Source organism: Panicum virgatum, chromosome 9K, assembly GCF_016808335.1.
Source record: "Panicum virgatum strain AP13 chromosome 9K, P.virgatum_v5, whole genome shotgun sequence".
In the NCBI taxonomy this organism is placed as follows: domain Eukaryota; kingdom Viridiplantae; phylum Streptophyta; class Magnoliopsida; order Poales; family Poaceae; genus Panicum; species Panicum virgatum.
The window spans coordinates 23946180-24017661 of record NC_053144.1 but is presented as its reverse complement, the minus strand read 5'-3'; the positions used below and the strand labels follow the sequence as shown (position 1 = coordinate 24017661).

General features: G+C 46.5%; 4 protein-coding genes, 1 long non-coding RNA gene, 1 other non-coding gene and 1 pseudogene across 6 annotated transcripts; 3 read left to right on the top strand and 4 right to left on the bottom strand.

The window, feature by feature from the left end:
• Positions 1 to 14021: 14021 nt before the first annotated feature.
• LOC120653072 lies at positions 14022 to 14160 on the bottom strand. Its single transcript, XR_005666761.1, has one exon. It is a non-coding gene; the product is annotated as a small nucleolar RNA Z247 (small nucleolar RNA).
• Positions 14161 to 14761: 601 nt separating this feature from the next.
• Positions 14762 to 19196, top strand: LOC120647853 (serine/arginine repetitive matrix protein 1-like). The gene is made up of 3 exons (XM_039924677.1): positions 14762 to 14773; positions 15380 to 16101; positions 17678 to 19196. The coding sequence occupies exons 1-3, from the start codon at positions 14762 to 14764 to the stop codon at positions 17784 to 17786; spliced, it is 843 nt and encodes a 280-aa protein (XP_039780611.1). The 3' UTR covers positions 17787 to 19196.
• A 3759-nt stretch (positions 19197 to 22955) lies between these two features.
• LOC120647852 (protein ALP1-like) lies at positions 22956 to 24319 on the bottom strand. Its single transcript, XM_039924676.1, has 2 exons — positions 24084 to 24319; positions 22956 to 23982 (listed from the first exon to the last, which is right to left on the bottom strand). Exons 1-2 carry the CDS (start codon positions 24317 to 24319, stop codon positions 22956 to 22958), a joined length of 1263 nt encoding a protein of 420 aa, XP_039780610.1.
• Positions 24320 to 26695: 2376 nt separating this feature from the next.
• Positions 26696 to 30295, bottom strand: LOC120650889 (MDIS1-interacting receptor like kinase 2-like). The gene is made up of 2 exons (XM_039928187.1): positions 27396 to 30295; positions 26696 to 27260 (listed from the first exon to the last, which is right to left on the bottom strand). Exons 1-2 carry the CDS (start codon positions 30238 to 30240, stop codon positions 26908 to 26910), a joined length of 3198 nt encoding a protein of 1065 aa, XP_039784121.1. The 5' UTR covers positions 30241 to 30295; the 3' UTR covers positions 26696 to 26907.
• Positions 30296 to 36235: 5940 nt separating this feature from the next.
• On the bottom strand, positions 36236 to 36982 carry LOC120648603. Its single transcript, XR_005665013.1, has 3 exons — positions 36844 to 36982; positions 36496 to 36672; positions 36236 to 36381 (listed from the first exon to the last, which is right to left on the bottom strand). It is a non-coding gene; the product is annotated as an uncharacterized LOC120648603 (long non-coding RNA).
• Positions 36983 to 45747: 8765 nt separating this feature from the next.
• On the top strand, positions 45748 to 51415 carry LOC120647851 (annotated as a pseudogene).
• A 16232-nt stretch (positions 51416 to 67647) lies between these two features.
• Positions 67648 to 68692, top strand: LOC120650888 (NADPH-dependent aldehyde reductase-like protein, chloroplastic). The gene has a single exon (XM_039928185.1). The coding sequence runs from the start codon at positions 67757 to 67759 to the stop codon at positions 68537 to 68539; it is 783 nt and encodes a 260-aa protein (XP_039784119.1). The 5' UTR covers positions 67648 to 67756; the 3' UTR covers positions 68540 to 68692.
• Positions 68693 to 71482: the final 2790 nt, after the last annotated feature.

Genomic DNA, 71482 nt, shown 5'->3' with positions numbered 1-71482 from the left:
ACGTTGAACAGCAGACTTCATTCCTCTCCAAGCAATAAGTTGTTTCATACGTTGATAAGTAACTGGAATACCTGAATGCCCTCCCAAAGCACTAGAATGACATGCCACTAACAGTTTCAATTGAAGAGAAGTGTTATTACCAATCCAGATTCTGTTGTTATATCTGAGCACCCCACCATTGAGAGTAAAGTGAGGAACAGCATTTGGATCAATGGACAGTTTAGCAATCAAATCCATGGCCATTGTATCAGAATTGTACCCAGTCACTACCTCCTGGATCCATTGTGGAGAAACAGCAGAAATGGCATGACAAGAAGCACTATGAGAGGATTTGCGAGACAAAGCATCAGCCACTCTATTCTCACAGCCTTTCTTATAAATAATTTTGTATTGAAGCCCCAAGAGTCGAGTGAACACCTTCTGTTGCCACTCAGTGTGTAACCTCTGTTCAGACAACAAGGATAAGCTGCGCTGATCAGTGTAGATGTGAAATTCACCATGTTGAAGGTATGGTCTCCATTGTTGCACAGCCATCAATATGGCCATATACTCTTTCTCATAAGTTGAAAGACCTCGAGACTTGGGACCAAGTGCTTTGCTGATAAATGCCAAAGGATGGTGGTTCTGCATGAGGACCGCTCCTATGCCAGTGCCACTAGCATCAGTCTCAATAGAGAAGGGCTTAGAGAAATCAGGTAATGCAAGGACTGGAGAATGGGACAATGCAAACTTGAGGGCATGAAAGGACTTCTCATGATCCTGAGTCCAGACAAAAACAACATGTTTCTTCAGCAAATCAGTCAAAGGTTTGCTGATCACTCCGAAATTTTTGACAAACTTTCTATAATAACCGGCAAGTCCCAAAAAACTATGGAGTTCCTTTGGATTTGCAGGTGTAAGCCAGTCAGAGATAGCTAACACCTTCTGAGGGTCTGTACCAACACCCTTCTCATGCCCCAAATAGTGAATCTCTCTCTGAGCAAAGGCACACTTGGACAACTTGATCTTCCACTGATCTTTGGCCAACAATTCAAACACCAATCGAGCATGCTCAACATGATCCTCATAAGTTCTGCTGCATATAAGAATATCATCAAAGAAAACCAGTACAAACTTTCTGAGATATGGAGCAAGAGTGGCATTCATGGCAGACTGAAATGTGGCTGGTGCTCCAGTCAAACCGAATGCCACAACCTTGAATTCATAATGTCCACAGTGTGTCTGGAATGCAGTTTTGAACTCCTCTCCCAGCTTCAGTCTGATCTGATGGAACCCAAAGCGTAAATCAAGACATGAAAACCAGCTAGCATGTGCTAATTCATCAAGAAATTCGTCGATAATGGGCACAGGACATTTGCCTTTGACAGTGATAGCATTGAGATATCGATAGTCAACACAAAACCTCCATGTGTTATCCTTCTTTTTAACCAGCAACACAGAAGAAGAGAAGGGGCTGTTACTTGGTTGGATCAGTCCATTCTGCAACATCTCTTGTACTTGCCTTTCTATCTCATCTTTCAAAGCAGGGGCAAATCTGTACGGTCGTACATTAACAGGGGCAGCACCCTCAACCAAGGGAATTACATGGTCACAAGCTCTAGGAGGGGGGAGATCAGCAGGTATCTCAAACAACACAGTAAACTGCTCAATCAAGTGCTGAATATCAAGAGGAATAGGAATGACTTCATCACCAGAAGTATCTGAGAGGACAGAACAAACCTGAAGAACAGAGCCAGCCGGCAAATCAGCAATATCACCACATAACAATGTTGTAGAGCCCTGGTAAGGAATGAGCATCCATCTATCCTTCCAGTGGACTTTCATAGGACTGAAGGACCCCAACCAATCAAGACCCAAGATCATGTCATAAGAATGTAAGGGAAGAACCTTAAGGTCAGACTGGAACTCATAGGCATCAACAGACCATGCAGTAGTAGGGATGAAATTGAACAGTGCAGTACAGTGCCATTAGCAACTTGGACTGAAAGAGCAGTATCAATGGACTGAACACCAGATAATTGACCAGCCAACTGTTCACTGATAAATGTATGAGAGTTGCCAGAGTCAACTAAAATTTGGACCTGATGTCCCTGAATAGCACCCCTTAAACACATTGTCCTGGGTGAATGCAGACCAGAAACAGCAGCAACTGAAAGAGTTAAAAATAGCTGAGTATCTGGCGGAGAAGACTCACTACCAAGAGCAGGCTGCTCATCAGAGTCCTGAAACACTTCCAAAAGCTCATGCAACACATTCAGCTGGACCTTGTCAGCACAACGATGATCGCGGGACCATTTTTTAGCGCAATATTGACACAGGCCCTGAGCTCGACGGTATGCTTTAAGAGATGACCATCGCTCACCAGCAGATCGGGAACGATCAGCATCAGAACCACGACCAGCTTCAGGAGCACGCTTGTCATCAGGTGGCCTGGTGAGTCGTGGAGGAGCAGGAAGAGGTAATGGAGCCGATCTTGCTTGTGGGGGTAGATAAAATCATGGCGGCGAGAATCCCTCTTCCGTGATGGAGTAGTCACTTCCTCCTGCAAACTAGCAAGAACATAGGCAGTATCCAAATCCGATGGTCGCTGAATAAGAACAGCAGCTTTCAGTTCATCACGCAAGCCATCAATAAAGCACATAGTGTAATGTAATGGATCAGGAGCGCCTTCATAAGCAGCAAGCTGATCGACCAACCCGGAAAATTGCTCCACATACTCCAAAACAGTGGCAGTTTGTCTAATGCTAAGCAACTGGCGAACAAGCAAGGCATGCTGATCATGGCCAAATCGACCTAAGACCAACTGACAGAACTGGGACCATGAACAGGTTTTCAATTGGTTCTGAACTGAGGGCAACCAGCGACCAGCAGAGTGTGTGAAATGCATAGTAGCGACTTTAATCCATGCTGAAGATTCAACATGGCAGAGTTCAAAGTAATCCTGAGCACGACTAATCCATAATTTAGGGTTGTCGCCATCGAAGGCTGGGAAGTTCAGTTTAGGAATTTTGCCAGTCGAGGAAAAACTACCACCACTAGAGCGAAATCCCGAAGTCGAATCATGGGGAAAACACACGGTACAGGATGTAGGAGAAGGAACAGAGGGAAGGGGAACTGGTGAGGCACCCTTGACCGGGGGATGAAGTATGGTCGTAACCAAACCATATCCATCCTCCCGGTGGTTCGAAGCCTCGTGGTGCCCGTTGGGCCTGTTGGCGTTGCTCGGAGCAAATGGGCGCTCGGCCGCCGGGGTGGAAGTCGGAAGGAGAGGGGGGAGAACGCGCGCGCACCGCACGTTCCCAATGCTTGTTCAGCTTCCCGACATCCAGCCTGATGTCGTCGACCGTGGCGTCGATCTCGGGACGCCACTCCTCAAGGGATGCGGCCACACGCTCGACGGCGGCGATGCGCGCCTCCTGAGAGATGGAGAGGTCGCCGAATCGGCGCTCCCACTTGTCGTCCTGCTCGGCGACACGAGACTCGATCCGAGATTCGAGATCGTCGAAACGCTTGGTCAACTCGTCGAGGATAAGCTTGGTGTCGGGATTCATGGCTCCTTGGCGGCGCTGGAGTCGTGTGAAGTGGTCGTGGGGAGGACGATGCTCTAGATCGACGAATCACCACGAATCGACCAAGCTTGGACGGGAATTACGGGATCCAGAACTCGTACGAAGCGCGCAAATCAGGAGAGCCCAACCGGGTCCGGTAGCAGGTCAATCAATGGGCTACAGATTCAATCGAGGAGCACCCAAGGAACGAACGGAATCTGATACCAATTTGTTAGCATCGGAGAGAGAGAGGGGTAGCAGAGTTTGGGAAGAATTGGAGAATTGGGGTTGGGGGTCGATGGGAAGAACAGAGGACAGGTTAAAGGAGTTCTTGTCTTACGAGTTTTTTTTTTTTGAGCGGTTTCTTGTCTTACAAGTTGATCGATATCCTCTCCTCTCTTCTCTCCCAGTCTCATTTTTTTTTTTTTTGAGAAACCGGGTCTATATTTCACATAAAACACAGCCCAAATTTTACAAAAACACCCTTCAAAGAAAAAGAAATCACAACCCGGTTCTTGTAAATTCCTCCCGGACTTCCTCACCGCCGGCGGCCGGAGCACACTGCTTGAACCCGACCACCTCTCCGGCGAAGAACAAATTTTCGTTGCCGTCTTGTGCTGCACGCTGACTCCGACGTGCTCTGTATACGCTGAACGACCCGGCAGAAAGCGATGGCAGTCCGCCATCTCATCGTCGGACCTCAAGGAATCAGACGCCTCGAGGATCAGAATCCCCAAATCACCGGACGGTGACGAACCCCGAAAGGGAGCAGAACCACCAAAAGAGGTGGGATCGATAACCCAACCCAGCAGCTCAACGAGTTGGTACACATACCTTCCAGATCTCGCTGCAGCAGAGACAAGGAAGGGAGAAACTAACCTCCAAAGGTGGACAAAAGGAGGCACCAAAATACCCACCAAAATCTGGAGCTCCAGATCCAGGAGGCACATACCACACCGGCCCATCGCTGGTCTCGTACGACTCACCAGTGAGACGAAGAAGATGCCGATGAATCTTATTCGAACACTGCAGCCCCGCCTCCGTCTTGCGAGCACTGTCAGAACTCCAACTACTTATACTAAGTAGGAATATATACAACGGCAACCTCAGACCCCGTTCCCCATCCTCTCCGGCGCTGATCCGGCCACCAGAGTGGAAGGGGAACGGAAGAAATCGGCGCCGGCTGCGAATCGCCTCCAGACGCCTGTTCTAAACAGTAGCTAGAGAAGAGACGAGAAGAGACTCGAGTCTTCTCTCCCAGTCTCAGGCGAAGCGAACACGCCAACTTACATGGGCTCAGCCCGATACGTGCATGCAAGCACCTAGGCCCAGTCTGGCCCGTAGACGCGAGGGTTGGGCCTCCGGTTCCTTGCGCCGACCCGCAGCTCAGGAGAGTCCGCTTCAACATCCGAGGCAGGAGAGTTGACACATTCATCCCCACATTAATCAAACATGGAAAGAAAAAGAGTCGTTAACAAAAAAAAAGATTATAAGATTAATTTGATCCAAGGTAAAAAAAATAAAACCCTTTATTTTGACATTAACAATACATGAAATCCATGCATTAGTAAATAGTACATTTCGCTCCCGCATACCTTGCAGATACAAAACGGTACAAATTCTTCCACTGAATTGATATGAGATAAAGAAAGTGCACCTAACATAAAAAGTTACAACAAAGTAAAAGAGGACATTACAAGCATCAGAGAAAAATATTTAACAATAAATCAAGTTTATAAAATTGAATTCCTAACTTTTTTTTTGAGGAAATGGAATTCCTAACTGACACGTGGAGTAGAAGCTAAAAGTAAACAGCCCAGTTGAAGTGGCACTTAATGGGGTTTTTATCCAAAGGCCCAGTTGTTTGTGTGCGAGAATGAGAAGAAATGGTCGTGACAGGTTGAAACATTTGGATTTGCCTCCCCCATCATCTGCATGCGGGGGGGGGGGGGGGGGGGGGGGTACAGCCGTACAGGTGATAAAAGTTGGGCCGGAGAGGAGAGAGGATCGGATGGGGCGCAAAGGAGATCGAGCAGACAAAAAAAAATCGATTGACGCAAGTAGCCGATTTTTGCTCCCGCTATTAACTCCTGAAGTAATTTGCTTGCGTAATCAAATATTATTTTTTCTAATCTCAGTTAAATCTTGCATGCTTGCTTAGGAGTTTTTTATTAGCTTGTCGCATATGTTGTGTTAGAGCTAGTTTTTTTGTGTGGCTCTTGGTCGTATTTTGGATGGCTTTGTTTCCACTTGATTCTGAGCTTTGCTAACCATTGTTGAATTATTGTATGCTTAGTGAAGTAATCTCTTTTGCAAATATTTTTTCAGCATTTTGGTAAATCGTTGCTTTAGCTTTGTGTTGTGCCTTGCTCAGGTGAATTACTTTACATTTGCTTCCGCTTTGAGTCGAGCTTTTCTAACCGTTTCTAGGATAAGCTTGTCGCTAGTTGGCTTGTGTCACCTTGACGGTTAGAAGAAAGGCACATTGGGTGGTAATCGGGATATAGGCTTTGTTCTCGTTGAGGAGAATTTTTTTAAAACTCTCATTCACTCCTCTCTGGTCGCCCGTTCCGATTCTTCACATATGAAATGACATCATGCAGACCAAGCTATTGGAAAAATGGAAAGTTGAGACCAGCTAAGTCTCAGGTTTCCCCATCACCGTACTCCTAAAACCCCATATTTGACTATCAGCACTGAACTAGCTGAGGGAAGTGTATTTCCAGGCGTGGGTGACTCCATCACCCGCCCCTGGAAAGCCACTTCCAGGGGCGGGTGATGGCATCACCTGTGCCTGAAAATGTCGTTCCCGTCAAAATTTTCAGCGATTCAAATTGAAATTTATTGTTTCCCGTCTGTTTTTTAAAACTTTTAGTTCCTGCTAATTTCACTTTAACGGACTAGTTTGCGTCATATAAAATATATAGTACACGAATTTAGTTTAAGCATATAATATAATAATAAGGAAATAAAAACATATATTTACATCATTAGAGTGCCAAATTGTTACATCATGTTTTTCTGCCACACACGAATATCAAATTATCACATGTTTTTGGCTACACACAAAGGTAGCTAGGCTAGGCTCCATACTTTTGATTCTCCCATTCACGGAGGCTAATGTATTTATCATATTGTGCTAAATAGTGTTCTGGATGATAATATACACCCCTCGGATTTACCACTTCATGCAAAATAAAACGGCATAAATCGGCACAAACATTTAGAAGTTCTTGCTCATGAAGTCTGCGACTGTGATGCGCAACAACCTGCAAGTATATTCCGCGAAAAAATTAAGCAAGTGTTAGAGCACACAAAAGAATGCAATGCAATATGCGTATATATGTATATACATCCATATATATGAAAGGTAGGCCCTTACGCGTTCGGGATCACAGCCGTATCTCCTGAGCATCCTCATATATTCGCACACGTAATACCCGCAGTATATAGAACCACTTAGTTGCTTGTAGCATGGAAAGTTTGTGTGTATGGTCATTTCTTTTGGTTTCTTTGGATTATGAGCCCCTCCTTTTGTCAATGTAGTGTTTGTAAGCTCTCTGTTTTGAAAAAAAAATGAGATGAAGTTAGTATCTATGTAATCTTTGGTGTAAGTGTGCACAACAACAACAATATATATATATATATATATATATATATATATATATATATATATATATATATATATACATACATACATACATACTAACTTTTGTAGGACGAATATGAATTCTTTGTATTGATCTTGGGCATAATCCAATGAGTCAAATATGATCACATGTCCCATCTTTGGGTCTATTAATAAAGCAATCCAGTGACGCTTGCAAAAATATTATATAAGGTTTTTTCTATCTTTTCGGCCATGAAGGAGAAATTATATTTATTCTAACAAATGGATGAAATTTATTCTAGAAAATGGATGAAAGCGGATTGGATACGAACAGTAAATGGATATAAGGAATCAACGTTTGCAGCAAGAAGTAGTCACTTCCAGGAACCACAGCAGAAGGAGAGACCGAATGAAAATTGCTACTCTCGAAGCAAGGATCAGCCAGATGGAGGAAAAGCTTAGGACGAAAGACAAGATGATTCAGGAGAAGGAGGCGATGATAAAGGACAAAGAGGAGTTGACTGATACTTTGGATGCCGCTTTGATAGCCAAAGACAAGATCATTGATCGGCTACACCAAGATCAGAACCATAACTATCACTATATGGTGAACCTTGGAGCTCGTCACTACCTTGCCAAGGATTTGGCGGAGAGAACACGACTTGCCTGGGAGAACTCAGACCGCGAGAGGCTGAGAGAAATGGAGGAGTGGAACACGCAGTTCCCACCAGCTTCGAAGAAAAGAGCCCGACCTGAGAGTTTTCTACTACCGCAGTCCCGTCTTCGCACCCAGGACTTAGGTTGTTCGCACCGGCGCCCTCCAAAGGATCCTAGAGGACGCCGATACCGGAAACAGGCCTGCAGCGGTGTCCGGTACAGCCTCCCGTACCGTCCAGGACGAGCGTGGATCCCCTATTCCTGGGGGGCTTCCGGGATGTCCCCCATCGGCCAGCATGGCGCGGAGAGGGAAGGGGGGAGGAGCAGGGGGCCGAGGCCGCCCGCACCGGCGGGAGGCGAGCAGGGGGCCGAGGCCGCGCCGGCGGCGACGAGGCCCGGCAGGGAGAGGAGAGGGGGAGGGGGGAGGCCGCGGCCGCCGCCATGGCCCAAGAGCAAGATGTCGCCGCCATGGCCCAAGAGCAGGACGTCGCCGCGTCCTCGGCCGGCGCCGCCTCATCCTCGGCCGAGCTCCAGGGGATGGGGAGCCTCGCCGCCGCGTCCTCGGCCGGTGCCCGCCGCGCCCCGCCACGGCCGCGCGCGCCGCCGCTGGTTCCGCGCGCACGCAGCCCCGCAAGGCCGCCGCCCAAATCTCGCCTGCTCGCCGCCACCGCGGCCGCTCGGCCACCCCGCCGCTCCGAATCGAGGGAGGAGAAGGGCGCTGGCCCGCGCACAAGCAGGGCCAGGGAGCAGGGGCGCGTAAAAATATAGGATAGTTGATATAGGGGAGAGATTTGGAGGATGAATAAGTACAGCGAAATTAAGTATAGAGAAGAAAATCTCGATGATTAAGTTAGAAATATTTTTTATGGGAAGAAAATAGAGGAGAATGAGCGTGCATAGCCTTACCGTCGCTGCCACCCCTGACAACGACCAGAGAGATGACAGAGGCAGTGTCTACACTTGCTCACTGGTACGGAGGTACACCGCTTGAGCTTCCCAACATTGAGGATGATGGATCCCGACCATTCTACGCACCAGCTTCTGAGAGCCGCCCCAGTAGCAGAAGCGACAAGGACAACTGAGTTTACCCCAAGACTGAGTAATGATGTGTTGAGTTGAATTCTCCATAATGTAATAACACTAGGGGTATGATCAATTTTTAGATTTTTGGTGTACAAACTAAAGTGTGTTTGGATGGAGGGACGAAGTGGGACGGAACGGGACGATCCCACTTCGTCCCGTGTTTGGTTCGAGGACAGGTGGGGGATGTCCCCGTCACACCAAAACTGCCGGACGGGGTCGTCCCCCACGCACGGCGTGACGCGCCGTCTCCGCGCGGGAGCTCGAGCACCCGCCGGCGCATAGGAGCAGCCGCCGGCGCTTAGGAGCAGCCACCGGCGTGGAGGAGGACGGGCGCCGCCGGCACAGAGGAGGAGGACGGACGCCGCCGGCACAGAGGAGGCGGGCGCCCGCCGGCGCGGATGGGCGGCCCCGCAAGCTGCTCAGGCGGGCCGCGGTCGAGGGAGCTCCTCCGGCGGGTGGCCGCGCGGCTCCGGCTGGTGGCCCGTCTCCCTCCGTCTTCTCTGTGGCCGCGCGAGGGCGAGCTTCCCATCGCCGGGCCGGCGACGCGGGGCGGGCGACGCGGGGCCGGAGCTCCGCCGCGGGCTGCGCCGGCGGCAGCGTGAGCTGGAGCTCCGCCGCGGGCCACGCCGCCGGCCGGAGCTCGAGGGAAGGGTGGGGGCGCCGTCGGCCGCCTGGTGGGGAGGGCGCCGGCACAGTGGTGGGTGGGAAGAGATAGGGAAGAAGATAAAGGAAAAAGGGAAAAAAGAAGAAAAGAAATAGATAGAGGATGGCGTGTGGGACCCTTAAATGACATGTGGAGCCCACAAATTACTGTAACTAACGGTGTTAAAACATCATCCATACCACTCATCTCAATTTCTTCAACCAAACGCTGGACGGGATCGTTCCATCCTATTTCAACCAAACGTTAAACGGGATCGTCCCATCCCACATTGTCTCCCATCCAAACACATGCTAATGCTCTCCATGTAACTCCTGAGTTCATGGAGCACACCTTGGAATCTGCTATTTTGTTTGGTACCTTTATGTAAGTGATCAGAATTCATAGTTTCCTTGGTTCCTAATATCTTCTACTAGATGTGATGTTGAATGCTTAAGATAAATGCCTTTTATAGCAGTTTGGATACTAGCCTATACTTGGAATTTCTTGAAGGCTCGAAGGAAGTATAACTCAAGAGATATGGGTTAGAATTTGGAAAGAGTGCTTATGGATGTTGAACCGAGGAGTCAGACATTAGCACTAGACTTAATGGGACTACTCACGGAAGGAGAGTTTCTAAACTTAAACCAAAGTAGCAGCACTTAGAAGAGAAACTTCGCCAACGAAGATTTAGATCGCCCTGATGGTAACTTCGCTGAAGTCAATGACATCGAGAAGACTGAAGACAACTTGAAGAAGTTGGTACCCCAATGTACCTGGTGCAGCTTTAATCTCGGGGACGAGATTTTTGTGAGGGGGAGACTGTAACATCTCGGATTTTTTCGGAATGTTAATGTTTGCAAAAATGTGAAATTTCAAAAACTTTTTCATGCTTGATGTGTTTCCTCAAATTATAAGGCTGTCTTCTGTGCTCTTTCCAAAATTCCTAGTAATAAATTTATTAAATTGAATTGTGTGCTAAGGATAACTTTCTGTTAGTGTGATTTGGCTCTTAATTTGGTTTATTGCATCTTTGAGTGTGATTTGTATTTGAATTCTAAATTCAAATATAAATCAAAAGCTAATTAACTAACTATTCCTCTCTAATCTCTCGGACCTGCCTAAACCACCTCTCAGTTCTCTAACCCGCTAACTCAATTGACCGACTAACTTTACCGATCTTCTCTTCCTAAAATTACTCGGGAATTTCTTAAATGAATTATGGAATTATTTTCTCTCAGTTCTCTAACCCACTAACTCAATTGACCGACTAACTTTACCGATCTTCTCTTCCTAAAATTACTCGGGAATTTCTTAAATGAATTATGGAATTATTTTCTAACTTTTCGAATTGATCCTTGGCTATTGATTCGATTTCGGAGAATAAACTATAATTCATTTGGGATTAAATCTTCGAGAGCTCAATTTGAATTATGACGATGTTTTCCGGAGCATTTCTTTGCCTGCTGCCTGCCTTGCCCTGCCGCCGCGTGCACCTGCAGCTGCTGCCTCCCACACGCCAGCTGCTGCCTGTGAAAGAAATCAGAGACGCGAGCGTGGGAGAAGCGCTGCCCCTAAACTCAGGGTGCTAGCGTATGCGTGTTAACTTAACATGCAATGCACATGAGAGTTACAATATATAGAGCTCTAGAGATTAGATCGGCCAAACTAATTTACAAGAGATCTGTTACAACAAGACTACAACAACTGCAACTAAGTAAAGGCCGATCATATCTCTGAGAGTCCTAACATATTACATTATCTAACACTCCCCCTCAATCTGACCTTTCTAGGTTGAGATTGTTCTTGAAAATTTCCATCTGCCAAACTGTGAGAGGTTTTGTAAACCCATCAGCCACTTGGTCCTTTGTAGAAATATATTCAATCTCAAGTAATCTTCGTGCTACTCTTTCACGCACAAAGTGATAATCAACTTCTATATGTTTTGTCCGCGCATGAAAAATAGGATTAGCAGAAAGATACTTAGCTCCAATATTGTCACACCATAGTTTTGCTGCTTGCGGTGTCTGAATGCCCAATTCATATAACAGTGTTTGTATCCACATCACTTCTGCTGTAGTATTTGCTACTGCTTTGTACTCAGCTTCAGTACTTGATCGCGACACTGTCGTTTGTTTGCGTGCACTCCAAGACACCAAATTCGCTCCCAAGAAAATAGCAAAACCGCATGTTGAGCGCCGATCATCCAAGCAACCGGCCCAATCAGCAGGGGCGGAGAGAGGGGGGCGGACAGGGGCCTGGCCCCCCCTGATCCCCCCAAATTTACATTACAAATTTAAACTTTGATTAAATTTTTATAGAAATTTGTATGGTTGGCCCCCCCTAACGATGAAAAAAACGACATCCTGGCTCCGCCCCTGCCAATCAGCATCTGAGAAGGCAGTAATGAGTAGTGACGACGACCTGCAAATCTTAAGCCCAAGCTTAGTTGTGTGCCTTAGATACCTCAGAATCTGTTTTACTGCTGCCCAATGAAGAGTAGTTGGCGCATGCAAATATTGACAAACTTTGTTCACTGAGTAAGAAATATCGAGTCTAGTTAGTGTCAAATAATGCAATGCTCCAACGACACTTCTATAATTTGTAGCATCCTGGATCCCGGGGTGAAGGAATACCGTGATCAGTGCTGGAGTCACCTCCTGCTAACGGAGTCGGATCATCTTGGTGCTCCGTGTCGACGCTGTGGTGATCATCTGCGCCAGTTTCTGATGCTCCAGGACTGCTGTTTTCATCAGGATTTTCACACAAATCATCAGCATAATTAGGAGGGTTAGTCACATGGTCAGCTATATGTTCCATCCCAACAGTAGGAGAGAAAAGATGGGAGGGGAGGAGGGTTATCTCGGACTGAAGGCGAGCTCCTGCATTTGGATGAAGTGTAGAGAAAGGAAAAATTGTTTCGTCAAAAATAACATCCCTAGAAACATACACACATTCCGTAGCTACGTCAAGGCACTTGAAGCCTTTATGGAGATTAATGTACCCAAGGAAGGCACATCGTTTTGATCTGAACTCGAGTTTGTGTTTATTGTAAGGTCGCAGATTCGGCCAACAAGCACACCCAAAAACTCAAAGGGACGTGTAATCTGGTTTTTGTTTGAAGAGACGTTCCAAGGGACTTTCAAAATTAATAACTTTGCTAGGAACTCGATTGATGAGATATGTGGCAGCTAGAAAGGCTTCATCCCAGAATTTTAGTGGCATGGAAGCATGAGCAAGAAGGGCTAGGCCCACCTCTACAATATGGCGATGCTTACGCTCAGCTGAGCCATTTTGCTGATGAGTATGAGGACATGAAACTCGATGCGAGATCCCAACTCGATCAAAGAAAGAATGAAGCTTATGATACTCTCCACCCCAGTCTGTCTGCATTGCAATAATTTTTCGATCAAATAATCTCTCAACCATATTTTGAAATTCATGGAATTTTTGAAAAACTTCAGATTTGAACTTAAGGAGGTAAATCCATGTGAATTTACTGAAATCATCTATAAAACTGACATAATATTTTCTCCCCCCAACCGAGGTGAGAGCGGGACCCACACATCAGAATAAATAAGCTCCAAAGGATGACTGGAACGATTGAGAGATTTGGAGTAAGGTAACTGATGACTTTTAGCCTTTTGACATGCATCACAGACTGACTCTTTATTTGACTCATTAGAGCAAGGTAAACCATTGCTATTAACAATCCGACTAACAATAGGAAAAGATGGATGGCCTAGGCGACTATGCCATCGATCGAAGGAGGGCTTGACAGCTCCAAAAGCTTGCTTTGTTGGGGGTGCTGAAGGGATAGGATAAAGTCCTTTGTGGCATCTTCCTCTAAGAATCGTGTTCTTCGTGGCCAGATCCTTGATCAAAAAATAATCAGGATGAAATTCAAGAAAAGCTGAATTATCTTTAGCTAGGCGATGAACAGAGACAAGATTTTTAGCAGCTGTTGGAACATGAAGGATATTGTTTAGATGTAAATTGCGAGTATGAGTTGGAACAATAGCATGACCAATATGACTAATCTCCATACCTGAACCACTTGCCGTGTTTATCTGATCATTTCCTTTGTACTTCTCGCGAATTGAGAGCTTCTCAAGATCACTAGTTACATGATCAGTAGCTCCCGAATCTGTATACCAGTTGGTGTCAACTGTGTATGTGTTGGTGGCCGCAGCAACCAGGCGCTCATCCGGTACATAATTCTCATCAAAACAATGCCAACAGTCAGTAGCAAGATGTCCCTTTTTGAAGCATACCTGACAGAGAGGCCGACTGTTGTTGCAGTTGCCTCCCTGTGAACATTGATTGGAACGCTGCTGATTGTTGGAGTTTCCACGTCCTCGTCCATAGCCACGACCGCGATTACCTGAGTTACCACGGCCACGACTTGAACCTTGAGCGCCACGGCCTCCTCTGTTCACGTTGTTTGCAGAGGAGCCCGATCCATCTTGAATTTCCAATCGAGTCTCAAAGCTGAGAAGTTGTGCATATGCTTCAGCTACTGAGATCGGCTCCAATCTAGTGACTAGAGCAGACACCACGGGATTGTATTCAGAGTCCAATCCGTTGAGAATGTTAGCGACAATTTCTGCTTCATCAAGCGGCTTGCCTGCAGCCGCCATCTCATGGCTGAGGGACTTCATCTTCCCGAAATATTCAGCAATGGTCATGGAGCCCTTCTTGGTGGTCGTCAGCGCAAGGCGCACATTCATTGAACGAGCGCGTGTTTGTGCGGTGAACATGTTTTCCACCGCGCTCCATGCTTGTGCCGCCGTCTTCGCAGCAGCGATCTGGGAGAGGACGTCCTTCGTGACGGACGTGAAGAGGAACCCGAGAACCTGTTGGTCTCGAGCAAACCACTCCTCATAGGCAGGATTTGGTACCTTGACGGTCTTGTCGTCGGGACCTTTTTCATCAACCTCAGCCTCGGGAGCGCCGGTCTTGCCGGCGATATAGCCTTCCAAGCGTGCACCACAGATCGTGGTGAGCACCTGCGCCTGCCATAGCGCGTGGTTGGCCTTGTTCAGCTTCTCTGTGATCTGGACACCGAACAGAGGATTGGCAACATTGGAGCTGCACGCCATGGAAGAAAGCTAGATGCAATCTAGGCTCTGATTACCATGAAAGAAATCAGAGGCGCGAGCGTGGGAGAAGCGCTGCCCCTAAACTCAGGGTGCTAGCGTCTGCGTGTTAACTTAACGTGCAATGCACAGGAGAGTTACAATATATACAGAGCTCTAGAGATTAGATCGGCCAAACTAATTTACAAGAGATCTGTTACAACAAGACTACAACAACGGCAACTAAGTAAAGGCCGATCATATCTCTGAGAGTCCTAACAGATTACGGCCCTGTTTAGTTCCCACCTCGTAAACGCAAAAACACAAAAATGCAAAATTTTGCGAAAGAATCTTACTAATTTGAAATACTAAATGAAGTCTATTTACAAAACTTTTTGCATGGATGTGCTGTAAATCGCGAGACGAATCTAATGATTTGCAACAGTGATGCTACAGTAACCATCCGGTAATTATTAATTAATCATGGATTAATTAGCATCATTAGATTCGTCTCGCGATTTACAACCCATCTGTACAAAAAGTTTTGTAAATAAACTTTATTTAGTACTTCAAATTGGTAAGATTCTTTTGTAAAAATTTTTTGCAAGAAGAACTAAACACGGCCTACATTATCTAACAGCCTGCACAGCGCCGCTCTGCCAGGCCGCCGCCGCTTGCTTCCCCGCGCGCTGCAGCGCCTGCAGTGCCACGCACCGCACCGCACGCCCCTGCCCTGCTGCTGTTGCCTTGCTGCCCCCTGCAGCCCAGCACCGCACGCTTCCCCGCGCGCCTCTGCCCAGCAGCCGCCGCTGCTGCCTTCTGCCCCGGCCCGCACCTGCCGGCCTGCCTTGCAGCTGCTGCCCAGCCGCACGCGCGCTGCCCCGCGCCAGCGCTCGCCCCCAGCACGCCGCCACCTGCGCGCACACCCCGCGCCGCCTTGCCTCGCGCGGCCCTCGCGCACGCGCCTGGCCGCGGTGCCCTGTTGCCCCGCGCCCACACGCCACCGCCGCTTGCTGCCGTGCGCCGCCTCTGCACGCGTCAGCTGCCGCACTGGCCCGCGCGTCCCGCGCGCTGTGCTGCTGCGCGCTGCCACGCGCTCCGCCTGCCAGTGCCCGGCCGCCGTGCCCCGCCTGCACGCCTGTGCGCCAGCAGCCGACCGTGCCCTGCACCGCCTGCTCTGCACCGCGCTGCACGCCGTCGCCACCCTCGCCGCACGCGCCGGTCGAAGCCTCGACGCCACCAGGAAGACGCCGACGCCGCCGTCCACGCCTGGAGGAAGCCGTCGCCGTCCGTGCGCCACCCGTCGCCGCCGCCGCCACCGGACGCGAGAACGAGGAGGAGCCCAGCCAGTACCGCGACTCCGCCGGGAACGTCCACGCCGCCGCGCCGGAGCCGAAGATCGAAGCTGAACCGCGAGCCGCCGCCTTCGTCCACGCCGCCCTCGACGTGTTCGACGAAATGCCCGAGTGACCCGTCAGGCCCTAGGTGAGCCGTCGGCCTCACCTTTCCCCCTCTTTGTGTTCTGGCCTTCGTGCCGAGGAGAACATCATCGACGCAGCCCCGCCGTCGTCGCTTGTGAGCCGGTCTTCGAGCCGTGCCTCTTTTTCTGCAGGTGCCGCTTGCCTTCAGCGCCGCTAAGCCTTTGCCGCTACGTACTGCCGCGGACTCGCTTAGCCGAGTGGCCCGCGCGTGTGCGTAGCCGTGTTGCGGCCATGGGACACCATGTCACCACACACGCGAACCTAGCCTCTTTCCGCCCTCAACCTGTTCGGTCAAATGCCAAAACCGTAGTTGCAACCTTCCGGCCTCTGAAACTTCACTAGTTGGTCCAAAGCCGATTCTTTTCAACCTTAGCTATCTGTTCGGCCTTCGTGCCGCTGTTCTTGGCCGAAGTTGTGGCCATTCAACTCGCTGTTGTTCATGCCGTTCGTTGAATGCTCGGTGGACGAGTCTAGAACATCCTAGCTTCCTTGCTGCCTATCACTTTAATCGTGTCACGCTCATGGTGAACCGCGAGGCCGCGCACATGTTGTCTCGTTCTCACTCCGTTGCCTTTCATTCGTAGTCTTATTTTCTAGCTAACCCTTAGCCTTTAGCCTTCCGGTAGTGCTAGTTTTTTCTTCGTGCCATGAGCCATGCAAGCCGTAGCTAGCACTCGCCTTCATCCTTTCCCTCTAAGTCCTTAACCTTTTCCCAACCAGGTCGCCATGGTCTCTTTTAGATTTTTCCTTGATCTATCTAACCTTAGCCTTGCTGTTGGCCGGCAAGCCAGGTAAACCCTTAAACCGTAAAGGTGTTGTTGGTTCTAGTTTACCTAAAGCCCAGAACCTTTACCCATCCGAGCCGCCTTGGCTCCTTCCGGCTCTTTGCCTTGATCCTGTCTGCTCAGCTTTCATGTTGTGTCGCGGTTGTGTCACACTTTCATCGTGAACGACACGCGTGCTAGCTAAGTCGTCTACCATGCTGCAGACTTGACCTTCTTGCCACATCTAAGCCTTGGTCTATCTACAGTTAAGTTTCCCCTTTGTGTCTCTTCGCCATCAGCCGATCTTTGCCGGCACAATCTCTTCCATCTGACCAAAGAGTCCCACGGACTTACAGACGTGGGGCCCACTAACATGAGCCATTATCTATCTAATCTTGTCCCATCTGGCTTACAGGTCCCATGTGATGACTTGTGGGGTCCGATCATCCTTTAACCTTTACCCTTTGACTTGGTCAACAATGATCGTTGACTAGTCAGCTCTAACTCTAGCAAAACTCCCGGAAGTCGTCAGCTAACCCGTGAACCCAACCCCAGCTAACTTGTGGCCTCCTGACTTACTAATTTGTGTTTATGTGCTTTATCGATATTTAAGAGATTCAAAAAATAGATTTCTATATTTGAAAATCAATAATAAATTGATTCTAGCTTAGAAAAATATAGAACCAGTTTCATTACTTTTCTAAAATGATGGAACACCCTCTAGTGTAGAGTTTGGAGTTATTTGGTTCTTCATTGCTTCTTATTGGAGTTTATTTGCCTTTAGATATCGTTATTTATTTATAATCCGTATGTTAGGATCTTGGAAGACTCGGATGACTTCGAGGACCTCGACGTCGACTACGTTGAAGAAGAAATTGGATATCACACTCCAGGTTCACGCCCGACCGACTTGAATACCTATTAGACATTGCTATATAGAATTGCTAGTGCTTTACTTTATGTTGATGATGATAAACCATGCATAGCCTGTTTTACATTCCTTATGCTTTGATGTCCTACTACTACTATATATATGTGCGTGTATATGCGCTGAGCTTCGCTTGCACGTGTGTGGGATATTGTGATTAGGATTCTTGGTGTGTGTGGGGAAAAACCGGTAGGTGAAGGTGATTTGGGTTATTTGCCGGGGGTGAGCTCCAAACAACCCGATGTGTCATCGGGGGAGTGGGGAGTCGCTCTCAGGCGATCCTCCGACTACTGTTTGCGAACTCGGAGCATAGGTGTTGGTGTTTTGACTTGAGGAGATCAGAGAGCTCGCCCCGGTCTGAAACCGAGTGGTTCTACATTCTTCACGGGACTTCTGTACACGCCACCTCGTCGAGAGTGGGTTAGTGCCGGTCGATGCTAGCAAGTGCTTTACCATACCTGCTGTAGGATAGGTGGATCAGTGGTCGAGAGGGTAGGGGGGTGGACCCCGTTGTTTTGTTGAGCCCCTCGAGAGTGTCTGCCCCCGTGAGGCCTCACGGGGGACTACTTCACAATTCTGGGGTGGTCTTCTGCGGGAGACCGCATCTGAGCCCGGATGCAGGGTGATATCGTAACTCCTAGTTTTTCTTCCGGTTGGGTGGTTCCAGTCGATCGACGGGTCGTCTGGGTCCATCCCTTGGTGGGTCCAGGTGTACACACTCTGCAGAGTTTGATCTATACGTATAGCTGCGCCCGCGGTCATGGGCGATCCCAGTGGGAGTAGCTTCCTCATGTTTTGGGATTTCTACCTCCCCCTATAGTACTTGAGTGTGGTGAGTCGTGATTGCAGCCGGGGAGAGGGATGTCCCTCCATTCTCTCGTGGATCCGGCTGTAATCATTGAGGTGCGAGGAGATGCGGTTCTCGCACCGACCCTAGATGGTGATGGAGATTCTGGGTTGCCAGACGTTCCCAATTGTGTTGAGAGTTTGGGATGGTGTGTTTATGGAGATTTATTCTTTATGCTTGCTGCTGCTGCTGCATAGGAAACCCGAGACTACTCCTTGACTACTTTTTATCCTTTAGAAGTAGGCCACTTAAAGCTTGCATTACGGTTGGTGATGTGAACCTATCCCATTCCTTGGGGATAGTTTGTGAGTGTGCAGGTTTGGACTTTAGTGTGAGTCCGATCCCGAAGGCTTGATGAAGGACGGGTTGCGCTGCTTCGCTCGAGTTGCCTGTGGTGAAGATTGAAGATGAGGACTTAAAGCCCTAGCTACCACTACGCAGGATTTCTCTTTGTCGTTTAGCCCAGGGGGCTTGTACTACACTCGATCTCCGAGTTGTATCGGAGGTATTTATTATATTTTGTACTCTGATTTCGTTGTATGGAAATGATATTATGCTGAGATGAGTTCTGTACGTGATAGCTACTGATCTAGAGACTATCACAATGGTACAGGGAGTCGGGTTTTCATTTATGAAAACCCGGTTCGTTTCAGCGGCGGCCTCCAGAAGCAGTAAGCTTCATCGCTCAGGTAGATGTTGTAACATCAGTGGAGTTGATCTCTGCTACCGCCGTCCCGGTGTGCTGCAGCAAAGCCTCGTCTAGGAGGTCCGTGTCGTCGTCATCGAGGCAGAAGATTGTCGTTAAGGCCGCCACAATGTTGTCCGGTAGCGGGCCGCGGAACATTGCCATGAACTCTCTGAGCACCTCCTCGATCGGTGTGTAGTCGTCGTCGGTGAGCCCCAACTTCCTGCACAGGTTGTGTTGCGCCCTTTCCGTCACCGGCATCGACGGCTTCTTCGCAAGCCTGGCGCTCCTGTGTACCGCCAACATGTCGAAAGTGCAGCGCTGGCAGGGCCTACGCGGCTCTGTGTGCTCTGTGGGCCGTGTTTGCATGCCTTCGTGAAAATTTTTTCACAAAAGACGAATGTATGCATGGAGTACTAAACGATGTTATTTGCGAAATTTTTTCACGGATAGGTGTAACTTTTCGAGACGAATCTAATGAGCTAAGTTTCACCATGATTGGCTACAGTGATACTACAGTAACCGCGCCTAATTATTCCATAAACATACGTCAAAGGTCTCATTAGCTACAGTAACTGTTACAGTACCATAGTTGTGGATGTGGTTTTATAATTAGACTTCATTTAATATCCCTAATTAGTGGTCAAAGGGCCGAAAAGTTTTCATAAAAAAATTTTCAGGGGCCAACCAAACACGGCCTCTTATTTGTAGCCGGACTTCGAACGGTAAAAAAACCCTGCTCCTGAGGGGGGCGACACGGGCGGCACTCCTTCCTCCGCCGCACCACCCCCCAGCCCGGCCTCCTCTCCACCTCGCCGCCGCCGGAGCAGGGTGATGAGGACATGACACCTTCGGATACGACCATTGCTTATAAGATGACTTTGCTCTTACTTTTCCATAGTGATTTTTGGCATAATTCACTTAATTCCACATGTACATGTCATTATTTGCTTGTAGGTGCAAATATTTCTCAAAGTGCAAGTCCATCAAAGTTGCTATGTCATCGTCATGGACTTGTTATTCACAATTAGGACACTGGCCCAAGTTGGAGCACACCCCATGAAATGGAGAACATGTCAAAAAAAAGTCTTTGGACGTCCTCCACCTTGGCCACCTCCTTAGACTGACCCCAACAGGGTGATGCATCACACGACGCACAGTGCTTTTGCATCTCCGACGGTCCTGTGCGTGGTAAAAACAAGCTTCCAACAGGAGAGCTATAAACGAAAGGCATTTTGGCTCGGAGAGAGAAGACGTAAAAATAGCATCCCTCTCTCCTCGATGCATCTCACAGACAAGCAACGACTGCAGCGCGGAAGTGTCAAAATCTCCAGCTGCGAGCGAGAAACAGATCCTCTCCGGAGCAACAAGGCCATACGGGGTGCTTTGCAGGCGGCCGGCGACAAGATCTTCCACGGCGAGACCTTCGGCGGCACAAGCGACTACTGAATCGACAAGGTGCGTTGCCCCCAATCTTCACTCCTTCGATCTGTACAAGGTATTGCCAGATTTTGAATCGTTTCTTCTAGTGCTTGGATCGGCATCCCACATTGCCGGCGACCATAGAAGGTAGGTAATTTGTTTTAGATTTGTTTTTGGAATACAAACTTGTAGATCTGGGGTTGGATTGGGGATTATCTGTATGTGGCAGGAGGGGGGAGGGAGAGCAGGGGATCCCTCGGATGTAGGGTGCTTGATTCCCCTGCCTGCGCCATTGTTTCTTTTCTTTGCTACTTGTACGTGTTGATGCCGGTTGTTTATGCACAACTTTGCATATAGGATTCGCCCTTTCCTCAGATGTAGTACCAAATTAGTAGTGTTTGATTGCAACAACCGTGGGGAACTTGTGTTGCAGTATACATCATGCATTTTCTCCTGAGCATTGACCTCAATGTATCTACAGGATGGACCAGAACTTTGGCGAGGATGGATCCCAAAGCAATGTCTTCTTTGCTTCCGACCAGTGCACATTTCGTTTTGATACTAGTCAATCAAATTTCCAAGATTTAAACATGCACCAGGTATTGACATGGCAATAATATTGGAGTCAACTATTTTCTTGAGTTAATTTGTTGTCACTGCATGCAGTACAATTTTGTGAGCCCACATCAACCGATGCTCACCTCGCCCCAGGTAGTCTCTGAAACAGTATGGAGTCAACCAGATGTTCAAGAAATTCCTCGTCCCCCTGTAGCATCCAAGAAGGGGAAGGACAAGAAGGTATCTAGGAGGGGTTCGAACTTTACAACAGAAGAAGATGCAGTGATATGCTCGGCGTGGTTGAATGTGACCACAGATGCTGCAATTGGTAAGTTCAACACATTTTGTTGGACATAACCAGCATGTTGTGAGTGCTAATTCGGTGGAGTATGTGCAGGATGCAATCAAACCGAAGGAGGTTTCTACAATCGCATACATACCTATTTCAAGCAGAACAAACCGCAAGGAAGTGAACGCAGCCAGATTGCCATTCAAGGTAGATGGAAATTGATCCAAAAAGCAGTGAGCAAGTTCTGTGCCTTCAAGGCCATTATCGATCATCGTAACGAGAGTGGGAAGAATGAGGCCGATAGGGTATGCACGGTTATTGTAGCATGAGTAAAATACATTACTGTCTATAGTTTAATTTACTTCTCAATGTGCAGCAGATCGAGGATGCAGTGAAGATGTTTGAGGATAAAGAACCGTTCCATTTCATGCATTGTTGGAAGATACTTAAGGATCAAGCAAAGTGGAATGACAAGCTTCTTGCTGATAGCGGCGGGAATGCAACAACAGATGGGAACACAGTTGACTCTCAAGGGCAAATGCCTTCAGGTAATAACAATGTGCCAGAAAGACCGGAGGGTCGAGATAGCGCAAAGCGTAGGAACAAAAGAGCAGCAGAATCAGAGGCTAGCACAGCAGTTGAGGTGCTGCAGCGCATTCACGACAACAGGGAGAAGAATCAGGCAAAGGAAGATGACCAACTTGAACAGATTCTGGCCAGGAAAGATGAAAAACTGAGTTTGCAGAGGGAAATCTTACAGATGAAAAAACAAGCCAGAGAGGAGGACTTGCAACTGAGGAAGCAGGAGACAGAGTTGCGAGCCAAGCAAACTGAGGCACAACTCATGACTGCAGAGGCTGGAATAATGGGTGTCGACTTGGAGAAGGTGGCTCCACATCTTAAAGATTACTACATCGGAATGCAGCGTCAAATCATGGAGCGTCGCGGATTTGCTCCAGGCAGCAGCAACAACACTAAATAAATTATATATTGTATTGAACTATGTTGCCATTTGTGTGAACTATGTCATGTTTTTCTTATTTGTATATTGCCCTGAACCAATTGATTTAAGTTGAATTATGTATGATCAATGTTATTGTCCTATATTCTTTACTGGAGACCACATAAATTGGGAATCATCATAGTTGTTCATATAGCAACTTAAATGCATTACACTATTGTCCGAAATACAAAGGGGCTAGCTGTCCAAAGTACTAAGCTGTCCATTGAACTGTCCAAAATACAAAAGGGCTAGCTGTCCAAAATACAAAAGGGCTAGCTGTCCAAAATACAAAAGGGCTAGCTGACCAAAATACAAAAGGGCTAGCTGACACCAGTGCACTATTTTTCATCTCCAGCGGACTGTCATGATGATCCCTTCATCGCCCAAATGTGCTCCACAAGATCTTTGCGCAGTTCATAACATGTTTCCTTGTTCTTTATAACTGTGTAAGCATCCATCATTTCAGCGATGTTATTAACAGGAGGGTCTGATGGACCAGGCCATTCTCTGTTTTCAATATGAGGTAGGTCAGAACCCCTTTCATCGGCAATGATCATGTTATGCAAGATAATGCACGCCATCATAATATCGCGTAGATCAGAAGGTTTCCACAACCGTGCTGGGTAATGAAGTATCTTCCACTTGGCTTGCAAAACACCGAAGGCACGCTCTACATCCTTTCGACATGCCTCTTGTCTTTCTGCAAACCATCCATCCTTGTTGTTAGCAGGAGCAGGGATTGACTTCACCAATGTGGCCCAATCTGGATAGATACCATCAGCTAGATAGTACCCTAAGTGGTAATCGTTGCCATTGACAGTAAATTCCACAGGAGGCACACATCCATTTGCTAAGTTATCGAACACTGGAGATCGATCTAACACATTGATGTCATTGTGTGATCCTGGCATTCCAAAGAAAGCGTGCCATATCCGAAGATCCTCTGTTGCTACAGCCTCTAGTATGAGTGTAGGTTTGCCTTTGTGTCCCTTATACATTCCGTGATGACCAGTTGGGCAGCTAGACCACTCCCAATGCATACAGTCAATACTTCCTAACATTCCTGGAAACCCTCTGGCAGCATTTACCTGAAGAATATGCTTCATCTCCTCTGCTGTTGGTGGTCGAAGCCATTCCTGACCATACACTTGTATAATTGTTTGGACAAATTTCTTCAAAGTCAGCAGAACGGTGCTCTCTCCCATTTTCAAGTGATCATCTAAAGCATCTGCTGGACCACCATATGCAAGCATCTTGATGGCAACAGCGCACTTGTGGGTAGGAGTGAATCCTGCTTGACCAACACAATTGTTGTTCTGAGCAAAATATGAGTTAGCGGCTGCCAGCTTTTTGACAAGGTCACAGAACAATTCTAGTCTCATTCGGAACCTACATATATACATCACAGAGCAAAGTAGTTAACATCCATAGTTGCCTCCAATGTGTGTTCCTAATAAACTGTTGGGCAACTAGTAAACATGACAAAGTACCTTCTCCTGAAGTGGTCCTCATTGTAAAGTGATCGTTCAACAAAGTAATCAGCCATCAATTGTTTATCAGCACCGGCACGATCACGGTTGTAAACTCGATGTCCTGGAACAGAACCCCCCCTTCGACGTTTCTGCTGCAGCATACAAATTGCAGCGGCAGCTTCAATCTCGTCGTCCTCGTCCCTGAGGTTAGAACTACGACCCAAGGATGAAAGTCGAAAGTATTTTGATGCCATATCTGAAAGAAATAAGCAAAATCTGAAAACATAGACAGTACACCATGAATGGGCACTAGCGTAGAGCGCCGCTGCACTGGTTTCGCTCGCCTCCCACCATTTTAACAGTACCACTCGATGGGGAGGAGAAAATACGCGGGCCCTAGTGTAGAGCGCGGCACTTGTTTGGCTAGACTCCCGCCATTTTTACAGTGCTACTCGACGGAGAGGAGCAAATGCGCGGGAATGTAACTATCAAAGCCCGCCAACCAGCAATATAGCTCCTGCTGTTGGAAACAACGCGTTTTTACTGCACCGCGCAACACTGTGCACGTGAGGCAAACGTAGTTTTGCGTCGGCAATATGCCTTGCACTGTTGGGGTCAGCCTTAGGAGGCCAGCTAGGGCGCCCAACCCAAGTTGGAGGCCCAATCGATGTCGACTTCGAGTTCGTTTCGGAGTCTAGGAGCAGTCTGCACTAAAACAGGCGCCACGGTCTCATACGGGCTTGGATTTGGGCGCTCTTTATATGGTTGGAAAGATAATTTCAAGACGCTTCCAATGGCACCGGTCTCAGGCCCAAATTCGTCCGGAGTCGACAGGAATCGTCCGAGGAAGTTGACGTCCAGAATCTGTCCTGGTGTTGCGTCACTGTTTTTGGGCCGATGGTCCGTGTATCGTGTTGGAGCCCAATAGGGGCACGTCCAGGGGTCCCTCCACGACCCTAGGGTCTTCTTTAACAGCCGCCGCCACATCGTTAGGGTTTGGGTTTTGCTTAGATTCATTCTGTCAAGAACAGTTGTCGCCGTTCATCGGTTTGTGAAACCCCAACTCGTGAGATTAATCATTCATCTGCAGAGTCACTTCATTTGAGCTGCGTTCTTTCGAGTTCTTGCTTGTGTTCTTCGTTGCGCTTGCAGGGATTAGCCTTCTTGGCGAGGTCAACTGGGTTGTGATACGGTTGATAACCAGAGGAGTTGTGGTGCTAAGATTGCTAGATTCGGGTCTTAAGATCTGAAGCCGGATCGGTGTGTCTCGCTCCGCCTACAACGAGAGTTATCCAGAACCTGACGGGAGATCGGGAACCTACGTCCCCATTACAGGGCATAGGAAGCCCTGTGCCTGCTAGGACGGCGGCGGCGAGGCTTCTCGCGCGTGGCCGCGGTGCTCCCACCCTAGTCCTGGACGCGGCGGTGCCAGCCACGGAGGCGGCGGCGGCGCCCCGAGCTGGTAGTTCCGGTGTCCCGGGTCCGAATCCGGTGGCCCCGCGGCCGGATCTATGTGGAGGAGCCGGTGGTGGGGCTGACATGCGAGGCCAGTGCGGTGGGGCTCCGGTGGCCTCATGCGGGACGGCGGCAGCTCCCCCCACGCGGGAGCATCGCGGGGGGCAGTGGTGGCCGGTGGCTGCACGGCGGTGCAGCCCGCATGGTGGCCGCAGGCGCCGGCCCGTGGATCTACTGTGGAAGGATGTGGCAGTGAAGGGGCGAGGCGGGCGAGGCTGCGGCGGCCGGCGCAGCAAGGCGCGGTGCCGTGGCGGTAGCATGGCGGGGCAGCAGGGCGGCGTGGTGACGTCCGCGCGAGGTGAGGTGCCGCTCATGGTGGCGGCTAGATGCTGAGGAGATGGTGGCGGCCTTGCGCTTTGTTTCAAGCGGCGGGCAGCTGCCATGCCACAGTGGAGTGAAGGTGTGGAGAAGGTGTCTGCGAAGCTCTCAACTACGTCGTGGTGGCGTGGTCACCGGCGGCCTGCACTACTACTACCAGCAATGCCATGGTGGCTGTGCAGGTGCGTGTCAGCAACACCGTGGAGGTGTGATTGACTGCAATGGCCTCCTCTTTTCAGCGACACCGTGGAGGTTTGGCTATTTTGGAAGGAATTTTCGAATGAAGTTGAGATTAATTTTCAAGGATTTGAATAGGATCAAGGATTCGGGAATAGAATACCAAGGACTTGAAAGATGTCAAGGATTTGAAAGGGAAAGTGCAGGTTTGGGAGAGAAGATCAAGAAGTTGAAGGAAAGGTCAAGGATTCGAATCAAGGTTTGAAAAGAGGTCAAGAATTTGAAAGAGCAAGCAAATGCTGAGTTTACTGCAAAGTTTTCAAAATATTTTTTAAAAGGTGGTTGCACACAAAACAAGCAAGACAAATTTTAGTTTGTTGGGAAAAGTTTTATAAAGTTCAAATATTTAGTGGTTTTTAGCATGAGGCAAAACACAGTGTGTTACATCAAGTCACTCTGAAAACTTGTAATCCTCTCAACTTCCTCGATGATGATCTTTTAAACCACCCAATCTTTGTCCATAAACCCTTTATAGAATTAGTGGACCTATGTGCCAACTTCAAGGCATTACATTGAGCAAGATTGAGTGGGGTTTAAGGGTTTGATTTGGCTAAAATTCATTGAGCAAGAATTGGGTTCAGAAACATAGCGCTGTTCTGAACTACTTGAATTTAAAATTAATATATTACAGATCAGGATGAAGAGGTCCATATCGATAGGGATAAACTGAGAGCCCTGGCATGAGATAATTGGTGTTCAGGATTACAAATGGCATTCCCATCAACGATGCTATGCATTAGAGATGAAAGCCAAGCATCGGTACCGCAATTAATTACAAACCCCAGAATTCATTAAATGTAAGTGCATTGAAATATCTTGGGGAGGAGCTAGAAGACTGATGATGGATAAGTGCCTGGTATGCCTCTTGCATGGTTGGCCTTGCTTGCGGAGAAGGTTGCAGGCAAGAACATGCCACCTTTATAAGGTGAATTATGGTCTCTGCTTCTGTCACGGTTGGTGCTAAAGGTCGTTGGTCCAGGATTTCCATAAGTAGCATATGTTGCTCTCCTGATGCAAGCTGATTCAAAAGATCCCTTGGATGCTTCCCCATCACCACCTCTAGCAAAACCACTCCGAAGCTATAAACATCACATTTCTCTGTCACGATAGATGTGTAAGACAGCTCTACACCAAACAATGCTAGAATTAGGTCTCAGTGGAGAGATATAAATAGTTCTGGTGTTAGGAGAATGTACATCTTTCTTCTTAATGAAATGATGGGCAACTACCCTACATTTTTTAGAAAAAGAATATACATACCAGGAGCTATATAGCCATATGTCCCAGCTAGCGCACTCCAGTTTGATGAATCCGGTTTCAAAATCCTTGCTGTGCCAAAATCTGATACATAACCCTTGAATCTAGCATCAAGTAAGATATTGTTGCTTGTGATATCTCGATGAATTATAGGAGGATTGCAGTCATGGTGAAGATAAGATACCGCTTGAGCCACATCTTTTGCAAGACTAGCCCTCTTTTGCCAATCCAACTCCTTTGCTAGTTCCTCATTTTCTAACATCATATGGAGGTTCCCCTGTTCTATGTAGTCACAGACAAGAAACTTGAACTGTGAATGAGAGCAGAATCCATACAACTTGACAATGCTTCGATGTCGGACCTTTGTTAATACTTCAATTTCACTTCGAAATCTTTTTTCATCAGACAATTCCTCATCGATTTGGTGAAGCTTCTTGACAGCTACTATTTGCCCATCTTGGAGATGTGCTTTGTAGACCTTACCATATCCTCCTTCTCCAATAACGTAGTTATCATTAAAATTTTCTGTTGCCCTGATGATATCCTCGAATGCTAGTTTTCCATCATAATTCCATACAGAAAATATTTGCCTTTCTTCGGTAGTTGTAGTTTCTTGAAGTTGTCTCTTGTTGTGAATAAGCATTATAGTGATAATGGTTACAAGAAGAATGATTGAACTTAGTGGAATAACAATTGATAATACCAGTGTAAGTTGCTTTCTTCTGTGAACTTCTGGTAGTGGAGTCAAGTGGCATGTCGGTAGGCCCAATAGATCACAACAGATACCTTTATTGTGGAGAAACCAGTCCAGTGATGCATTTTGGAAAACACGTCCTGCTGGTAGTGGTCCTTCCAAAGTGTTGTAGGATACATCAAACACTGTTAGGCTAATCATGCTTTCAAATGAAGCCGGAATGCTTCCAGTGAACTGATTGTGAGATAAATTCAGAATCTCTAGCATGTGTAACCTTCCAAGTTGTTGTGGTAGAGAACCATTAAATTCATTGTTGCTAAGATCTAAAATGGTCTGTAGGCTTGTCAAACTTCCAATTGCATCAGGTAAATTTCCACTCAAGTTGTTGCTGTTCATATTCAAGAACTGTAGTTTAGTGCACCTACCAATTTCCCGTGGTATCGATCCATTCAAATGGTTCCCTGATATGTCAAGGTATGCTAAATTGCTCATTTTCCCAAAGTCCGCCGGTATAGGTCCAGATAAATGATTTGATGCCAAACTCAAGTTCAGTAAATTTGTCATATTGCTGAGGTCGCGTGGAATCTCACCAGTAATAAGATTATTATGGAGTATTAGTGACCCAAGGTTGGACAATTTAGAGAGATCAGGAGGTATTTTCCCTGTGATCATATTATTTGCGAGATTGAGATACTCTAGGTGGGGACAAGAGCCCCAATTTGGTGAGAGTTGTCCTGAGAGCCGATTGGACATCAAACGTGCAAATTTAAGTTTTGGATACACCCCAAAATGTTGAGATATATCCCCTGTGAGCTGGGTCCCAGCAAGGAAGAGAAGATACAAACTTGTGCATGTCCTCAGGCTACTTGGAACAGGGCCACTAAACATATTCCAAGCAACGCCCAAGACTGATAGTTTGTTGCCCAGACATACATTTGCTGGCAAAGGCCCAGAGAATGAATTATTTGACAGCTCGAACCTTTCCATGCCATGATTTCCTAGGTCCTTAGGAAGATTACCTGATAGTTTGTTATTTTTCATTGTCAAATGTTGGAGTTTTTTCAAATTCTGGAATGTTGATGGGATGGACCCGAATAATTGGTTGTCATCCAAGTACAAAAATTGAAGTTGCAGTAGATATCCAATTTCACTTGGGATGGAACTGGTAATTTCGTTTTGGTACAAGGACAGTGTTATGAGCTTGGTAAGATTTCCTAAGCTCGCGGGTATAGCCGATAGTTGATTGTTGGAGAGCACGAGATATTTCAAATTGTTAAGCTTCCCTACTTCTGATGGTATGGCTCCTGACAACTCATTATCATACAAATAGAGACTATTCAATTCTGTCAAGTTCCAAAGAGTTGCGGGTATCTCACCGCTTAAGATATTGCTGCTTAACTCAAGATCTTTCAAGTGGACAAGCTTCCCAAGTTCTAGTGGTATAGCTCCGGCCAACGCATTACCATACAAATATAGAATATTCAGTTTGGTCAAGTTTCCAAGTGTCGCAGGTATCTCACCGCTTAAGGTATTGTTGCTAATTGACAAGACCTGTAGATCCAGGAGACTTCCTATCTCCTTGGGAATGGCACCTGATAGCATGTTCTGGTGCACTTCTAGAATGTTTAACATAGTTAGATTTCCCAAGGTCTTAGGGATGGTGCCTGTGAGGTTGTTAAATGACAACATCAGTGTACTAAGATTCTGTAGGATTCCGATCTCAGATGGTATTTCTCCTGTAAGACTGTTGCTCCTGAGGTCAAGGTACGAGAGCATGGATAAAGAAAAAATGTTTGCTGGGATGGGGCCAAGGAGACTATTGTCATTGAGATTTATATACGTGAGGAATGGAAGAGACGAGAAGTTGAGCTCACCGAGCTGTCCATGGATGTCAGCACTCGGTAGAGAGATGTTGGTCACCACCCTGGGCGTATGATTGCCGTGGTGAACAGCACTACACATGATGCCAGTCCAGTTGCATGGACTGGTATGGTCTTGCCAAGAGCTCATTTGCATTGGGGAGCTCGAGAGAGCCGGCTTCCAGTGAAGAAGGGCCATTTGTTGGGATTTCAGTGAGATGCCTCCATGCTGCCGTGCATGGGGTTGAAGGCAAAGAAGGCATGATACGAACAGTAAAAGCAGCCGCATTGGCATTTTGTTTTCAGGGGAATAGGATTATGGTTACAAAAGTTTGTAGGTCCTTGGCTGAGAGACCATTTGGTTATTTAGATTGCCAAGCAGTAGTGCTCCTCTCAGAATATATAGTAGTGTTGTGGTGTGTCCATTGTTGAAGGATGCATGCATAGTTGCCGTAGTTGACTGGGAGGCACAATTTCTTGACTGCTTCTAGCTAGTCCTCTTGACTGACCGAAAGTGTGTGGAGGGATCCGGCTGTAAGTCTTGAGGGTTGTCTACCCTCGTTTCCATGTCATCAGGTCACGTTCTTACATGTATTTCTTTTTATTTTCAGATGCTTTCCTTTATATCTTATAATTAGAAATTTTAGAGTGCTTGAAATTAATGAGAGCCATCCATCCGATGAAATCAAACGGTGAAAGTACCGAGAAGTACCAGGAAGTACCTATAAGAAAGTACTAGGAAGTACCAATTTGGTAGGACCAAGTACCAATTTGGCGGGACCATGTACCGAAATAGTGGGACCAACAACTCTATATAAACAAGGTACTTCCCGGTACCTTCCGGTACTTCCCGGTACCTTCTGGTACTATACAAGTACCGTATACATATATATTGTGTATGATGACGGGAACTATTTCTGTTGTCACCTAGTTTTGAAGGTTTGCGTCGTTTAGGATCGGAAACACGTTCAAAATGTCAAAAATTGGGAATCCAAATATACGATCAATTGTACAAAAAAAAAACCCCTTAGCCAACAAGGCTATGTTCAGTTCATACGTCCAAAGTAAATCTTAATAGCGAGGGAGACCAAATAGGGAGGGCTATATATGATCTTTTATACACATCATAGTTGCTTTTTTTGTTGTTGTTGTGATGAAGCATGCACACCAGTACGGGTTCAAGTCTCCAGTTCATGACGAGTGCTTGTTTCATGGCACTGTTTTTTAGTGGTATAGATGTTCGTCGACAACAAATAAAATGGATATATATGTGTTGTGACTTTATCAATCTTAAGATATGTTGACCTAATATCTATCTCGAATGTGACCATATAGGGTGCATGTGAGTGTGTTTGTATATGTCTAATGAGCGTCAATATGTGTATATTTTCTTATGAAATTCTATAAATGTAAACGTTATATTTCGCCAAAAGAGTTACATAGAGACTCCCTAGTTGGTCTCCGGTGTCACCATCTCTTCTCTCTATACTATATATCTCTTTCATGCATGGAATGCCTAGTTGGTCTCCTCCAGCGTCACCATGTCACTCTCCTTTTTACTGACATCCTGACTTATCAGAAGTGTTTGACGGGACACAGGAAGTGAAGTCTTGCAGGTCGTCTATCATTGCCTTTAGTTTTGTGATCTTTAAGTTTCCCGTTTAATTTTATTCCCGACGCCCGGGCATTGGGTACGGTTGCTATAGTGCTATGTAATAGTTTTTGCTATTCATTTCCGAAAGAATATATTTGACTGGGACTTATGTATGCAGTTGTTTTAGCTCAAATTCTGTTTTTTTAGTTTGCCAACATATACCTATTTGGTATTACAAATGTTAATGCTTTTTATCTATGGATTTGATCAAACTTAAGATAGTTTGACTTTGAACAAAACTAGATTGCGTACTTTTTAGGATGGAGGGAGTATAATTTCTTTCCGAAGATCTATATATATATATATGTACATGTATGTGTTGTATTTCACAAAAGCGAGATAGGTAGACTCCCTAGTTGGTCTCCGGTGTCGCCATCTTTTTTCTCTCTATCTCTTTCAAGCATGGACTGTGTTAATCTCCTCCGGTGTCACCATCTCACTCTCGAATTTTTTCTGCCATCCTGACATGTCAAAATAAAGTGTTTGACGGGACACAGGAAGTCTTGCCGATCGTCTGTCCTTGCCTTTCCATTTACGCTCTTTAAATTTCCTTTTTTATTTCAGATATTGTTTAGTTCCGGGGTGAAAAATTTTCAGATATCATATCAGATGTTTCATAGGTTGCCCGAAGAGGTGTTTGGATACTAATAAAAAAAACTAGCTTGGAAACTGTCACTACTACAAAAACAGTTTCCAAAACCGTTGGATTGACATTTGCAAGTGCGGGCGGGCCACCCGCTCCTCGCTCTCGCTTCTACAAATATATGTTTGCAGGAGCTGGTGGAACGCATGCCGCCCCTGGAAAGACTTTTCCAGGAGGGAAGTGTATTTCCAGGCATGGGTGACTCCATCACCCGCCCCTGGAAAGCCACTTCCAGGGGCGGGTGATGGTGTCACCCGTGCCTGAAAATGCTGGTCCCGTCAAAATTTTCAGCAATTCAAATTGGAATTTGTTATTTCCCGTCTGTTTTTTAAAACTTTTAGTTCCTGCTAATTTCACTTTAACGGACTAGTTTGCTAAAATATATAGTACATGAATTTAGTTTAAGCATATAATATAATAATAAGGAAATAAAAACATATATTTACATCATTAGAGTGCCAAATTGTTACATCATGTTTTTCTGCCACACACGAATATCAAATTATCACATGTTTTTGGCTACACACAAAGGTAGTTAGGCTAGTGTGGCAGAACCACTTTGAATTACACCAGTTCGAGTGCGCTAAACATCTAAGCGCACCTCAACCGGTAAAATCATTGGTCTGTCGGGTAACATCCTGATGTAACCACTGAATATTCGATCGTAACACAAGTATACGTCCCACACGAATGCGAGTCACAGATACAATATTTTACATCACATAGATAAGAGGTATAATTTACATCAGAGTTTTAAAGCTAGTAAACTGAAGTTCTAGCTTTTACAAACTTATTTAGAAGATTTTAAAAGAGTTAAAAGTAAGCTACGCTTACTTTAGAAGTTCTGCAGTGGAATTTAAAACACGACTATACACAAACATCGTAGGGTAGATGCCATGGTAAGCCCGAGCATGGCATCATTCAGCCAAGTCATTACTGGTCGAAGATGGTTCCCATTCCATAGATCAGCCAAAAGGTAAAACACTAGGCCAAGTCAAACTAGTGTTTGGGTCTTCCAAAGTCATCTCTGAAAACAAAGTCACCAACAAAACTGAGTATACTAATACTCAGCAAGACTGATCCGACTAAGGGTATATAGTAGCCCCATATCTAGACATGTTAGGCTTGGAAAGGTTCTTGGTTTTCTTTTGCTGAAAAGCAACAAAGAGTATGTCCTTAATTTCAAATTTTAGCTTTCAAATTCTAGTTGTATTAAGCATTCTAGGTATGCACCTATCTATACAAACATGGTAGAGGAATTAATTTCATCCAACCATATTTGGTATCATTATTGTTCCACTTCTTACTCTATGTGGCAAAGGGATCAAGCAGTCTCAATTTTCGCGAGAAACGGACGATTCTGAATCGAATTTCCAACCTTGCAAGGGTAAACCTAACACACACGCTTGGAGCACTGTCGAGTCACTCCCAAGCAACCATTGGTTTCTCATTCCGGTTCATGGATCAGTGTCACTCTCCCCGACTACAGGGAACCACCACATCCCTGCACCCGTGGTGTTGCAACATAAATAAACTTCCTATCTCTAAGAGAGAGTGGAAGGTATGTCCATTTGTCGGGCCGATCAGTTACTAGGCTTACCGCATACTATATTTACGGCACGTGACTAGTACTTTCAAACGCTTAACCACCGCTACCACACACTGCGGCCTTAGCAATTTATCAACATAGACGGATTTCAACCATGAAGCTTGTAACCAAATCCGTTCATGGTCCTTATAGTGATTGCAAGAATGTAAACATTCAAGTCCTATAAAGCTCGTGAGTGACAGACAATCACTTGACTTTTATCGGTCCTATTAGCATAGCATCTATTCAAACTCAGTTTCTAATGTTCAATCAATGGTACCTAGAATTATGCATCTAAGGTTTTCATTCAACTCCAATAACTTAAATACACAAGTAGATAGTAATAATAAATTGCATAATTTAAAATAATAGGATTATGCACCGGGGCTTGCCTGTAGTGGTGTCTATAGAGTCAGTAGGCTTTGGCTCTTCCGAATCGGAGTTCGGGCCTTCAGTTAATTCAACAATATTAGCCTGGGCTTCAGAAATATCCCAGTCTGGTTTTTGGATGAGTTCGTATGTTCCGTCTGCTAGCGGGGTGATTTCTATATGAAATGCAATAGTTGAAAATAGTGAGGTGCTTGAGTATAGCTTTCCTTCACTATAAAGTTGTAATTCAACCAATTAAACAATTCACAGGAAGGATTTAATTAAATCCTTAAAGACATAAACAATACATAGTGAAGAAGATTTTAAAAAAATACAAGCTAGAGTCCACTAATGGGTCTAGAAAAAATTTCATAGAGCTAGACATACTCCATAGAACACATGGCTCAAAGCTCACTCATAGTATAGGTCTAGAACAAAAGATACAAATAAAAAGAGTTATAACTTAACCGTATTTTTAGAATTAGCTACACAAGGATTCAACTCAAACCCACAATATCAAACTTGTAGAGATAATCACAAGGAAAACAACAAAACTAGTTTGACATTTTTCTGATTTTTCTACAATTTCCTAAGAATTTTTGAAGTTCACTAAAAAAGATTGAAAAGGAAAAAATCTTTTTGCAGAAAGGACCCTGGGAAGATTTGAATCCCTTGCAATCGGGTCATTGGTCGGGGTCAGAGGCAGGGGGGTTTGACAGGCCGATTCCAGTGAGGGAGGTCGCCGGCGGCGAGGGGCAAGTGGCCAGGGAGAAAGATTGGCTCAAAGTGCACCTGTTGGAGGGTTTGGGTGGGGTGCGGGATGGCTAGAGGGGGCTTGTCGGCGAAGAGCAGAGCGCGGCGGCGGGGGCGCTCGTCGACGGCGTGCTCCGGTGAGGGAAGGGCGAGGATGAGGGGCTGGTTAGCTTCACAGGGTCAAGGTGAAGCTAACAAAGGGGTTGTAGTGGTCGGGGTGGTGCTGTAGCGGCGGGTCGGCTGCGGGCCGAGCTCGCCGGAGTTGGAGAAAGGGGTGTGGCGGTGTACGCCGGCGATAGTGCCCGGCCAGGGCTATTTATAGGCCAGAGGTGAGGAGGATAAGCAAGAGGAGGAGTTCAGGGGATGAATTCGACCGAGGAGAGGCGAAATCGATGGCGGGGTAAGCTTCTCCATGGGTGGCCGGCGAGGTGGCATGCAGAGGAGCCTCGGGACGGCGTGGCGCGGGGCTAGCAGGCCAGGCAGAGGCGGTGCTAGTGACGGCGGGGCTTCTTGTGCGACATGTGGAGGCGGCGAGGCGGTTTAGGAGGGCGGTTCCAGCGGCAGTCGAGCTCACCAAAATTGGAAGCAGGGGCTGCGAGCTGCGGCGCGGCGTGGAGGGAGGAAGAGGCGCCAGCGAGGAGGGGGTGGGGCCAGGAGGAGCCAGGGAAGTCGGTTGGTGTTCAAAACGGTGGCGCAGGGCAGCCGGCGGGCGGGGAAACCGGCGGCGGCGGCGCTGTAGAGACTCCGGCAAGAGGCAGAAGAAAGGCTGGAAGGACTAGTTTGCAAAATAGGAAAAGTTCAGGGGCTTGAGTGTAAACTAAAATTTGCCACTAAACTAGGGCTCAAATGAAAAAGTGCCCAAAATGAAAGTTGTTTAGTTTTTCAAGATATACAACTTTCATGTTGTGCAAATTTGCACTAGATCAAAGGATTTGAAGATATTTTCAAAAATTCAAATGAACTCTAATTAATAAAAGAAAAAACACTTTTTGATAGCAAAATCACAACAACTTTGGACTAAATTGCAATAAAGCTACTAAAGTAATGATTACTAGCACATTTGCAAGAAAGCCCTTCACAAAGTTGAAATTATTCCCTAAGTCAAACTCTTTTGCAAAAAGGGATTGGTAATTTTTCATAATTACAAAAATACCCCTAATTTTGCACTGAAATTTTTAGCCTTTAAACAAGGATAAACACAAAGTTCACACATTAGACTATGATTTAAAGACTAGACACCTGAGGTGTCACAGCTAGGCTCCATACTTTTGATTCTCCTAATGTATTTATCATATTGTGCTAAATAGTGTTCTGGATGATAATATACACCCCTCGGATTTACCACTTCATGCAAAATAAAACGGCATAAATCGGCACAAACATTTAGAAGTTCTTGCTCATGAAGTCCGCGACTGTGATGCGCAACAACCTGCAAGTATATTCCACGAAAAAAATTAAGCAAGTGTTAGAGCACACAAAAGAATGCAATGCAATATACATATATATGTATATACATCCATATATATGAAAGGTAGGCCCTTACGCGTTCGGGATCACAGGCGTATCTCCTGAGCATCCTCATATATTCGCACACGTAATACCTGCAGTATATAGAACCACTTAGTTGCTTGTAGCATGGAAAGTTTGTGTGTATGGTCATTTCTTTTGGTTTCTTTGGATTACGAGCCCCTCCTTTGTCAATGTAGTGTTTGTAAGCTCTCTGTTTTGAAAAAAAAATGAGATGAAGTTAGTATCTATGTAATCTTTGGTGTAAGTGCGTGTAAGTGTGCACAACAATAATACACACACACACACACACACACACACACACACACACACACACACACACACACACACACACACACACACACACACACACACACACACTAACTTTTGTAGGACGAATATGAATTCTTTGTATTGATCTTGGGCATAATCCAATGAGTCAAATATGATCACATGTCCCATCTTTGGGTCTATTAATAAAGCAATCCAGTGACGATTGCAAAAATATTATATAAGGTTTTTCTATCTTTTCGGCCATGAAGGAGAAATTATATTTATTCTAACAAATGGATGAAATTTAGACTCACCCGAAGTATCCGCATTATCTGTTCGTATCCGATCCGTTTTCACCCTATTTGTATTTGTATCTGCATTATCTGTTCGTATCCGATCCGTTTTCATCCCTACTAGTGCCTCATGCAGGCAAGCCCAAGTGAATTTAGATAGGGTGCATGAGAAGAAGATATTATCAGAATTCTCCAAAAACCCACAGATGGCACAGTTTGTGGTCCCCTTCCATTTCATCCTCTTCAGGGTAGCTCCAGACTGGACTCTATTCTGACATACTAGACACATAAACATGTACCTTAGCTTTTATTGGTAGCTTGCTTTTCCCCAATGGCCCCATTCATTTGTTAGACACCCCTATGTGTGATAGCTGTTTGTACATCCATTTGGTAGTGTAATTCCCTGATCTTTTTAGCGACCATGTCACCTTGTCATGTGCGTCATTCAGCTGAGTGTCTTTTAGCATGTCGAGCACGGATTCCCATTGCAGGATCTCATCTTGGTCAAGTGGTCTTCTGAAATCTATTATCCACTCCCCCTTTTCCCAACATTCGCTCACCAGGCATTGCTTTTTTCTGTAGTATTCGTAGAGCCGTGGGAATATCATCTTTAAGGTCACTTCCCCTACCCAGGCATCATCCCAGAAAAAGGACATTCTTCCTGGTGTTTAACTTAAAGGACGACCCCATTTAAACTTGTGCTTCACCTTGTTAACCTCCTGCCAGAACTGTGACCCCCCCCCCCCCCCCCCCCCGGTTTTGCATACTGGTAATGCTTTGTTTCTTAGATATTTATTTTCTCTAGCAATTGGCACCACACGTTGTTTTCCCCATGATTGTACATCATCCACACCCATTTTAGTAGAAGGGCTTCGTTCATAGTCCTAGTATTAATTATTCCTGCTCCCCCAAAGTCTTTCAGTAAGCATTATTTTGGCCTACTTCACCATGTGATATTTGCAATGCTCTTCATCTCTCGAGGTGAGCAGGCAAGCATCGAAAATGACCAAAAGCAATGCAGGAACAAGCTTTGTACAGGGTCGTGCACGTGGTAGGCTATTCCCTGACGCCTTCCACTCCAACAAATTGAGCTGAAGACTAATACCTTTGCTCGTTGCTGCGTGTTCTGGAAAACTCATGACAAGAAGTAAGGAACTAGTGTGTTATAATACGTACGGTGCAGGATACCTAGTATATATAGTGCTGCTACCTTGGAGGCATCACTGGGTACAATACTCTCGGTTGGTCAAGAGATGAATGTGATGAGTAGTGCAATTTATTTGGTATTTAATATACAATATTGACATTCTCTAAAAACACAAATAGATTTTGATCACAACCGCAAGAACACAACGAGAACATAACTTAGGACCGGACTCTCTGATCACACTTAATACTATTCCCTTTAATTTTCAAATTACTATTCGTTTTGACTTTTCTAGTATACAACTTTTGTTACGTATAATGTTTTTTAGTACATAACTTTTGTAACGTATCTAGACATAGCAAATATATCTAGGTGTTATTAACATTTTTTACATGAAGGAGAATATCCTATCTTGAACATTCACATGTGAATGTCTATGACCACAAAGGAATAAATGTGCCACATAACCAGAAATTACACAAGTACTTAGACTCCAAACATCCAAACGGAGAACATAAAAGGCGGGAAAGAAAGAAAACTTGAAAGACTAAGATTCAAATTTTTTCTACATCTTTATTTTCTTCAATCTTGTTTTGGTCTTCATGTAGTAATAAACATCTCACATCAACCGTCTTCTTATAAATGTTGACATAGCATATATCTAGGTGCATAACAAATGCTAGGAATGTTGAGAAGTCAAAACAAATAGTAATTTGGGATGGAGGGAGTCGACCCCACAACACCAATTAAGAAATGAAGTTGAATTGGTCATATATATATATATATATATATATATATATATATATATATATATATATATATATATATATATATATTCATGCGGGTTCTAGCTGGAAGTCCGGACATTAATTTTGGTGCTCCGCCGCCTATGGTTGTAAATCGCCTTGGCAGCATGTGGCGGCTAGATTAGAGATCTGTGCCGCCGCTGCCAACACGTTTGGTGCAACGCAGTTCTTGTGGTTTTTCAGCAAAACTGTGCTATGGATCGGATGGTTTTCCCGCAAGTTTTTCTTTGTATATTTGGAAACTTATTTGGAAATTCTATCCTTATATATTAAGGACACTCTTATTAGTTGTTACCATACTTATATCGACTAAGTTGAATCTTCTTTGTCAATCTTTTTTTGAAATGAATCAGGCAGGAGAGCTGCCAATTATGTTAAAAATAAGAATAAACTCAGACTGGACGAACAACCAGAAACAACAACAGCCGGTTGGATTGAGATATCAATCCGCGCCACACAACGCCAACACACTACTCAAATCATGTACACAACATTCTATTCCTTGTCGATCTGGTTGAGCTACAAAAAGTAGAGTGGTATCTGCTTGGCTAAACTTAATGTTCCGTGATGCCTTCTGTTCCTACATTTGCATGTAGCGTTCCATCCATGCATTTCACGTTAGTTCTTCCCGCTGGTGCCAGGAGGAGACGAGCGAGATGGCATGGGTATATAACGTTCAGAATTATTACAAGGAGTTCGTTGTTGTGGGCCTTGCCCATTTGCGCATTGATTGATTGAGAGCATTGGGCCTACGCAAGATACAAGCAATTCAGTCAGATGCAAATTCAGTTGTGGCCCTTGCTAATTTGCATTGGTCACATATCTAGTTGGAAAAAGTCTATTTTATCTACCTGGACACAGAGCCATGTCCATGATTCCTCCCTAAATCGGAAAACCGGGTGAACTACCTCCCTCAACGTTCAAAACCGTTCAATTTACCTCGCTACCCTGGTTATAAGTGGTTTTCAAAGGTATTTTTGTCCTTTTCAATTAAAAATAAATCTCGTAAATACATAATGAGGTTATTAAACTACGAAAAATATCCTTAAACTTCTAAAATTCAAAGAAAATAATAGAGATGGATTGGGACACAAGAAATCTAAATAAAATATTTAAACTAGTAAAAATGCTTATAATTTTGTTAAATTTTTAGATTTAGCTCTATCGAAATAGAAAATATATCCAAAATTTAAAATATATATTAAAATATATTAATCTATATATAATTACATCTTTCGTAATAATTTTTTTATTATGTAAAGATGCAATTAAAAAATTATATGATGGTTTAATTTTTTGGATATATTTTTTATTTGCTAGAGCTAAATTTAAATTGTAGATTTTTTTTGCTCCCAATCCATGTCTGGAAAGTTTCTTGTATTGTTAGGAGCTTAGCGATTTTTTCGTGGTTTAATAAGTATTTACAAAAATTTATTTATAATTGAAAAAGATAAAACCGCTTCAGCGCAGTGTGACAGTGTCCATGGAGGGTAGGGAGGTAAAGTGAACAGTTTTGAAAGTTGAGGGAGGTGGTGCATCCGATTTTTGAGTGTAGGGAGGAATCGTGGATTCAGCGTAGTGTTCTGGGAGGTAAAACAAACTTTTTCCTTTCTGGTTCAACTCCTGGAGCCCACCAGGCCGAATCTGACGAGGGAGTTTCGTATATTTGCCGGGCCGAAGGAAACGATGTTTTTTCTATTTTTATATTTGTTAAAAATGTTTTTTACATAAATATATTTTTGGTTTCACAATTTACAGTTTTATACCCTTACCGCCCGGCAGGGGGGCGGCCGGCCCCCTGCCGGGCGGTAGGGACCTATATGTAATTAAAATTTAAGTTTTATCGCATGGAGGCCCCTACCGCCCGGTGGAGGGGCGGCAGGCAGACCGACCGCCCGGCAGGGGGGCGGCAGGCTTCCTCCCAATATAAAAGCTGAGGTCCCCCCACCTGCATTTGCAGCAAATAACATCCATAGAGAGAAAAAAGAGAGACGTGGGGTGAGGGAGGGAGTTGCAATAGCGAAGCCGTGTCGGATTTTAGATCCGAACAGCAGGTAACTAATATTTCTCAACTTTGTCATTCTAAATTTTTTGTATTTTTAATTCTGTGATTAGTGTTTTTTATAATTGTAACCGCTTAGGGTTCGGATTAGTGGTTATAATTGAAGCCGTACCATGGTTTTAGAAACTAGTTTAATTAAAATTAAGTCTTTGAATGGCCAGATATGTCGAGCAAGGTGGCGTTTCAAGTTCATTACGGTGATTTCTATAGAATTACTCGTGATTCCTATGGAGTAAATCTATCAGCATTGGAACGAAGATAGTGCAGTCTAGATAAACCCCTAGAGAGGAGTTTTGGTTCCATACGCAAATGGCTTCACGGGAAGTTTAATGTGAATCCAAAGATCCATTTGCTTACGGTTCATACCGTGACTTCCTGGGAAACAAATGGGGATTTCTGGGAGTTGACGCTTATAAGTAGTACGGAAGAATGGAAACATTATATGCACGCAGCTCTTCAAAGAGGGTGGCCTCTTGCAATGGTAATTCAGATTCACCAGAAGGTCGGTGATTTAGGTGAAGGATCAACACACGCAACATATGATTGGAATGAAGAGTTGGAAGAGGATAAAGAAGAAGAGAATGTACAAGCTCTAGAACCAGAACCAGAACCACATGGTTTAGCAGATGAAGGCGAGCGGATACCTAGAATTGTGGAGGACATGGAGAAAAAGGACCAGGATGCACAAATAATGGAACAATGTGGGGACTCATCGGACGATGAGGACGATGAGCGCTTCCCAGTGCTAGGTGAATGGCATGAAGAGGGTTTTGGGAATCCAGTGGTACAAGATATTAGATGTCCAGAGTTTGAATACAGAGTGAATGAGGTCATACAAGGGGCAAAGTATCGTACCATTGAAGATGTGAAGGATGCTGTGAAGGTCTGGGCTATATCTCTAAGGAAGGAATTCAGAGTGTTGAAGTCTAGCAGCAAAGAATACGAGGTGAGGTGTGCAGATAGAGACTGTACATGGCGAGTGTATGCCTACAAGGGGAAGTTCAAAACACACTGGGAATGTTCAATTGTTACACCACATACTTGTAGATTGACAGGTGTTGTGGGACATCACCGTAATATCACATCTACTTTCGTGGCCAAGAAGATGTATGGGGTGATTCTTGACAAAATGGATTATGAGTCTGCATTGATAATTAGGGACATTGAACAGAATTTCCAGTATGTGATCAGCTATGCAAAGGCTTGGCGGGCTAAACAAAAAGTGTTTGAGATGCGGTTTGGCACTTATGAGGCTTCATATGACAACCTACCTCGTATGCTTGAAGCAATTGTGCATAGAAATCCTAGAAGTACTTTTGATACATACAGTGTACCGAGCTTGTCAGGGGGCCAAGCATTTTGCTGCGAGCTTTCTTCTGCATTGGTGCATGTGTGAGGGCCTTCATTTACTCCCTTCCTGTTCTGTGTATTGACGGCACTTTCCTGACAGGGAAATATAAGGGAACAATATTGACGGCGACCGGAATTGATTGCAACAAGCAGATAGTTCCCATCGCCTTTGCCTTTGTTGAGAATGAGAACACAGAAAGCTGGTATTGGTTTCTTGAACGTCTGAAGAATCACGTTGTTGCTGGAAGGACTAATGTTTGTCTTATCAGTGATAGGCATGCAGATCTCCTTGCAGCTATAAGGCAGCTCCAAGAAGGTAGTCCATTTTCACCTCCTATATGGCCAGATGTTGTCAGTAGGTGGTGTGTGAGGCATATGGCTGCTAATTTTTATGAGCAGTTCAAGAATAAGGATCTGATGAATTTGTTCAAGCGATTGTGCACTCAGAATCAGCAGAGCAAGTTCGATGCTTTGTGGAGTATAATTGATGACATAAGCATCGAATTGCTTAAGAGCCAGACCTCACCATCCAGCAGGAGACGTTCTACAGATTCATTAGTTCGAGCTGCTAAACCATTTACGCAGTGGATTGATGGTGCATCTAAAGAGAAGTGGTCACTTCTGTATGACATAGATGGGAGGCGTTACGGGATCGAGACGACCAACCATACTGAGTGTTACAATATGGTAATGCATCGTGTTCGTGGATTTCCTCTTGTTGGCATTGTTAAGTTCATCATGTATGAATGTGTAAGGTATTTTAGGGAGCGGTACGCATCAGCCGCTTCCTTACTTCATGATCTAGGAGTGCGCTTTTACGGAAGGGTCAATGAGTACATGGAAAAAAATGGAAAAGGCTCGATTTCACTCAGTTATATCGATGGGCACAAAAGAGCAAAGGTTTGAGGTATCATGCAAGGACAGGACCGGACAGGGTGTCCGCAGACAAAGGGTAGTTCAAGAAGTTTTGAAAACCATTGACGGGAGGGTGTTCTACAGATGCCAGAAGCCAAAAGTGCATCACTTACCATGCTCCCATGTCATTGTGGCTTGTTCTGTATCTGGGTTAGATGCTGCGTCATATGTTTCTCACTATTTCACAAAGGAAGCCGCTGCACAGACTTGGTGTCATGAGATATACGGCAACACTATTCTAGGACCATTCACTCAACAAAATTCCCATCCAATGCTCATCCCAGATCCAGCTATGAAGAGGGGCATAGGCCGACGGCAGACGCGTCGTATCCAGAACGGAATGGATGAGTCCGAGGTTGGAAAGAAGAAAAAACGTTGCAACTTGTGTGGAGCAGACAGTCACACTTACAAGAAGTGCCCACAGCTTTCAGTACCCACTGCTGCTGCCGAGGCTGGACCTTCCGGGAATCCCACCTACAAGAATTCGCCGCATCTAGTTATGCACGCAACAGCTTGCAATGTATTTGTGTGTACGAAACTAAGCATATTATGTATATACTATGTCTAGATGTCTTGTTTAATTAGTTGGCAGTGCGTATTTCTCTCGAATTTGGTTGTAACGAATGAAACCTTCAATGTAATTTGTTATGTGGTATTTTGTTTAATGTTCTATTTATATTTCGTTCATTGTATCTTATGTGGTATTGTATCATAGAGCCACACGAGGTTCAAGATTCACAAATAAATATAATCATTGCAATCAAACATAGCAAACATATAAGTATTGCAATTAAAGGTACAGGAGGTCTGCCGTCCCGTCACAATTTGCATCACAATCTAAAACCGATGAACATTATATGTTATAGATCATGTCATGAAATCAACTAGGTTGTCATCCCAGTTGACAGATGGTGGTGCTGCAGGTGGTGTAGCGTGACTTGACGAACCTCTCGACTTTCCCTTTCTCTCTATTCTAGTTCTAGGTTCATGTACAGTGGGACAAACATCATGTGTTGGAGGCATGAAGTCATCCATATCGTCATCCCAGTTAACACAAGTTGGTGCTTGAGGTGGTGCATCATGACTTGACGAACCTCCGGTCATCTGTTTTTGCGGAGGCCAAGAACTATCACCCGAAGATCTTCTCCACCTCCTTCGTCTAGTTTGCGGCATAAGTCCACCGAAGATACATACCAATTTACGGAAATTTGGTATCGATTTCTTAATCAACTCCGTGTCCTCGGGGTAATCCTAGCATATAATTATACAATAATTATACAATTTCGTAAATATGGATTACAAATGACAGACGGGATTAGAACTGAATAAGAGTTACCTTAATGTCCTCGGGGTAATCCTAGCATATAATTATACAATAATTTTACTATTTTGTAAATATGGATTACAAATGACAGACGGGATTAGAACTGAATAAGAGTTACCTTAATGTGCATCTCATACACATCTGACCGCATCTATATCTTACAAGTATTTTGTAAGAATCCAATAACATTAGGATGATTCGCTAGTTCACATACCCTCATGTATATCTTCCGATGTTCTAGCAGGTGTTCCTTTACATCTTGCGTTGTAATACCTCGAAATAATGTGAAATCTTTAAACTCAACTAATTTGGACAACACCATCTCTATCGTACCATCTGATAATACATCCAACTTCTTATTGATTACAAGATGTGTCATGATCTCAAGTATTATACTAGATTTTTCTTCAGTCCATGAAAATCCTCCATAATTGGAGGCAGCCATTGCCTTATGCTGCAATATTTAGAAACAAGTTTAATACTGTATTTCACTATCAAAAACTTAATTCTATTTTAATTTATAATTAATTTAGAAACAAATCTGTAATAAACAGAAATTTTAATACTGAAATGAAATTTTAATACTATAGTATTAATTAAATTAAATTGCTTTACAATATTAATGGATTCATACGTAACTTACCTGCAGATCACAAGTGCGGAATCCGGCAGGACTTCGCTGTTGAAACTCCCTCCCTCACACCACGTCTCTCCTTTCTCCCTCTATGGATGTTGTTTGCTGCAAATGCAGATGTGGGGAGCACCTTAGCTTTTATATTGGGGGGGAGCCTGCCGCCCCCCTGCCGGGCGGTCGGCCTAACTGCCGCCCCTCCACCGGGCAGTAGGGGTCTCCATGCGATAGAACTCAAATTTTAATTATATATAGGTCCCTACCGCCCGGTAGGGGTATAAAACTGTAAATTGTGAAACCAAAAATATATTTCTGTAAAAAATGTTTTTAAAAAATATAAAAATAGAAAAAAGCAAACGAGGAGGAGGCGTCTGCGAACAGTTTTCCTCTCACCAGCCCATTACCAATCCCATAAACCCTTCCGCTCCCCTAACCCGTAGGGTTCCCCTCCCCCCAATTCGCCCGCCGCCGCCGCCGCCGTAGCAACCATGGCGGCTGCCGACACCTCCAAGCCATTCTTCCCCGCGGCGCCGCACTAGGCGCTCCTCCCGTCCCGTGGCGCCGCCGCGCGTGCCTCCCTGGACGGCTCCTACTGGCGCGCCTTCTGCTCCTCCGAGCTCGTCTCCGGTGCCGACTTCCCGGTCACCGACCTCACCTTCGCCCCCGCCCCCGCCGCCGCCACCTCATCCTCCCCAACCCTCGCCGCCGCATGGTACACCTCGCTGCACCTCTCCGGTGACCCGCTGCAGTCGCTGCACCGGATCTCCGTCGCGGGCGACCTCGCCTTCTCCCTGTCCTTCCGCTACGACGGCGCGCTCCTCGCCTGCGGAGACAAGAGGGGCATCGTCCGCGTCTTCCGCGCCGACAAGCCCGCGACGGGGGCCGCCCTCCGCACACTCCGCGCCCACGCCATCGAGACCCGCGTCGTCCGGTACCCGGTCGCCGGCGGGGACAAGCTCCACCTCCTCACCGCCGGGGACGATGCGCTCCTCGCCTACTGGGACGTGCCCTCGGAGACGCCCGTCTTCACCATCCCCTTCGCCCACAAGGACTACATCCGTGGCGGCGCGGCATCCCCGGCCGACCACAACCTCTTCGCCACTGGCTCCTACGACCGCAGCGTCAAGTTGTGGGATGCCCGCACGGGGAACGCTGGCCCGTCTTTGTCCTTCTCCCATGGGGAACTGGTGGAGAGCGTGCTGTTCCTGCCATCCGGCGGGCAGCTGGCCACGGCCGGAAGGAGCGTGGTCAAGATTTGGGACGTCATTGGGGGTGGCCGCCTCGTGCACTCTGTGGAGAGCCATGTCAAGACAGTGATGGCGCTGGCGCTTGGGAAGATGGCCACCACTGGGGAGACGCGGCTCCTTAGTGCGGGCTTTGATGGGTATGTCAAGTTGTCGGTACCCTGCAGCTGGGTACCCACTCCTACTGTGCCAAGACTCGCATAGTTATCCGTAACTACGCCCTAAGGAGCTGAGCAGCCGAACCCCTGGGGTCCGACTCCATCTCACCGGACCAACGGTCCCGGACTCGCTTCCCGCTCGGGGACGGGTCCGGTGTCACCACGTGTCCCAGAGGTGGAAATGCTCAGCACTTGTGGCCGCGGGCCCGGACCCCCGCAGGTGAGTCCGGGACCTCCACGTGCCATCCGAACTCCCGCAGATGGGTCCAGGACCTCCACGTGCCTATCCGGACCCCGTGAGCCCTCGGCTCAGCTAGCTGCTCGGGAGGGGTCCGGAGCCGCCACGTGTCATGCAGACGCGGGCGCGGGCGCAGGCCTTTCGCTGGAAGCTCCCTCACCCACCCGCATTAAGTGCGAGTGGTTGAGGCGGGCTCTGCTGCCTCTGGGCACGGGGCAACTTTTGTCAGTCCACACTGTGGATCGCCAGTTACCGAGGCGGCTCGTCAGTTACCAAGGCAAGCATTAAAGACTCAGCGCCGCGCGCATGGGCGCCGAGTCATGATGACCAGCTACTGACTGGAGCAACAGTGCACGCTGCTACAGTGGACTAAGTCAGTAGTTCGGTGATTCATCATGACCTCGACGCGCGGCTGTAGAGGCTAGACTCTACTCCGATAGGACAGCTCAAGACCATCCCTGGTCAGAAGCTACGCACGGAAGCCGACGACAAGATCTCCGGATCGGAGGCATTGAAGGCCAAAGAGTAGTTTATAATACATCGCCGGGTCCACATGTTGGGGCCCTGCTCAGTGTACGTGCTCCCCTTGGACATATAAAAGGGAGAGCACGCCCGCTAGAACACATAGACACAACACAAGCTCACTCGAGCACACATAGACGCACGCTGGACCCAGACTCAAGCAATACAACACACAGTGGACGTAGGGTATTACGCTCCGGCGGCCCGAACCACTCTAAACCTGCTGTGTTCATCGTGTTCTTACGCCTCTAGATCGAGCACTCCTTGACTGCCCCCAAGCACATCCTACACTTAGAATTAGGCGGGTGCATTCCGCCACCCGGCTGTGGTTTGCCACACCACGACATTTGGCGCGCCAGGTAGGGGCAGCTTGGCTTTCGCTTGATCATCGGCTCGGCATCACCATGTTTCAGGTGGCGAGTGCCCGGGGGCCAGAACTCGCGCGGCAAGAGCCCGCGTCAGCAGGATGGCGACAGCGGGTCATGCTCTCCTAGCTCGTCATCAAGCATGTCTGGGGGAAGCACGGCTTCAACATATCCCAGCTCGCAGCATACCTCACTCATGTGAGGAAGCCCGCTCCGGCGGAAAGCCGACTCCAGTCGCACCAAGCCCGCTCTGGCGGAGACCGCTCGCCACGGTCGCGCAAGTCCACTCCGGTGGCCCGCTCCGGCGGAGACCGCTCGCCACGGTCGCCCAAGTCCACTCCGGTGGCCCGCTCCGGCGGAGACCGCTCGCCACGGTCGCCCAAGTCCACTCCGGTGGCCCGCTCCGGCGGAGACCGCTCGCCACGGTCGCCCAAGTCCACTCCGGTGGCCCGCTCCAGCGGAGACCGCTCGCCACGGTCGCCCAAGTCCACTCTGGTGGCCCGCTCCGGCGGAAAGCCCACTCCGGTCGCACTAAGCCGACTCTGGTGGCTCTCTCCGACGTTAAGCCAACTTCGGTCGCACCCCCGCCTCTACATCTCTGTAAGTCCTACCCTTAGAGGCCCAGCAGGGAATAAAATATTTTCCTTTGTAACTAGGTAGTACTTCCGTGTGGTCCAGTCCGGTGAGCCTCCCTCGTGGAGGGGTCCGGACCTCTGCAAACTAGGTTCAGGGAAGCGTACTCACCCTCCTGGGAGGTCCGGAGCCATGTAGCCGTTTATCCTGGTTCCGTACCCTAAGCCTGCATGCTCTTCCTCCCTAGGGCGAGTACCGTAGTACCTAAGACTGGGGCCCGGAGGTCCGGACAGCTCCGGTCTCATAAACCCGCGTTCTGGCTTACATCGCGCATCTCATGTACATCTAGTTATAAAGGAAAAGTTTATTCTCAGTTCGCCTCTAAGGATGTTACATTTTAATTTCAATCTACGTATTCTGTTTGCGCTAATCCCCACGTGGCTTCTTACTCTTATACGGTGATTGTGGTCCGAATTGAGTTGGCTAGTTAGTGACTTAGCTCGAGACCCCTCATGGAAGAGAGGGGTTCGGACCCCTGGGAACCTGCAGGTTCAGGGAAGCGCACTCATTCTCCGGGGAGATCCGGAGCCGTGTAGCCGCTTAGCCTGGTTCCATACCCTAAGCCTGCACGCACCACCTCCTGTGAATGAGTGTCGTAGTACCTAGGACTGAGAACCTAGAGGTCCGGACTTTCTCTTAACCTAAAGGCCGGCCCCTTGAGCTCCGTTCACTAAGCCAGATGTCTATCTCAAAGGATCACAGCCAACAGGATTTGGGATCCGTGTGCACGCTACTAAGCATCTAACTTGAGTCATGTGCTGGTCCAAACGTGATGATGCAGTAGGTGATCCAAAGGATGGATGACGCAGGACAAGACCCTTGCGGCGCACACCGCTGGGCACCAGAAGCAGCCAAGTTGCTCACAGTAGTGGACCCACCTGCGGGTTCGTTGCCTCTCTCGAGGTGGGCCCGGGGGCCTCTGTCGGTACCCTGCAGCTGGGGTACCCACTCCTACTGTGCCAAGACTCACGTAGTTATCCGTAACTACGCCCTAAGGAGCTGAGCAGCCGGACCCCTGGGGTCCGACTCCATCTCACCGGACCAACGGTCCCGAACCCGCTTCCCACTCGGGGACGGGTCCGGTGTCACCACGTGTCCCAGAGGTGGAAATGCTCAGCACCTGTGGCCGCGGGCCCGGACCCCCGCAGGTCGGTCCGGGACCTCCACGTGCCATCCGGACTCCCACAGATGGGTCCAGGACCTCCACGTGCCTATCCGGACCCCGTGAGCTCTCGGCTCAGCTAGCTGCCCGAGAGGGGTCCAGAGCCGCCACGTGTCACGCAGACGCGGGCGCGGGCCTTTCGCTGGAAGCTCTCTCACCCACCCGCATTAAGTGCGAATGGTTGAGGCGGGCTCTGCTACCTCTGGGCACGGGGCAGCTTTTGTCAGTCCCCACTGTGGATCGCCAGTTACCGAGGCGGCTCGTCAGTTATCAACACAAGCATTAAAGACTCAGCGCCGCGCGTATGGACGCCGAGTCATGATGACCAGCTACTGACTGGAGCAACAGTGCACGCTGCTACAGTGGACTAAGTCAGTAGTTCGGCGCTTCATCATGACCTCGACGCGCGGCTGCAGAGGCTAGACTCTACTCCGACATGACAGCTCAAGACCATCCCTGGTCAGAAGCTACGCACGGAAGCCGACGACAAAATCTCTGGATCGGAGGCATTGAAGGCCAAAGTGTAGTTTATAATACATCGCCGGGTCCACATATCGGGGCCCCGCTCAGTGTACGTGCTCCCCTTGGACATATAAAAGGGAGAGCACGCCCGCTAGAACACATAGACACAACACAAGCTCACTCGAGCACACATAGACGCACGCTGGACACAGACTCAAGCAATACAACACACAGTGGACGTAGGGTATTACGCTCCGGCGGCCCGAACCACTCTAAACCTGCTGTGTTCATCGTGTTCTTTTGCCTCTAGATCGAGTACTCCTTGATTGCCCCCAAGCATATCCTACACTTAGAATTAGATGTGTGCATTCTGCCACCCGGCTGTGGTTTGCCATACCACGACACAAGTACTTTGATTTCGGGAAGCTTAAGATCACTCACTCCTTGCGGCACCCGCAGCCGCTCCTCTCAGTGGCTTGTTCGCCCTGTGGCACTGTGCTGGTGGCTGGGTCTGCCAAAGGGAAGATTTATATGGGCAAGAGGAAGAAGAAGGCCGTTGACGAGGAGGAAGAAGCGAAGAAGGCTGGCAGTGGTGAGATTGTTTGGGTATCGCCAGAGCCTGAGCAGCCAGTGTTGAAGCCAAATTACTTCCGGTACTTCCTCCGTGGACAGAATGAGAAGGCTAAGGAGGGTGACTTTGTGATTGAGAAGCCCAAGAAGGTTAAAATTGCAGAGCATGATAAGTTACTGAGAAAGTTCAGGCACAAGGAGGCTCTGGTTTCAGCTTTGGTTAAGAACAATCCAAGAAACGGTGTGGCTGTGATGGAGGAGCTGGTTGCGAGGAGAAAGCTGGTGAGATGCATTGGGAATTTGGATACAGAGGAACTTGGGCTGCTGCTTGAGTTTCTCCGCCGGAATGCGACATTGCCAAGGTATGCAAGGTTCTTGTTGGGTGTAGCAAACAAGGTTGTGGAGATGCGAGAGGAGGATATCCGATCTGATGATAAGCTGAGGATGCACATCAGGAATCTGAAGAGAATGGTTGGAGAAGAGATCCAGATACAGCACACGTTGCAGGGGATTCAAGGAATGATTTCACCCATGCTTGCACTTGCCGCCAGATGAGAAAGGTACTTTTCTTCATTCGGAGTTTTTGTTATATGTAAGCTTACAATGAGGGCTGCTGTACGCATTATGAGTTGATTTGGAAAACCATGTTTCCTGTTTGTTAGTGAAGTATGCGTACCAGCTGATTGAGTAGTCTTCTGTGCCTAATCTTTTTTGATCCGACAGATCATTCCCAGTTTTGCTCATTTGTTGGTATGCATTTATGCATAATCTGATATCCCCAACAAGCAATGCTTGTAATGTTTGTCTCAATTGTTTTGTTTGTGGTGAGTTGGCTTGAAACTATACTTTGCATGCAGTGTCTGAGCTAAATTTATTACTTTGAGGAAACTGCTAGTTGTGGTGCTCTCACCAATTTGTACATTCCAGGCACTCTACATATAGCTCTGCTGGTTATCTTATCGCTGCTTGCAATTCATATCTCAGTGTATTAGTATAGATTACAACATATTCCTGTGGCAACAGCCTGCATCTTTCATGTTCTTGGTGGTTTCTTTGTCATCAGGGACAGTAGTGCAGGTAGCACCGTAAATCCTTGGAGCTGTTTCTGACAAATGCTGATCAGAGCTGATATGGCAAGTATTTCTTATATGTTTGTGGCTACCGGTGCTGAAATCATAACACAGCTCGTTGTCAAATGCGCATCTCATCTTGACTACAGAATATGTTTGCTAGTGATGTTTACCTGTTAGCTCGTTGAGGGATTGAGATACTACTCTGCATCCTGAAAGTTTTACCTGATATTTACTAATTTTATACCCATCTTTTGGGTATGCTCAATTGCTGACTGAAATCTGAATCTTGCAAGATTATCGTTTGTGGTTCTTTTCACAATTTATAGTGTCTTTCAATAACTACGTAGTTGAACATAATTGGGTGTTCCTTGCTGGCAGCATTCATGCATATCTTGCACTCTTGCAGTAAACGTGACAGGGTAAAATTGCTCCTTCATGTTGAGGGAATTGCTTGTTTTTGGTGCTTGGGTTCAAGAATGAAGCTCTTCATGGATCATTGATTTCTTTACAATTGACAGTTAATTATTCTGTCATCTGGTCGTCACTATCATGTATGCTATGTTTGGAGTTTTTTGTTTGCCCATTTGCTTCTGTGAGATCAATTCAATTTCCTACTTGTTCTGATTTCTGTGATAATGCATGGTGATAAAAGTAATGCTTAAAGCTGTTCGATGCAACGGAGAAAAAAAACCATCTAGAATGGCTAAGATTGATAAACAAGTGAATTCAATGCAATGTTGTATCTTGATTCTGAGGCCCTGTTTAGTTCTGTTTTCCAAAAAAATTTGGAAACGGAATCTTGGCATTTAGAAGTACTAAATGAAATCTATTTATAAAACTTTTTACACGGATGGGTTTTAAATCGCGAGATGAATCTAACGAGCCTAATTAATCCATCATTAGAGATTATTTACTGTAGCACGCCGTTGCCCAATCATGACCTAATTAGGCTTAAAAGATTTGTCTCGAAATTACACCCGGGGGTTATGGAATGGGTTTTGTCAGTTATCCACACTTAAGACTTCTAATTAATGGTCAAACGTTTCAAATTACTGTAGCATTGGAAATTTTTTTGGAACTTTAAGGGGAACTAAACACGGCCTGAATACATAACAAACATTTATTTCCTTTGTCTCAATAAGTCAATATGTCACTATGCCCGCTTCAAAGTTTCTTGTGCAACCCAAAGTATGGGTCCATCCAACTTTGATTACAGGTATTGAGGCATTGCCACCAACTTGAACATGATAACCTGACAGCGAGCATCCTGCGCACCTACTGCTAGCTTGTTCCTGCAAAGCCCTGCAGAAACAGAACAGCACTGAGACTGAGAGCAGGAGCTCGCGGTCTCCTGCAGGGCTGCAGGATGCGGTAATGCTGTTGTTGTGGTGTCCATGCTTTGAGGCAGGCCCCTTTTCATCCTCAAGCATATGCCTTTTTCCTGACATCTCTGATTCCCACATCTCAAATTATTTTTTCAATTTTCCTCTCGTCATCTCATTTGTTTCTATGGATACTAATATTTTAATTAAACAGCAGAGCAACTATCAAGATGGTGTGGCGTGTTTCAGAGATGTTTTGTACATATGGAATGGAGGTGCATCGCTTCATATTTATATCAGTACGCATTTATGGTTCGCTGGCAATATATTTGTGCTTCATGATATAAATTTGAACATGCATGGGTGTTGCCTTAAGATTCTACTAGTCAAGTGCTGCCACAAAATTCTGCCAAATTTTGTAGGGTTGGGAGATCAAAGTTGGTGGCAATGCCACAATACCTGTAATCAAATACCTTGTATAATGTGCATGTCATCTCATTGGCTACAGATTATGTCTGTTATTGAAGGTTCCTCTGCACTCGAAGTCTTTTTGATCAAATATTTGCCAATTGTGCCCATCTTTTTGTTATGGGGTGAACGTTCCATGACTGTCCTGTGTAGGTCTTGTCACAATTTATGATGCCTCTGAAAGTGTTATGCATCTGAACATATAACTTCTACTCTTCGTGGTTCCATTTCTCTGTTGTGTATGAACCACGCATTGTTCGCTGGTAATGAGTTGAGGTAAATTCGCCTTTTCCCACTGAGGGAACTGCTTTGTCTTGGTGATTGGGTTTAGAACATTCGGATAATGAAGCTCCTCATAGATCGATTATTTGGTTCTTACGATTCACAGTTCATTATCATATCATGTCTATCTTCCTGTTGGAGAAATATTTTTTTTTGGCCTATGGGCGCTATGCGTGGAAATTTTTGTTTGTTTGTTCCCTACCGAGATGACAATTGAATTTCCTGTAATTGTAGTGATTTATTTGTAGTAGCACAGGGAGACAACCGTAATGTTTGAAGGTGTCGGATGCAAAGAAAAAACACATCTACTGTAGCATGGTTAAGATTGATGGATTAGTGAATGCAATGCAATGGACCATGTAGTACCAATTTCTATTCAGCGTGTCACTTTGTCCACATCAAAGTTTGTTGAGGTGTTGATCCAAGCTCCCAAACTTGTATGCACTGCAAAAGAATCTAGCACCTGAGGATCCAGAGGAAGAAACTTAGCAGCGTGGGCTGCATGTTTCACACAGTTACGACTACGGTAAGTTGCCAGATTGGCCCATGGTTCACCGAGTGAGGAAGGCACATATACTGCAGGATGTTGTCCAGCATACGCCGGCCTCTTTCCCGATGTCTTCAATTCCCACATCTCACGTTTTTTTTTATCTCGAGTTTCCTCTCATAATCTCTTTTATTTGTTTCTTAGATGCTAATATTTTTTCTCCTAAAAGGAGAGGCACTATATATCAAGATACAAGATGGCTGGGCTTTTTCAGAGATGTCGTGCAGTACGTGGAAAGGCATCGTGCCATTCTTATTTATTTGTGCCTACTTCATCATATAAACTTTAACATGCAAGTTTGTTGCCACGTTAGTTTGCCATCAAATATCCTGAAGTTGGCGTTAAAGCCTCCACATCAGAAATCTTTTATTATTTTTTAAGGACCAATTGTGTAGAAAGAAATAAACAACGGGTACCTAACATGTCAAAATTATCTATCCTACAATGTGCAAATGCGTAGAAAAACAAAAGAAAGCTTAATGCTGTTGGGAACAAATGCTTCCATTCAAACTGTTATGTACCCAACATATATATCACTCTGCCATTTTGGTGAAAACTGAAACACCCTGTGCAGCGTACGTGCTGTGCACTTGGGTGAATTGTGCCTATGGTGTTTGTAATTGTACCCTGAGGACCTTCTGCCAAGGTGTACGTGCACATGAAACTTGCAGCTAGTCTTCCCGTTCCTCTCCTGCACCAGGCTGACACGCCCAGCGTCCCCACCTTGCCCGTTCCTTCTGCACAAGTTGCCCACCCATGCGGGAGACCTCCTGGTGCTAAGCTGTGTCTTTTTCCCAATGTCTCCAATTCCCATATCACCCATTTTCTAGTTTTTCTTTTCTCTCTTTGATATCATCATCTCGTTTGTGTATGTGGATACTAGCTATATGGTATGTTCACTGATAGGAGCGGTGATATCGTAGTATGTTCGGGAGAAGGTGAAGCAGTGTATAAACGTCGTATTTATATTGGTTATAGGCTTATGGTTGGTAGCTAGGCAATCAAATCATGCCTGTCAAGCGAGTGCCCCCACTATACACACAAGCCAAGCGAGTACCCCCACTAGGTACCCATAACAACAAAGATATCGGAGCTAACTCAAACCAAAAAATCCAAGCATGATGGGTGAAAACTGACAACCTTCTATGTTTACTCTCCCACCATCGATTTCCAAATTGTAGGTTATTCTAACTTTTTTGGAGTGTCAAACCATTTTATGTTTGACCAAAATTATAGAGTGGATTACAAAAATTTGTGGCACTGAATATATATATATATATATATATATATACTATGAAAATATATTTAATGAAGAATTTAATAATACTTATTTGATATCATAAATATTAATCCCTCTGTTCTGATTTATTTGACGTTCATTAGCTCAATTTTGAGCTAGCCGGCGTCAAATAAAGGGAAAGGAGGTAGTAGTATTTTATTATATAAATTTGGTCAAATTTGAGATACTTTGACTTTACAAAAAAAATTAGAATAACTTACAATTTGGAACGGAGGTGCTTCACCGCTGCCGCAAGCACGGTCTGCAGCACTGACTCTACATGCATGGCTGCCGCCCACCCCTCAAGGTTTGGTATGGTGTGCTTCTTATTCGGTTCTACTTGTCCATTTTCAATTATTCTGTATCATTTTCTGAAGATCCATACATACCCATACGGTTAAAAGGTTCTTCTGGTTATGACTGGACTCAGCACCAAATGGGTCAAAGGCCCACCACATCTCAGCCCGAGCTTGAATCATCACTGATCAATTATACTGGATTATCGCTCCAGTATGGGTGCTGATAAGGACTATTGAGTAGATTTGGGCGTCTAGAAAGCTCATCTGAGATTAGGAGAGGACTGTTGACTCCATGTCAGGCTGGTGATTTTTTCAACTAAATTTAAGGTATGCAGGTGCTGACCAACCATCTGAACTTTGGGCGACTACAAAGCTCCTTCGAGATTAGGCTGATTGCATGCTGCCATGCGCCCAATTCACCCGCATTTAACTTCCGGACAGGGACAATTTCACCGTTGACTGACCAACCGCGCCATCCCACTCCTCTCCCTGTCCTCCATAGGACTCTTGCTAGAGATTTGGATGCGGCCGATGCAGGACACCCGGACGAGAAGTCTTCCCTTATGTTTCATTCCACAACTAGGATGACATGCTCGACATCCCTATTTTGCGTGTTCCTCTAGAAGAAGTTGGCGGCCGATGCGGGAAATCTCCTGGACCACCTGTTGCTGATATATTTCTCTTTCCCCATGTCTCCAATTCCTAGGGCACAAATTTGTAGTTTTTTCAATCATCAATATAATCGTCGACTCGTTTGTATATGTGGTTATGGATACATGTTTGATCACGAAGGTTCTTCATAGTGTGGGTGATTGTAAAAAGGCATCTTGTTGTGGAGACAACATATCTAGAGAAAATGAGCAGTATATATACGAATCTTCATAGCATCATGTTTATATTGGTTGCAGGCTCTTGGTTGGTAGACAGTTAACTCGTCCCAATTTCATTATATCTATGTTGAACTCATTCCATTCTTTGCCTTGAAGATTCTAGTACTAGTTCAACGTTCAAATGTTGTTTCATTTCTTTGTTTTGTGCTCCCTAGAACTGGCCACGTTCCTCTGATGTTATCAGTCGCTATTGTAGCTGCTGCCATCCGCAACTAATTCCAATCCAAGTATCCAATGGTGTTCACTGCCTTCACACATGTGTCTCAACGCTACCATCTTCCTTAGGGCCCCAATTGATTCCAAAGGGTGAAGCAGATGTTTGATTCATGACCAACCATTTGAAACAAATACTTTCAAATTTAACTAAAATTAGGTGATCAAAATCTTCGCACAACTTGGCAAGTGTAAGTGAACGCTGACCTATTTTTTCACTTATTAATTTCTGTAGTAAAGCCAGAAAGATTCGCTTATCTTAGGGATTCTTCTGGTTCATCCTTCTAGGAATTCAACAATTCTTACACCGTTGAATGACTTACAGTTCACATTTCATTTTGGCATGTTATAGTACGCTCCCGTTGAGACCTGAAGTTCGTCTTTGGTCTGTGCTTCCTAATCGATTCTATTTTTATTTTCACTGATTCTGTAACATTTTACATATATATCTGCTTATACGTACGGTTACAATGTGCCTCCAAAGGCCCACACACCTCAACTACATCATGGATCATCACTGATTGATTTTATGTTCGTCACAGATTCCGTGGTTCACGTAATGAGAGGAAGATCTTTACCATTGACTTGCCAACTGCCAACCCGGTCCTCTCCCCATCCTGCTCTTCGCTGTGAGACGACAAACCTTGAAGACGAGCAGTCTGCCCATTCGTTTTCAGCAACAGGATGACATGCCCGGCATCCTGGTCTCGCGACTTCCTGCTACAAAACTTGGCTACCGATGCCGGAGACTGCCGAGTGCTAACATGTGTCTTTTTCCCCGTGTCTCCAATTCCCATGTCACATTTTCTGGTTTGTGTCTCATCTCAATATGATCGTCTCATTTCTGTAAGTGGACACTAGTATGCTCACTGATAGGTGCCTTGTTATCATATATAGTATGGGTGACTGAGAAAAGGTATCACTACTACAAAAACGATTTATAGCAACGCCTTGTTTTTTTAGGGGCGGACCAAAAAATCACCCGTCCTTATAAATGGCGTGAGGGTACTATAGAAACGATCCGCCCCTAAACATGGCATCTGTAGAGGCGGCTGACCCCCTCTGGCGCCCCTCTGGACCCCTACAAACAATCATTTTTGGGAGCGGCTCCCCCCGTCCGCCCTTAAAAATGCCCTCATTTTCAGAGGCGGCTGAGGGGTCAGCCGCCCCTAAAAATGATTTCTCAATTTATTCAAAAAATTCATTTATTTTAAATGGGGATGCAAAATACTTCAAAACAATGTGTAATTTTTACCATAAGCATGTACTGTCATGTAGAATTGTACAAAAATATGAAAAATACAATTCAACACGTTTAGTGTTAAAGTATATGGAAAACACAAAGTTAGCCTTAAGTTGTATGACATAGTAGTGTAACATAGGTATACATTGTTGTTTGAAAACATGTATTCATTATATGCTATGAAATATGATTTTGATATTTTTCTTATGTTACACATATCTTATTTTTCCTATGGTGAAAATTTTAGCATTTTATAATGTGTTTTACTATTTTTTTGTATTAATCTATTTTTTGAATAATTTGGAAAAATATTTGTTGGGGCAGGCCGGCCCGCCACCCGCCCCTACAAACCGGCCCTATATATGCCCTCCCCCTCCGCTCCCTCCTCCTCCTCACAACCGCCGCCACCTCCCACTCCGCTCCCTCCTCCCTCCCTCCTCCTCGCAGCCGCCGCCGCCACCTCCTCCTCCTCCTCCTCGCCGCCGCCGCCGACACCTCCTCTTCCTCCTCCTTCCTTCCTCCTCGCCGGGATCTGCCGCCGCCTCCTCCTCCACCGACGCCGGGATTCGCCGCCACCTCCCCCTCCGCTCCCGCCTCCTCCTCGCAGCCGCCACCACCTCCCCCTCCGCTCCCTCCTCCTCGCAGCCGCCGCCACCACCTCCTCCTCCTCGCCACCGCCGCAGCCGCCTCCTCCTCGCCGCCGCCACCGGCACCTCCTCTTCCTCCTCCTTCCTTCCTCCACGCCGAAGTCCACCGCCACCTCCTCCTCCACCGATGCCGGGATCCGCCGCCACCTTCTCCTCCACCGACGCCGGGATCCGCCGCCGACGGGATCCGCGCCGAGGAGGACCCGCGCCGTCGACGCCGCCACCAGCTCTCCTCGGCCACGACTCATCACAGCGCCGCCCTCGTTCCTCTCCAAGCCACACGGTAGGTGCCATTGCCTTCCTCTAAGGTTAGGGTTAGGGTTAGGGTTAAAACGGTTACGGTTAGGGTTAGGGTTAGAGTTAGAACCTGTAGGGTTAGGGTTAGGCTTAGGGTAAGAGAATAGGGTTAGAACTTTTTCCATTTGAATGAGAATGCGAGTACATGAATTAGTGAACTTTTGTTACACTATGAATTTCGTTATTCATATTTACTCAATGTGAATACTGTTAGATGTTCCGTGGTGATGGTTGTGGTGGCGGTCGTGGTAGGGGTTGTGGCGGTGGTCGTTCGCTTATGGACGATGCTGATGCTCAGCAGCCAGGCATACACTTCCATCAAGAGGTTGGCTTGCCACTGGGTGATCGAATGCGCGGATCAATTCCTAACGTTGTAAGTTTCATTTGTTAGTTTCATATTCATATATTTTTGCTCACATATAATGCAGCTTCAAATAATTCTAAATTTTAAATTTCCTCACATCAATGCAGCTTATCAACCTTGTTAGATGGCTTCAAAATGTTGTCGAAGGTTTGGGTGGTACTACTTTTGTGGCTCAACAAGGGCTTGTTCGGCAACCGGATGTCAAAAGGGTACATATTTCTTTTCAAATACCTCTTCGACATATAGAGTGGTCCTCGGTGGTACCAGGAGAGGATCCATCCTCCTCGATGATACCCATGGTTTCAATTGCCGCAGTGGGTGGAGAGGCACCCATTTGGACAACTTATGAGAGGCTAGCGGTGGAGGCATGCCTGGAGCAGCTTAAGAACCATGGTACTTTGTGCCCGACTTTTCATATTTTCGAGTTAAGCAGCTGCAGGCAAGAGAATCCAATATTATTCTGACTACAGAGAGGCTTTGTCGTCTTAATCGACAAGACAGAGTATGAGATTTTCTTTTTAGTCATTGTTAACTTTAGTAATGTTGCATTGTTCTTTCAACTTTCATAACGTTATTATCACCTTTTTGCAGGATCTCATTAATCATCAATATACCATTGCATCAGTTAGCTTTCAGGCTATTCTGAATCAAGTCGTGGACACCTTAGGTTTGACTTGGATGGGTGGAGAGCCACATTTTACAAGAAGGTGCAGGTTTCAAGCAAAGCTCTCCTTCTGCAGGGCAAGTCAGCCGAACACTCCATTGTTTGACATTTGTAGTTCTGTCTGTGGCAACGAATGGAAAGTGGAGGAGAGTGCACTTGTTCGTGCACTAGCATATTTTGATAAAGTTCTGGGGTGGATGATTGGAGACCGCAACTATCTTATCTATCTACGGATGCGAGCAATGCAGTAGCAACAAATTTGTAATATGCATGGATGTATAGCTACTATTGTCATTGAACAGCTTGTATTGCTACTCCTTTATCTTCTGAAATTTTATTTGATTGCATTGTTATTTGAGTGTTGGATCAGAATGGGTCAATATAGACTTAGCTTGGTAGATTTATAAAGTGGGAATTCAAATTTTAAAACACTGCGAAATAAATTAAAAATGAATTGCTAATTTTTTTTGGGACTGAAATTCATTTTCAGGAGCAGGTCACCCCCTACTTTTTCAGGGGTGGGTCACCGCCCGGCCCGCCCCTGAAAATCCATTTGTAGGGGCGGGTGGGCTTGTGGACCGCCCCTACAAATGCATTTCCAGGGGTGGTTGAGGGGGTGGCCCACCTCTGGAAATGGATTTTTAGGGGCGGGTTCGTTGCCCGTCCCTAAAAAAAGAGGTATTTTTAGCAGCGAGAACTAGCCACGAATTTTCTACCCGCCCCTAAAAATAGTGTTTTACTCGCCCCTACAAACTTTTATTGTAGTAGTGTATCTTGTTGCTTCTTAAGAGCGATCTACCAGTACTATATGAACATCCTATTTATGCTGGTTATGGGCTTATGGTTGGGTCACAGTCAAGTCATGCCTATTTTGTTATATAGATTAAACATTGGTACATCCTCGTTGATGTTCTGTGAAATTGCGTAATATTATGCTCCTAAAACTTGAACTTCAGATGGAGTTGCTAATCACTACTCAAAGTCAGGATCACCACGTTCCGTAGCCAAGGACAACGATCTGCCATTCATTCTAATGCAATTGTGGTCATTGCCTTTACGAGCCTCTCAAGTCCACAGTATTCCATAGGGTCCCACTCAATTATAGAGGATGAACACTTAAACGACACATAATAAATATACTTCTCACCGGCACGTATGAGCCGATACGAATGACGGTCTCCCCAGCAGTTGAAGGCTTGAAGCAGTCGGGTGAAAACTTAATTAGCATGTTTTTATAAGGTAGATAAAAGAAACAAATTTTAGTATGTTCTCCCTTAGGTCATTCTCAGTCGGGGGTCTTATGGGACAGTACCTATCCAAGACTCACTCATCATCTAAACTGATTTTTATTGGTGAGTGAAAAACTATACCACCAGTGCACAGTTTCATGTTGCGGTTTTATAGGCAACCTATAAATTTTAATTGTAATGGATTGGATAAAAGCAATTGAAATAAAACTCTGATCCCTCCTTTGCAGTTTTAATACGTTTCAGTCTTGTAAACAGTGCACATCAATTTTACAGTGATAAAACTTATCTTTTCTCCCTCATTATATATAAATATTCTACCACTCATCATAATTTCTGATGGCCTGATGTATTACACCATTTAATGAGAATGAAATCCCATTAAAACGGTCTTAGCGTTACTGTCAAGTTTCATTAGGGCAGTCTCCATGAAAGAAACTTGTAGTTTCTATAGTATTGGATATCGCATCAAGAAACTGCATCTCCACAGTGGAAAATTTCCTACCAACCTTCAGACAAAAAAATTATCCAATCATCTATCGTATTCCATTCTCTCATCTCCGGATCCTCTGTTCTAGGCTCTCTGCTTGGCTCAGATCAGAAGTAGCGGCGGGCGGCGAGGAGTTCCCGCGGCGGCGGCCATGCGCGAGACTCTGCGGGGGGCCAACGGCGGCGAGCCTGCCGCGGGACGGGCTCTACCCTCCTCCTCCTCCTCCTCCTCCTCCTCCTCTGTCCGCCCGTCCTCCCCGCCGTGGCGACCGTCGTGCCAGCGCCGTCCTGCTCGTTGCGCCGCCCACCATCCCTGCGCTATCCTGCCCGCCGCGCCGGTCGTCAATCGTCATGCCTGCGCTGTCCTCCCGCTGCGCTGGCCGCCATCCCTGCCGTCCTCCCCGCCGCGCCGACCATCGTGCCTGCGCTGTCCTCCCCATCGCGCCGGCCGCAATCCCTGCACTGCTCTCCCTGCGAGTCTTCCATAAACAAATTCACAGGCCAAATTGGACACCCACAGAGAGTCTGCCATCAATTCCTTCCTTTTGCGAACTCCTGAATCCATTTGATGCAATTGGAGCATCGATTCACAGGTCTCCTCGCTGGAATTTGAGATCTCACACCCTCCTGTTGTAACAATGGTGACAGACGTGTGTGGAAGAGCTCACGGCTGCGCAGGAGGTGGCGGGCGGTGGCGCGGTGCAGGTCCAGCGCCTCGGGGAAGACATGGCGCCATCTGCGCGTTGGCGGCGGGCGGAGCGCGGGATCTGCGAGGGGGCGCCTAGACGCGGGTGGAGTCTCCCCATCGGGTTTCTTGCGATGTCTATCCGTCTCGTTCCTAGCGTAGACGTGGTTCCCTCCAGAAGAAACGATTTCTACGTCTTTTACTTTCTTCTTTAACTTCATTGCCACATCAGCAAAATATTTATAAAAGAGCCTAATTAATACACATAGAAACCAACATTATGGTACCATTGGGACTGCCCTTATTAGTAGCTAGAGATTCTAATAGCTCTCATTTTCCTTTTAATATATGGTCGTAGTGCATTTCTCACATGAATGCTTAAAACCACCAAAATTTTGCACTACACAAAAAAAAACAAGGGCAGTCAAAATAGATTTGTAGGGCCATTTTTGGCAACTGCACCTATGTCAACTGTTGTGAAGACAAGTCATTTCTGGGGCTGGTTTTTCGGCCAATCTTAAAAATCGAAGCAAAATTTTGAAAAAAAAAATGCCACTGCACGCTGCCCCAGTCGGTCCTTTTAGAGTCCACAACAAATTCTTACCCAGTTTACTATATCCACGAGCTGATGCCCTCACAAAACCTAGGTTCATCGGAACCCATGACAAATAAGATATCTGAGTCTAACTCAACCCAAAAAATTCTAACCTTCGAGCCTAACTCAACCCAAAAGATTCTAACCTGATAGGTGAGAACTATCCCACCTCGTATGTTTTACTATTCTACCATTGATTTAATATTTGGGATTAATAAACCCAACACGACTACGTCATGGCGCCAGCACAGTTAGCAGCACCCACCACGCACGCCCCTCATCATGTGGGGGACGTATCAGGTGCAAACCAATCCCTCCGTGCAAACCGTACAAACCAACTGGAAGGGGGAGGTGGGAGGAGAGATTTGCAAAAGTTTAGATTAGAGGAGGGCGATTAAGTGTAAAATTACCCAACCTCTACTTTTGCAAAACCCACTCCCACCTCCTGGGAGGAGAGATTTGCAAAAGTTTAGATTAGAGGAGGGCGGTTAAGTGTAAAATTACCCAACCTCTACTTTTGCAAATCCCACTCCCACCTCCCTCTTCCAGTTGGTTTGCACGGTTTGCACGAAGGGGTTGATTTGCACCTGATACGTGCCCCATCCTGTGTATGATATGTGCTTCTTATGCGGTCCTACCTTCCCTTTTTCAATGATTCTTTGTCATTTTTCAATGCTATCGTTATGACCTGAGATAGTGCCAAATGTTTCAAAGGTCCACATGCCTCAGCGCATCTTGGATCATCACTGATCGATCGTAAGTCTATTGCACGAATTAGAGGCCTTGCAGAATTTTGGTGCAATCAGTACCTTCTTGTGAGTTGATTCGGAGATGTTGATGATCTTGATCTTGTGGTCCTTAAGCGTCAAGTTGTGCATCCATAGGCTTCAAGGTCATCACCATTGATTTACCAGAGAGTAGCATGGCTCTAATGATGTGTCTTCTCCATTGTTCTTGCTTTTACCCAGGGTGTCGGGATCATAGGGGGCTCTTGCGCTTTATGTCGATGATTTGAGCGGTTTCCTTCCTTAGTAGCATCACTCAATTTGAAGTTTCTTGAGCATCCTACTAGAGAAGATTAGTGGTGTCATATTTGTACTCCTTTCATATTGTAAAGGAAGTCGTTTTAAGATTGTTCAAGGTAAAACTTTTTAAACTTTGATTGCAAATATTTTAAAAGATGGTGACACCGTTCGAAGTTCACTAATGCCATCAGCAACATGTAAGAAAAACACACTAAAATTGCACTCCAGGGAAGGAATCAAAGTGATGTTCGCAAGTTCATATCTATGAAGCCCTTGATAACTGAGAACAATGATGGAAAGTAGGTAATTATAAATCGAAACCAAAATCCAAGAACCCACGAAAAGTGGCCTCGATTCACCTTGGAGCCCATTCTCTCGAGTCATTAGCTTGCAGCAAATGGATACAGGTCAAAGAGATACAATGGATGATAGACATAGTGGGGTTGGGGAGCCCAACGAAACATACCTGACCCCATGCTGAAGAGCAGATAAAGAAGATCGGGACAACGAGACAGCAGAATCAAATGGAAAGAGTACATTGCCGAGCGCCTAGATGATGAGTTCAACGCATTTCAATTGCATATCATCATCAATCTCAGGCAGGCACACCTGATTTGCATGCAGCTGCATGTGCATCCGGCACATCGAACACCATATATACGGTCACCACTGCGGGCAAGCCGGATAAAGTTGCGCCAGCAAAAGCAGCCGGATTGCAGCTTCGATCATGGATACAGAGTAGCTTAACGTTTTGGGGCCTTAGGGTTTAGGCATATCTGAAAACTTATTGACACGCGAATCGAAGGACTACGATGTTGCAACTGAAAACCTGAATCCCATCTGCCCTCAGAAACGGAAATCCTGAACTCCATCAGTTTGGTTAACGAGGAACGTGTGTTCACTCGCAGAAAATCCTGCCCGCCATGGTATGTGTGCTCACCTCGTACGTCACCGAGACACCAACCTGCTACCGATGTCTTGGCGCGGCCACCAGTCAAGTGCTCAAGTTAGATAATACTATGGGGCGTGCTAACCTGGACAGGGCATCGACCGAGCCACGGAGACAACTCCCTGCGTCACGTTCCACCCGGGCACATGATGTTACTCCCCGTGTCACGTTCCACCCGGCCGGGCCGTTCCGCGCTTGCCTCTAGACCTCTATAAATAATCCACGGCCATCTCGTCGCAGCGTGGTGCACGGCAATTGAACTCGAGGTGACACAAAAGCAGACACCTCCCAACTCCTCCAAACTTTTCAAACTTTCCATCACATCGAAATATTAAATATAGTGAATGATACATGCATGAAGTATTAAATGTAGGTAAATAAAAGAACTAATTGCATAGTATTGATGTATGTTGCGAGACGAATCTTTTGAGCCTAGTTAGCCTATGGTAGGATAATATTTACCACATACAAACGAAAAGTGCTACAGTACTTTTCGCATTCTTTTTGCAACTAAACACAGCCCAGGTAGCCATCATGGCCATGGCAGGCGCTGGGAACACGCACTACGGGACTGTACCTATTTGCCGTGTGCCAAGGGCACACGGCAAAGGCCGGTTTACACTCGGCAAAGTGTTTGCAGAGTGTAACACACGACAAACAGCTCACGGCAAACAACGGCCGGCAAAGAGCTAGTTTGCCGTGTGTTACATCTCGGGCACACGGCAAACACTTTACCGTGTGTATTATTGGGCCCACGGCAAAATAAAGTACACTGGCGTAACCCCGTTGAACAGCCTGTTTGCCGTGTGCCGTAACGGCTTGGCACACGGCAAACACAACCCCTTTGCCGTGTGCCCTGTCCTAGGCACACGGCAAACACAGCCACCTTTGCCGTGTGCCACGTGGACAGGCACACGGCAAAGAATGGCAGCTTTGTCGTGTGTCTTGCCGTGGCACACGGCAAAAAATGGTGGCACACGGCAAAATTAATTTTCAGATTCATTTTTTTGTTTAATCACAAATATTTCAGATTCCAATTAAATTAACATCACAGGCAATTCATATATATTGCATCAAATGTCACGATCATTTCATATATCACAATTTGCATCACATTCAATCGATAGAAGTCCAAATACAAATATAGCAAATAATGCAATGCATACAAGCCCAAATGTAGTTGATACAAGTCCATACAAGCACGGGTAGTTCATACATGTTCATACAAGCACAAGTTCAAACGATAATCTATACAAGTCCATACAAGCACTAGTAGTTTCATTTGACTTTTTTTTACCTCATGTTTGTGCGAATCATCTTATTAAAACATTTGTGCAAACATAGTCAAATTTCAATCATTCTCGAAGAAATTGTATTAATAAGCAAGCCACAAACAAAATAAGTGATCAAATTTAGTATAAAAAAATCAAATGAATTATAATTGGAAAGGAGGAAGTATAACATTAGAAAGTTTATATAGAGTACAGTATTAAAAAATAAAATGTACTATAAATATTAGTATTTTTCAAGATTCATGTTATCTGGCATCAGTTATATGTTGGCAAACTACGTAGTTTGTTCAGTGGAAATTGTGACATATTCAGAGCAACTACACTTTACACGAATGAGAAAACTACCGAGTGGTGCTTAGTGGGTCAGCAACTTTAAGTGAACCATGCTCCTCCTGTCCCATAAGCAGTGCAATTTTAGTTTTTTTAGCTTAATGTTTTGGGTCAGTCTGCACCTTCGTTTGTGCATGTCTGAAAACTTAAACACGCGAAGGACTACGACGTTGCAACTGAAACCCTGAATCCCATCTGCCCTCAGAAACGGAAATCCTGAACTCCATCAGTTTGGTTAACGAGGAACGTGTCCACTCGCAGAAAATCCTACCCGCCATGTATCCTCACGTCGTGCGTCACCAACCTGCTGTGCAACCAGTAGTCAGAGCATGTATTATAGCCGGCGGGCAACGGGTTCAATCCGACGTGGGGGAGAGAGGAAATATGAGAGAGAAGAAAGCCGGCGAGTTCTCAGACGGCGACTAACGGTGGGCGAAATGCTCTGCGCTTCTCCGTATGCCCACTTCCATCGCTGCACGTCCTAGCTAGCAATGCCACGCGTTAAAGAATCAAGGGGCCCGCCACCCACCAGTTCGGGAGATCGGATGAGCTGGCGCTCGAATACGCCGGCAAGCGGGCGATATTTATAAAACTTGCTCTGCATGTCAGGAAAGACGACTACGGGGGCGTCGTCGCAGTAACATCGATCGACCAGTAGTCATGTCAGGAAAGACGACTACGGGGGCGTCGTCGCAGTAACCTCGATCGACCGTGTCACCGAGACGAGACGACACGTGATGTCACTCCCTATGTCACGTTCCACCCGGGCCGTTCCGCGCTTGCCTAGACCCCTTATTATAAATCCACGGCCATGTCGCAGCGTGCTGCACGGCAAAACTCGAGCTGACACAAAAGCAGACACGAGCACAAGTGACAGGGCCGAATTGCCAATTGCCTGCGTGACACCGCGAGGGGTTCAAGCCAAGCCAGCAACCAGGTAGCCATGGCACTCGCAGGCGCTGGGAACACGTCGCCGCTCCCGCTCGCCGGCCGCGTCGCGCTCGTGACCGGCGGCTCCCGCGGGATCGGCCGCGAGGTGTCCTCCCACCTCGCCGCGCTCGGCGCGCGCGTCGTGGTCAACTACGCGTCCAACTCCGCGCGAGCCGACGAGCTCGTCGCGGAGCTCGCCTCCCGCGGCCACGGCGCCGTGGCCGTCCGCGCCGACGTGTCGGACCCGGACGCCGTGCGCGCGCTCTTCAACCGCGCCGAGGAGGCGTTCGGGTCCCCGCCGCACATCGTGGTGGCCTGCGCGGGCCTCCTCAACGCCAAGTACCCGGCGCTCGCGGACACCGCCGTCGAGGACTTCGACGCCATGTTCGCGGTGAACGTGCGCGGGACGTTCCTCGTCTGCCGCGAGGCGGCGAGCCGCATCCCCGCCGGCAGCAGCGGCCGCATCGTCACGTTCTCGTCGTCCATCGTGGGCACGCTCCTGCCGGGCTACGCGGCGTACACGGCGACCAACGCCGCCGTGGAGGCGATGACGAAGATCCTGGCCAAGGAGGTGGCGGCGAAGGGGGTCACCGCGAACGTGGTGGCGCCGGGACCCGTGCGTACGGAGCTGTTCTTTGCCGGGAAAGATGAGGCCTTCGTGCGGAAGGTCGAGGAGCGGTCCATGGGGCGCATCGCCGAGACCACGGACGTCGCATCGGTCGTGACGTTCCTGGTGAGCGACGGCGCGGCGTGGGTGAATGGCCAGGTTATCCGGGTCAACGGTGGCTTCGCCTAAAAGCCAGATAAGCAGAGCTTCTTCAGTTGTAGCATCTACTGTGTCTGAAAAGTTGAGATTCAGTTGTTGCACGGGTGTAGCGAAGTTATTGCCATGATAATACCACGCATGTAACTCCATTTCAAGTGATCCACAACTAATGTTTTTTTTTGAGTGCCTCACATCAGGGTAGAGCTGTAATATCTGCTCATACACACGCACACCCACTCCACGCACGCATGCCACATACACCACTTGTGTGCAAACAGGCTTACAACTACACACAAACTTAAACTGCGTCCTTCTTGAGATCACCGGAATCCACCGACTCTGTAGACGAAGGGCGCGTCGTAGTCCCTTTATGGCTCCACGCGTGAGAGGTATGTGCTTGGAAATCATCCAAGCGGAGACTGTGCATTATTAGGGAGTAACTGTTCAAATGAACAGTACCCCCTCGGTGAGGCTCCCAAGTCCGATCCCAGGGATCGAACTCGGGCGGGTAGCAATCCCACCAGAGTGAGCTACCAACCGGGCTAGCGCCCATTCTCACAACTAATGTAACTGGCATGATGTTGAGTCTTAAAATTTGAGCGTTTCGGATAAAGATGGCAACGGGTATGAAACACCCGCATACCCGCGGATACCAAATCCGGCGGGCACGGATACGGGTCTGAGTTTATACCTGCGGATATCAAACCCGGCGGGCACGGATACGGGTCTGAGTTTGTGCCCGCGGGTACGAGTGTGTTGTCGGTCGAAACCCACCGGCGAGCAGCGACAGGCAACACAAAGAGCCGGGAGGTCACCGGAGCGCTGGCAGGCACTGCTCCCTCGTCAACGGCCTGCAATTCCGTCACGCGCCCGGGGATTCCGAAGAATGTCGGGCGTGTCACCTGACCTATACCCGATCAGGAAGGTGCGAACGTGCTTCAAACGGTTTGCCTGCGTACAAAGACACGTGTAAACGTAAGTCCGAGCCGTGGGGTCGGCTTCCCGGGACGACTCTTGCATCGGCTTTAAAGAGCCGATTGAGTCCCGGTGTCAGATCAGATCTATGCATCTGATATCAGTGGATAAAGAATGTAATTATAGAAACTGCTTCAATTAAACCTAGCGAATCTAATCTACGATGGTAAAGCTTCACTGCTAGATCGGAACATCCTACACATGATTGAGCCTAACGAACATAAGAAACAACCATGCATCGACCCAAACAGAGGCCTAAGAACAAGCAAGAGCTAATTCTCGGATCAATTCCCTATCAAGATCAAAGCAAAGCATTTAAAACGCCGCCGGATCATTCAACCTGTTTGCAAGGCCTAACCTAGCAGATATTATGCTAATTCCCAATCATGAGAACGAACCATAACAGATCAGATCTACTAAATATAAAAGAAGCAGGGTGTTGCCTTTACGCAGCTAACTCCATGCAACAAGAGCTAGTATAAGATGATGACATGATCGCGTAAAAACAACATGATATTCGTAGACAATAAGCAACAAAAGCATAATAGATCTACTAAGACTGTGCTACGAACACCAAGATAACTAGTACTACTCGCCATCAAAAATGCTTCAGTACGAGTAATACCAAGGTAAAGAGCAAGAACAATGCTGCCCTGATTGCACGGGACGATCAGGGCAGCATGGCGCTTACTTGGATGAAACCCTAGGATTAGGGGTGGCGTTGCGCCGAGATTGTTGTTGCAAAACGTGAGGACGTTCTCTTCTTCATGAATAACATAGGGTACATATTTATAGTCCGGAGACTTGGGAAACAATCTAACTCTATCTTGTCCCGATCGGACTCTATTTTTAATCAAAACTGAATCTAAAGATACATGGCCCACATGGCCCAAATACTCGCACATGAGCCGATTCACAAGCCTTCTTAAACTTCTGCTTCGAGCCCAACTCGCTCGCGGCCCATTAATTAATCCTGTTAATTTATGACGATAACACATGCCCCCTGGTTTTGGCAATGATAATTTCAAAACCACTCTGTCGCTTCATCTTCCCGTTAATGCTCATTAAAACCCACTGCAACCACCAAGGAAGACGCAACGTCTCTACAACTGGCTCCTCGTAGAATGTGAAACTGTCGATCCGTCTTCCATCTTTCACTATTTAATCTCACCCCGAATCGGCTCTCTTCACAGCAAACTCATCTTCTTCCTAAGCCAAGTAGCACAGAAAAACCCCAATCCTCCAGCAACCAGTAGCCATGGCGATCTCTTCCTCCTCCGGTTCCAACTCCTTCGGAGATTTTTCCTCCTCTTCTCCTTCTTCTTCTTCCCTCTCTGCTTCTTCCATCGACTCTATCCCAGAGAGCCGGGAGCCGACACCAGAGTGGGACCTGACAGTAGCGTACGAGGCGCTGGCTCCTCTGCACTGGGATGCAGAGGAGTTCGACTTCGGGACCGTCTCCGAAGAGGACGAGCCCGAGACCAAGGGAGAAGACCTCCAACTCCTGTTCCAGGAGGAGTTGGAGAGCGACAAAGAAGACTCCTCGGAGGGAGCCGATTCTTCCTCGGAAGAGGAAATCGGCTCCTCCTCCAGCGACGAACCGATGGGCGGAAAGCCTTTCCGGTTCCTTGGGTCCTCCGAGGAGGACAGCGAGGAAGAGAGCAGCGGCGGCGGCGGTCGGAGCAGCGACTTCGGGTCCGAGGGCGGCAGAAGCACCTTCGACGACGACGACGATGATGATGACGATGACGACAGCGACGGCGGGGACGCGCCGGCCCGGAGCCCCAAACGCCGTAGGTACTAGGTACCTACGAGCAGTAGAAGTAGTACTGTAGGAGTAGGATTGTAAAGCCGAAGGATTAATTCCTTTTGTCAAATCAGCTTTTCCTTTGTAAAAAATCTTCCTTTTAATGAAGTTAATTTCCTTCAATTGCTGTGTGTCTGATTTATCTCCAAAAAAGCCGATGGCAACGCATCAGGCTTCTATAAATATCTAAG

What these genes read in the sequence shown, in the direction of transcription:
- LOC120647853 (XM_039924677.1), top strand. An exon ending in AGTGACCCGTCAGGCCCTAG is followed by an intron (nt 16,102 to 17,677) that starts GTGAGCCGTCGG and finishes TCCGTATGTTAG; the next exon opens with GATCTTGGAAGACTCGGATG.
- LOC120647852 (XM_039924676.1), bottom strand. Translation starts at nt 24,319, where the DNA reads ATGGCATCAAAATACTTTCGACTTTCATCCTTGGGTCGTAGTTCTAAC. An exon ending in GAGGACCACTTCAGGAGAAG is followed by an intron (nt 23,983 to 24,083) that starts GTACTTTGTCAT and finishes GTATATATGTAG; the next exon opens with GTTCCGAATGAGACTAGAAT.
- LOC120650889 (XM_039928187.1), bottom strand. Translation starts at nt 30,240, where the DNA reads ATGCCAATGCGGCTGCTTTTACTGTTCGTATCATGCCTTCTTTGCCTT. An exon ending in ATATGGCTATATAGCTCCTG is followed by an intron (nt 27,261 to 27,395) that starts GTATGTATATTC and finishes TGTTTGGTGTAG; the next exon opens with AGCTGTCTTACACATCTATC.
- LOC120650888 (XM_039928185.1), top strand. Translation starts at nt 67,757, where the DNA reads ATGGCACTCGCAGGCGCTGGGAACACGTCGCCGCTCCCGCTCGCCGGC.